The sequence below is a fragment of the Engraulis encrasicolus genome, chromosome 12 (assembly GCF_034702125.1).
Source record: "Engraulis encrasicolus isolate BLACKSEA-1 chromosome 12, IST_EnEncr_1.0, whole genome shotgun sequence".
Classification (NCBI taxonomy): Eukaryota; Metazoa; Chordata; class Actinopteri; order Clupeiformes; family Engraulidae; genus Engraulis; species Engraulis encrasicolus.
Window position 1 is genome coordinate 6105260 of NC_085868.1, and position 72089 is coordinate 6177348.

The 72089-nt window shown below is 42.9% G+C and overlaps 2 protein-coding genes and 2 long non-coding RNA genes across 4 annotated transcripts in view; 2 read left to right on the top strand and 2 right to left on the bottom strand.

Annotated features, from left to right (window-relative positions):
* LOC134460000 (BEN domain-containing protein 6-like) overlaps positions 1 to 112 on the bottom strand; it is a 1232-nt gene extending 1120 nt beyond the window's left edge. Inside the window, exon 1 of the mRNA XM_063212495.1 lies at positions 84 to 112. The gene's annotated coding sequence lies outside the window, so the exon portion shown is untranslated. The remainder of the gene's footprint in view (positions 1 to 83) is intronic.
* A 1806-nt stretch (positions 113 to 1918) lies between these two features.
* Positions 1919 to 25203, top strand: LOC134460240 (uncharacterized). Its single transcript, XM_063212689.1, has 10 exons — positions 1919 to 1995; positions 2795 to 2930; positions 3096 to 3161; positions 3391 to 3456; positions 3686 to 3751; positions 4168 to 4438; positions 23397 to 23448; positions 23697 to 23887; positions 24410 to 24521; positions 25071 to 25203. Exons 1-10 carry the CDS (start codon positions 1919 to 1921, stop codon positions 25201 to 25203), a joined length of 1170 nt encoding a protein of 389 aa, XP_063068759.1.
* Positions 25204 to 66040: 40837 nt separating this feature from the next.
* Positions 66041 to 67578, top strand: LOC134460001 (uncharacterized). Its single transcript, XR_010036939.1, has 3 exons — positions 66041 to 66142; positions 66530 to 66651; positions 66903 to 67578. It is a non-coding gene; the product is annotated as an uncharacterized LOC134460001 (long non-coding RNA).
* Positions 67579 to 68022: 444 nt separating this feature from the next.
* LOC134460003 (uncharacterized) lies at positions 68023 to 69934 on the bottom strand. Its single transcript, XR_010036940.1, has 3 exons — positions 69300 to 69934; positions 68678 to 68901; positions 68023 to 68139 (listed from the first exon to the last, which is right to left on the bottom strand). It is a non-coding gene; the product is annotated as an uncharacterized LOC134460003 (long non-coding RNA).
* Positions 69935 to 72089: the final 2155 nt, after the last annotated feature.

Here is a 72089-nt window from a genome sequence, read left to right on the forward strand (position 1 = left end):
CAAACAGTTATTTACTTCATTATCAAGCTGGTTTATTTCCATGGGAACATATTGAATGACATAGTGCCAAACCCTTCACTTACATCATCACTTGAAGGGTCCTGGGTCTGGCTGGCTGGTGGGGGGGCAGTTTAATTTTGTCCATCACACATAGTAGCTTATGCATTTCCAGCACTGACAAACAAATAAAATATTGAAATACATAATGCCATTAAATAAACTGTTGCTAACAGCAAGCCAAAAATCAAAGCTGCCAGAGCTGCACTGGGTGGACAAAAAATATAGGGCACCAAGTGTCCGTACAGTAGACACATATAAAGTGAGGGGAGGGGGGGAAGTGGGTATGCTGTGGACGTTGTGTTGCGCTGCGTTCATTCCATGTGTCTCAATTCAGGGTCTGCATACTACAAAGGACTGAGTCACGAGACTTGAGTCCTCCAATCAGAAACACTCCTCATGGACTGCATAGTATGCAGACCTTGAATTGAGACACAGGGATTGTCCGTGTATCACCAATGTTACAAAATCTGGCCAATAACTTAGTAGCAAATTTACCGTGGATTGCGTCCAGCTGGCGAATCAGCCTCTGGTTGTCCCTCTCCATTGCCAGCAGTCTGTCTTTCAGCTGTTTGCAATTTGAACAACTGATGCCCTAAAAAAAAATGTTACATTAATTTAACTATGCAAAAACATTCTTATCATGTTCTCAAGAGTAACAGCAAAACTACTGTGTCTATCACTGTGTTATTTTCTTAGAAATAACTTCATGCTGCACCCACATAAATGCTTAAAATTGCACAGCCACATATTACCTTTATGAAAAAAAGCAAGAACATAATAAAATATGATTAATAACTTACCGTTTGCTCCCTCCTGTGTTCTTCAGTCTGAAAAACATTTGAAAAGGCATGAATTTAAGACCTGTAGGCCTATGGCCAAAGGGCAGCTGTGGCTACCATAACTGAAATGCTAATGAACAAGGCATCTAACCCCACACTATTCCAAGGGGAAAGAAAAACTTACATGTAATCTTTGTCTCCTTCTATCCAAAAGTTGATCCACATTCTTATTAGGCCTAGTGCTGTGAGGATCCTTTTTTTCACGCTTTGGAGAAACAGTGGAAATTAATAGATTAGGTAATTTAATAGCCAAAATTAAGAATTCCTAATGTGGCTACTTCATGTTCAATATTTAGGCTAGGCCTACTCAATGAAACGTCTTTCTCTCTATGCCATCATTTCTGGTAACTGGGAAAGTAAGCCTACCTTTTTCCTCGGTGGTTGTTCCTCCTCCACCTCCTCCTCCGAGGAAAAATGTATTGGCCTTTCACGCCTCCTCCCTCTGCCACACTCCTCATCCTCCAAAGTGTCCTTCAAGAGCTCCTCTCTCCTTTTTAAGACACTTTGTTCATTATCTAGTAAAGAATACAAGTAAATATTAAAGTAAATAGTAATGACACACACTCCTAATATGACAAACCAAACTTTTGATCAAACATTAGGCCTACACTCTTACTGCTAGCCGACAAGAGTATATGGCGACACCTTGTGTCAAAAAAAAGCACATATTGGGGAAAAAAAACTTTTTATGTGTGTATATATATATATATACATATAGCCAATTATCATAACCGTTATTATATCAAAATTGCCATACCTGATATGTCCAGTATTTTTGCTGGATAGAGCTAAAAAGCCCGTACTCGGCTGACACTGCCATTATGCAACATATGTGGCTACTTGCGAAATAGCTGCTACCACCCCCCCAACGGTTAAATTCAAACATTACACGTTCGGACCTTCTTTGCACGCGCCAGCATATTTAGAAGTCATTTCACGAGACTAGTACTAGTTGTACCACAACCCCTAGCCCTTTTTGTCACACACACGTAGAAATCGCTATCGGATGGAAATTAAACATGTCACGACGAGGGCCATACAAAAGGTATTTGAGCGACACCGATGCCGACGTCCCAAAAGAAACCCATAGGAGGAGGTTAAATGTAAGTATTCCTTCTGTCTGCTTCACTTCTGAGACTTGGATAACTTAGCAACCATACCACAATGACTTTAGTTAGCTAGTGAGCTAGTACTTCACGCCAGATGTCATGGGCCACATAAACACTATTTGGTGTTGTGTTGCCGAGAGTCAAACGTAAACTATCAAACGTAAACTATGCGTAGAAAATCTCCAACGTCTGTGTTGATTATGTTGGTTTTACATAAGGGTTGCGGAGATAAGCCTTTGCAAGGTTGGCTACATTCGTCGCCATATGCAACAGCTAGCTTGTTGGCTAGCATATGCCGTCCCATAATTTTCACCTTAAAATTGGTCGCGAAAGGTACAGCTATTGTATAGGGGAGACCGGGGTTGGTTGTCACTTTTTTTTAAATTTCATTTGAATCTCTCAAAAATTATCTTATGAAGAGATTTCCTTTCAATACATAATGAAAGCTTAAAGTGTCAGGTAGGACTAGAGTGGGATCCCAACAGAGGGTAAAGGGAACCACATTACTTCATAAAAACAATTTCAGATATCTGCTAGGTGACAAGAAGGGAATGGGTATGCACATATCAACAGTTAGATATATTTTACAGACACTTGAACTGGAGATAACCATATTGTATGTTACCATCAGATTCAGGTCAGCTGCTCTTCAACAGATGGCCCGGGGACAGACCAAAATAAGGAGGAGGTACGACAACTTTGTCTTTTTAACTGTTAGTCCCAATAACATGGTGATATGTTTAGTGTTTACAGAACAGATATATTGTATATGCATTAACTGTTGAGAAAAAAGGAAGATGTCAATGAAATGATTTGTAATTATCTGTTGTCTGTAACTGTTTTTATGCTACACCAGAGAGACTTGGACAGCCCCTCTGATGATGGGGCAGAAGACACAAGGAGAGACCATAATGATATGGAGGTATGTAGAAAAGAAACTGCCTGTGTCAATTCGTTACCGTGACAGACCGACTGATATTGTTAGTGTTTACAGAACAGAGATATTGCAGATATATTCATTCTAGACAAAAAAAGATTTTAATGATATGACCTGTAATTATCTGTTACTATTTTTGTGCTACGCCAGAGAGACATGGACAGCCCTTCTGATGATGGGGCAGAAGACACAAGGAGAGACCATAATGATGATGAGGTATGAAGAAAAGGAACTGCCTGTGTCAATTCGTTACAATGACAGACAGAGATATTGTTAGTGTTTACAGAACAGAGATGTACACAAGGAAGCATCCTTGCAAGCCACTTTTTCGAGGATTCCACGTAATCACACTGCAGTGATGCTGCAGATATATTAATTCTAGACAAAAAAAGATGTTAATGGTATGACCTGTAATGATCTGTTACTATTTTTTGTGCTACGCCAGAGAGACATGGACAGCCCTTCTGATGATGGGGCAGAAGACACAAGGAGAGACCATAATGATATGGAGGTATGTAGAAAAGGAACTGCCTGTGTCAATTCGTTACAATGACAGACAGAGATATTGTTAGTGTTAACAGAACAGAGATGTACACAAGGAAGCATCCTTGCAAGCCACTTTTTCGAGGATTCCACGTAATCACACTGCAGTGATACTGCAGATATATTAATTCTAGACAAAAAAAGATGTTAATGGTATGACCTGTAATTATCTGTTACTATTTTTTGTGCTACGCCAGAGAGACATGGACAGCCCTTCTGATGATGGGGCAGAAGACACAAGGAGAGACCATAATGATATGGAGGTATGTAGAAAAGGAACTGCCTGTATGATTTACTCCTGAAAATGGCCCCTTTTGGGGTTTTCTCATACATGGACTAGTATAAACTAGTTTATTGTACGGCTCTCGGGGATGTTGGGAGAGATTCCATTCACTTTCAATGGGCCTTGCCCAACGTTCGGACGTGATTAATGCCTATAACCGCCCGCTGCCAAGGTTAACTCTATAATTGCCCGCTGCCAATGGTAACGGTGTCTCTGCTAATGCCCCTGCGGTCAACCGAGGGGGTTACTCTGTGCCTGGCTCTGATGTTCTTCCCCAGCAGATAATCTATTTCTATTGTTTAATCTATATTTTAACTAAACATCACAACTTCTTCTCAGGAGAATATGATGTTTCCTCACACACTTTAACTGAATAAATGGCTTTTGTATTTTAAGGACATTTTTCGTCTGGATGGCAGTGCTGACCCAATTTATCCTGGGAGTGCTGTCACCAAAGGCCAAACCATTCTCATGCTGTTGGTCTTCATCCTGCGTCACAGATTAAGCAGAGAAAGTCTTGTTGATCTCCTTACATTGCTGGACATTTTGTTTCCTGGTACATTGCCCGCCACCAAATTTCTTTTTGACAAATGTTTTGTGTCAATCGAAATTCGTTTTGAAATCCATTTCTATTGTGAGTCCTGTCATGAGTATGTCTGTAAGGACAGTAACTCGGTTGATGTGTGTCAAGAATGCCAAAGTCCTTTCAACAAAGCCCATAATCTCCGTAATGGATCATTCTTTATTTATTTGCTATTAGCTGGCCAATTGAGAGACATACTAGAAAACCAGTTAAAAGATGCGCAAACATTTATTGACAAAACTTTGTGGAGTTGGAATGACTATATACGTGATATATTTGATGGGAACATGATGAAAACATACATTCAAAATGGCACGATGGGGAAATGGGATGTGTCACTGCTTTGGAACTCTGATGGTGTGCCTGTCTTTGAGTCTTCACAATATTCTTTGGCCAATTCAATTCACAATCAACGAATTGCCACCTAACATCAGGAAGGACCATGTAATGTTATCTTCGCTTTGGTTTGGCAAATCGAAGCCAGTGATGAACACCTTCCTAAAACCGTTCATAACTGAAATGCAAAGTTTGCAGGATAATGGATTTGAGTGGTTTAATGGCGAGATAATTAGGAAGAGCAGAGTGTTTGCTGTTGTGAGTGCTTGCGATTCTGTAGTCAGGCCATTATTGAAGCACAGTACGCAATTTAATGGAAAGTATGGCTGTGACTGGTGTCTCCATCATGGTGAACGAGTAGCTAAAGGTCGTGGTTACGTAAATGTGTACCCGTTCGTAGACCCACCTGCAGAAAGCAGAGATCTAAACTTGTGGGAAGACGATGCAATTCAGGCCTCACAGGATGGCTGTCCTGTTAATGGCCTGAAAGGCGTGTCGCCTCTTCTTTTCCTGCCACTTTTTAACATTATCAATAGTTTTGTTCCAGATTACATGCACGCCGTTCTTTTGGGTATTGTGCGTCAATTTCTTTGCTTGTGGATTGACAGTTCAAATCACACTCAACCCTGGTATATTGGCACAAAATTAAATGTGCTAAACAAACGATTGCTAGCCATGAAACCTCCGAAAGAGCTTACACACACACCGTCACCACTTGACAAAAGGAAATTCTGGAAAGCTTCTGAGTTCAAAAGTTGGCTTCTGTATTATTCCATGGTTACTCTAAATGGTATATTGCCTACACAGTATTTTAATCACTGGGCACTTCTGGTTTTTGCAATGTATACACTATTAACAACGAACATCCATCGTCAGGCCTTGGAAAAGGCTGATCTTGCTTTACATAAATTTGTTATACAGGTGGAATTATTGTATGGTAAGGAACATGTCAGCTTTAATGTTCATCAGCTTACTCACTTATGTGACAGTGTGAAGTTATGGGGCCCGCTGTGGTGCATATCTGCTTTTACGTTTGAAGGCAATAATCATAATCTGATGCAGTATTTCCATGGAACCCAGTATGTCCCCACACAAATCTGCAGAACTTTTCTTTTGTGGCATGTTGTAAGAAACCTTCCTAATTCTGAAATGTTCTTGTGTTTGACTATTGTTGTAAACTTCTTGGAAAAAGAGTAGTGCAGAGGCATTTGATCGTAGGTGACTTTAATATATTTGGTGCACCTACACTTTCAGCCCTCTCGCCTAGACAACACCTAGCCATCAGAAGACATTTTGATGTCATATTTGAAGATGAGCCTGTGCAGTTTTTTAACAGGTTTTTATATAAAGGCACACTTTACACCACTGCTGCATACACACGTTCGAAGAAACGTATTAACTCAGTAGCAATGCTACATAATGGCAGCTTTATACAAATTCAGAATTTCGCTGTTATGAAAATTCGGTGTCGGTGTGCTGTCACTACATGTACTTGTGATGAGATGCCCGTTATTTTTGGACATCCTCTTGAGATAAAACAGAAAGTTTTGTACAGAGACAGGCAGGTAAACCTCTGTATTGATTTTATCATAGAAGTTTATGAGAGAAAAGAAACAATTGCAGTTTCTGCGTCATCACTGCAAAAGAAGTGTGTTGTCTTAGCACTTAACGGAAGACAGTATGTTGTTCCTGTAGTAAACAATATTGAAACAGATTAGAATGTAATGCTTATCGCTGAAGTTCCTGTGGATATGCACTATGTACTTGTAAAACTTAATTTGCTTAATTCAGTTAGACATTGTCTGTTGGCGTGTGTGTTGGGGCCACACATGTACGTCTGCGTGATAACCCCTTTGTCTGTTGGCGTGTGTGTTGGGGCCACACATGTTAGTCTGCGTGTTGACTCCTTTGTCTGTTGGCGTGTGTGTTGGGGCCACACACGTTAGTCTGAGGTAAAAAGAACATTTAAATGTTCTTAATAAAGGCCATTTCTGTTACTGCGCAAAAAAAACATCACAACCTTCAGCCCAGCCAAACCTGACACAACCTTCAGCCCAGCCAAATATATTTTTTTTTGATTTTCATGTTTCCTGTTCATCATTAACAGTTGTTTTGATCCACTTCTGCTGGTAGACAGCAACTTTGTTGAAAGGACTTTGGCATTCTTGACACACATCAACAAAATGTAAATGTAAAACTGTTAATACTTGTGAAACTGTGAACCGCCCTAACATACACCACAGTAACCAACTAACATGACATAACATGAAATAACATGTGAACCTGTTGAACTCATGTCTATGATCAGCTACTGACTGCTATATGATATGATGTTCAGTTCAGTTCAGTTCAGTTCAACTTTATTGGTACCCGAAGGTAAACTGGGTTTGCAGTATAAAAGAGAAGATGGCTGTCCTTACATCAGAACCACAAGACACATGACACATAAACATGGAGTCTAAAAAAACACATGTAGGCTTCACAAGGAAATAAATAAAAATGTTTTACATTTGACTGAAAATACACATACAACATATACACACGGGGGGGAGGGGGGGGGGCACCATGGCAGAAGTGACACCACACTCCTGGTGCAGCTAAAAGTGCAAAGAGCATTTTTACAAATACATTTTTTATTTTATTTTACATCTTGTTTAGCAAAGTAATTGCAGCTGGGACAAAACTGCTTTTGAACCTATTGGTTCTGCAACCAGGAACTACCAGCCTCCGTCCAGAGGGGAGGTACTGGAACTCACTATTTAAAGGGTGCCGGCCATCATCAATGATAGCCATTGCTATCCGCTGTAGTTGTCTTGCATATAGGGAAGAAGGGTACAGTTGTGACTCACCTATCAGTTTACTTGACCACTGAACAATTTGATGTAGGCGGTTCTTGTGTGTAAGGGGGACATTGCCAAACCATGAAGCTAAAGAAAAAGACAAAATTGATTCAATAAAGGAACGATAAAACAAAATCATCATGGATTTATCAACATTAAACTGGCAAAGCTTCCTCAAGCAGTGTAAACGCTGTTGACCTTTTTTGCATACAGCTTCACAATTGTCCTGGAAATTTAATTTGGAGTCAATGATGGTCCCTAAATATTTGTAGGATTTAACTTGTTCCACGAGTTGACCTTTCATATTAGTGGCCACACACCTTGATTTTTTCCCAAAATCAAGGTGCATATCCTTAGTTTTGGATATATTCAGTTTAAGATTCGTCACACCACTGGACAAAGTCTTCAATTATCGGTCCATGACCTCTTTCCTCTTTCTGTAACAAACTTACGATAACAGAGTCATCGGCATATTTGATGATGGTTCTATTGGCATATTTACTCTGACACATGTTTGTATACAGGATAAACAGGAGGGGTGAGAGTGCGCACCCTTGTGGCGAGCCTGTGGAGGAGGAAAGCTGACTGGACATAACTCCATTCACCCTAACTTTCTGTGTTCGATTAATTAAAAAGTCTAAAATCCAACCAACAAGATTAAAACTTAAAGAAAACTGTGTAAGAAGACGGTTTACTAAAATGTGTGGTTGAATGGTATTAAAAGCTGATGAAAAGTCAATAAATAATACTTGTGCGTGTGACCCACTCACTTCAAGATGCTTCAGGAGCTGATGAGATAGGGTGATGGTGGCATCTTCTACTCCTCTGTTTGGCCTGTAGGCAAACTGCATGGGGTCTAAATCATTTTCAACATTCCTTAAAATGTGCAACCTTATCAATTTTTCAAAGTTTTTCATTAAAATTGAAGTCTAAAATCATTCAAAGTATTTGGTCTACCACATTTGGGGACAGGGACCACAACAGCATGTTTCCAGACCTTGGGTACATGTTGTGTCTGCAGAGATTTATTAAAAATACACGTGAATATTGGGCTCAGCTGTCTTGCACATGTCTTAATTACACGCCCACAGATATTATCTGGTCCATGACTTTTATTTATTTTTGTCCTAAAAAAGACATTTTCAACATCTGTACATGTGATGTTGGTGAAATCATACTCATCAAAACGATTGTAAAAACAGTTCAAGTCGTTTGCAAGCTCTTTATCAGATTTAAAACCTTCAAGGGATATGTGATTACTTTTACTCTGGCTCTGGATACCAGCTATAGTTTTCATACTGGACCAGGCAGAGCCAAGGTTATTCTCTGCCATTCTTTGTTCGAGTTTGGACTTATATCTATTTTTGGCTTTAAATATTTCCGTTTTCAGCTCTCTAGTGGCTACATGTAAGTCAGTAGTAGTACCCTGTTTGTGAGCCTGCCTTTTATTCCTAAGGCAGCCTTTAATAGTCCCATTCACCCATGGTTTGTTGTTTGGGTAAATTTTGATTTGTTTACATGGTATAATCATATCCCTGCAAAAAGCCACATATGAGCACACCACATCAGTGAGTTCATCCAAATCATTACAGGAATCTGTAAAAGTGTCCCAGTCTGTACAGTCATAGCATGCCTGCAGGCACATAACTGAATCATCAGTCCATTCCTTTACTTCCTTGGTTTGCACTGGTTCTCTTCTCAAGACAGATCTATACTTGGGAATGAGTTGAACACAGTTATGGTCTGCAGAGCCCAGCGGGGGCAGTGAGATCGATTTGTAAGCGTCCTTCACAGTACCATAACAAAGATCCAGTGTCTTTGCCCGCCTGGTTGGGCAGGTTACATACTGGTAAAAGTCTCGCAAGGAATTCCTAAGCGTCACATGGTTAAAGTCACCAAGGATAAAGTTTGGAGCGTCGGGTGAGAGTGCGCGTAATTTATGCACTACATCCGAAATAACATTACAGGCAGTGGTGGTATTTGCCTTCGGGTGAATGTACACAACTGTTATAAAGATTTGTGGGAATTCACGTGGCAGATAGAATGGACGTATTGACACGGACAGGAGCTCAATGTCAGGTAGACAGATGTGCAGGTAGACAGATGTGCACTTTAAGTATGTAAATCAAGCACTTCATGCACTCAAATATGTCTAATGTATGAATTAATGTGTGTGTGTGGGTGTTTTTTTTTATGTTTTTTTTTTTTTTTGGTTGGTTTTTTTTGGTGGTGGTGTCATGCACTGTATGTTATGCGGCAGCTCTGTATGTCCAAGACAATACATAACACATCCGTTCTCTGAAGAGTTCTTGCCTAAACACAAGCCACTGCTTTACATACATACACCCTTTTTTTGGACATGTTTTTTGGATATTATACTATATTATTATATTATAATATAATATACTACATACTTTTGGACATACGTATGGACATACTTTTGTTGACGGTCTAAACTTTGTATGACAACTCTTATTTAGAAAAATAGTTCACTGCAGGCAATACACAAGTTGTCAGTGCACAATGTAGTAATACAATCCATTTCACAACACACTGTGTTGATGATTCATTAACATTTTTTATGAATGTGTGTAGTAGGAATTGTAAGGAATTTTTGCAGAACAGTCAGATTTTGCCACGTCTTGGATGTTTCACTAATTTGGTGTGATTTCTGAAATGTTTCTGTAATGCTTTATTGGTGTGATGTTTGTGTGCGTGTATAGTAGAGCAACAAACGGCCAAAGTTTTTTTTTTTTTAAATGTGCTTTAGTGGGAGGAAAAAATGAATGTGTATGAATTGATGTCTGAATTTCCTTGTCCGGATTGCCTTCTGTCTTTCATATTATCTGCAATAAACTTAATTACTTAATATACTTATTTGAAAACATTTACTGTTTGTATTATTATTAGTAGTAGTAGTAGTAGTAGTAGTAGTATAGTCTTGTCTTACATTTGCAATGTGCACATTTCAGTTCACAATTGCATGCAGGAGTATGTGTTAGTGTACAGCTTATTGGAAGGCAGAATGGTACTATATACACAAGGGCGATAACTTTTTCATAACCTCATATCCCTCTCATATGACATTTTATGAAAGATTCAATAAAATACCATTTTAAAATTTAGTGGATGAAAAAAAAAACACATGCACAAAATGTTTTTAAATTCGGCAGGCTTGATAACCGGCTTAAATAACTAAAAACAGTTATTTCACCTTTTAGATGATCAAACAGTACTTTTTGAAGGGTTAATAGACTGGAGACCATGTTTCCATAACACACCATGGTTTCACTGTGGTACCTCATAATTATTACAAGCATGATGTAGTTACTATGAAGTATTATGGTTAAACCATAGTGCTACCATGGTTGGTTCATAGTTTTTAGAAAAACTATGAAATATCATGGTTTTACCATAGTGCTACCATGGTTGGTTCATAGTTTTTAGAAAAACTATGAAATACCATGGTTTTACCATGGACAAACCATAGTAATACTATGGTTGGTTCATGGTACTTCCAAAAACCATGGTAGAACCATGGTTACTACATAAAAACCATAGTATAACCATGGTTACCACAAAAAACCATAGTAGATTTTTGTAAGGGTCACTATCGCTTTCCCATGCCACATAATGTATCTAATGATGAGCCATTCTGGGCAATGCCGCGCCGTTATGGAGTTAGCTAATTTTAAGCTTTTTGGCGAAAAACGCAGCCAATGCATCACGGCGGGGCCAATTATTTTCTGATGTTTCCCCGCTATAAACAACTTCAAAAACGCTACACAATTCATCACAAAGGTCTCGTCAATCAAACCGAGGCACAGAGACGATCATCGGACCACACAGTCTTTCACTGGCCAGTGTTTTCAGAGGTGTCTCACTGTTGCAACTCTCTGACCCGGATGCAGGCTACTCAATCAGGTGGCTAGGTAGGCTAAACATGGTCCGCGGTTCTTACACCGGCTGCGACCGTAAAATGAAAAGCTGGAACCCTGACCGTTTTCACCGACTGCCACTGTCTAAACCAGCCATATTACGGGAATGGCTAATAGCATTAGAAGTGGACGAAACTTAAGGGCCGTACACACACGTCGCTACTAGTTACTCGCTCAGCGGATGAAGTCAATAGAATGTCGATGTGTTCCAGCGAGACTCGCAGGCGAGTACTGTACAAGCGATGCGATGTGGGCGGATTCCGAGTTGAAAATATTTTATCTTCGAGCGAGGCGAGTAAGCGAGTAACCAATTGGAATGCAGAGTTAGGTACTTATAGCCTGTTCATTGGCAGTTAAAGCCGCGGGAACTTTCAGTGAACGTTCCATGAAAGAGTGGCGAGCAAGCGAAAAGCTAGCTTTGTGTGTGTACGCCGCTTGACATAAAAACCCTGAGGGATCGCTACTACCGTGTATGGAGGGAGCATTTCGAGGATGATGACTACAAGAAGAGTAAGGGAGATGGAACACCTAAACGAAACCGTCTAAAGATGCATGCTGTACCAAAAAGGCGCATGGCTATGGAGGTATGTTTGAAGAGAGAGAAACATGTGTAAATTTGTCTGGCTCATGAATCTTGAGTGTCTGTGAATCTGTGAAACTGGTTGCAACACCGCGCGTCTTTGCCAGCAAGCACTCTGTTTTAGGAAGGCTACAGGTGCAGTAAATGTAGCCCACTACAGGAGATAAATAAACTGTCAAAACAAACTAGCGCGGGATGGCAAGTGAAATTGTGCGACCTGAGGCATTCGATGTGGTTGATGTCAAGCATGCTAGAGTAGTTTCAGTGAAGTAATTGACCAGGGCGCGCGAGGTCAGATGGACCATTACGCAACGGAGGAGGGCTGGAGGAATTTTATAAAGTCGTACTAGAAGTGCTCTTACAGATGTACCGTGTTGCAATTACTTTGTAAGAGTAGTCTGCCTACCTGATCGAACGTCTGAGTGATAAAACCACCTGGGGCTACACGTCCGGGAGTGATCTCAGTTGGGAGTGTCCATCTGCCACCGGTACTCTTCAAGTCTGCTGCCTGCACACACGGTAGTCGCGATCCCTCTGGGTTTTTATGTCAGTTCTGATGCTATTAGCCATTCCCGTAATATGGCTGGTTTAGACAGTGGCAGTCGGTGAAAACGGTCGGGGTTCCAGCTTTTCATTTTACGGTCGCAGCCGGTGTAAGAACCGCGGACCATGTTTAGCCTACCTAGCCACCTGATTGAGTAGCCTGCATCCGGCAACAGTGAGACACCTCTGAAAACACTGGCCAGTGAAAGACTGTGTGGTCCGATGATCGTCTCTGTGCCTCGGTTTGATTGACGAGACCTTTGTGATGAAGTGTGTATCGTTTTTGAAGTTGTTTATAGCGGGGAAACATCAGAAAATAATTGGCCCCGCCGTGATGCATTGGCTGCGTTTTTCGCCAAAAAGCTTAAAATTAGATAACTCCATAACGGCGCGGCATTGCCCTGAATGGCTCATCATTAGATACATTATGTGGCATGAGAAAGCGATGGTGAAACCTTCATTTTACGCCGGAACTATCCTTTAATGTCACACTTTCAAAGCAAAGACGATGATTATTGAGAACGGAGAACGAGACACGGAATAGGTTTGAGGTAGGCCTAGGTGAAATTAATGTGGAGAGCACGGTCTATGAATATGGTCATTGATCCACGTTGATTTATAAGCACAAGTGGTGCTGTCCCCATAGCCTATTTGTTTCAAAAATGTATGACGCGCGATTTAATGTCACGCTTTCAAAGACGTTGATTATTCGGAGAACGGAGAACGAGACACGGAATAGGTTAGAGGTTGATGAAATTCATGTGGAGAGAGAGAAAGAGAGAGAGTGGGCAGCACCAACCCTTCGGATGTAGTGATGCACGCGCAACCGAAATTGAAAGAAAAGACAGGGAGGGAGGAGAGGCAAAATGGGAGGCGCGGGTATGATTATTTAAAATTTATTAATACACCGAATTGATCCGGCTTGTGGCCGAATCGATGCTGAATCGTCAATGCCCTGGATCGCGATCCTTTGCCGCATCGATTACTTTTGACGGCCCTAATGTGTGAGTAATTATGCAATATTCAGCCACATATTGGAACCAGCAGTGTTATGACACATGAGATAGGTAGGCTGCTTGAGTGAGACCGCCAAGATGTTCTCCCCCAGGATAGTGGGTCATGAGAATCCGGCTTACTGCATCCCATGGTGCTGAGGAACAGAGCACAAATGCAAATGTACATGCAATCCACATTCGAGTTTTGGACGGCTGACTGTCTAATGGAGGGATTGCTACAAATTTGCCTTCTACCCAAGCTCTGCCCTCGCAGTGACGCAACACCTTCTGCTCAGCTACACACACTCAGGAAAATTGCTTTTTCAGGTAGAATCGGGTTCCCCCTGGAGCAGGACCTTCACCCACTTTGTCAGGAAGCAAATTATGTATCAATGGTAAAAATCGCGGCCGTTCCGCGACGCTTTACTGCCCTAGTGTGTAAGACCCCTTATTTGGGAACTTAAGTTATAGGTCTAACTTGTATACTGTTATATAATCAAATATAATATAATCAAAGGGTTATCATGGATTTCAGACGTGTCACATCCAGAGTCTGCATGAAACAATATTTTAATGTTAAACTAAGACTTATCATTATGTTAACAGTTTTACAGATTTTAATGAATATGTTTATACAATAGTTAGATCCGGTCAATCTATTTTGCGATATCTGATTGGACGATCTACTGGCATTCTACGCGTCGGTAAGGAGGATGATGTCTAGGTGGACATCATCCCCGGAGACTCATCACAGGTAGAAATCACTCTGCGCATGGAGAGGGCAGACGTAATGCAGAGAGCGAGGATGCGCTCTAGTAGAATCTGGGTTCAAAGACATACACCACCACTGGAGACATTCAGCGTGTTCCATTCTCCACACTCTGCACTGTGTACTGTGATACAGTGCACTTTCCACCCTCAACTTTAACGGCTAAATTTGAGGGTGAAGTGCAGGTCCAATTCCATTCTGTCTGATACACTTCACGGAAATGACGGTTGTCGCGTGTCATCAGAGTTTACCAACCGCCAATATACAATTCATCACGGAAGACACTGTTCCTTATGTTGACAATTTTTAAAAGTTAGCCCTTTCTCTTATACACATGGCTATTGTCTTTGGAATCAAAGCTATGCTGTCATCACAGAGATTCGGCAGTTTGACCAATCTGACACTCAACCAGAGAGGAAACTACGTAACTAACATGGCGGCCGTTGAGTGCGAAAAGTGTGCATAACTCCACACTTCAAAAAACGGCCGGTTTGAGGGCGTTATCCAGGTAGTTTACACAGGGTTCATACACTTTTTCACCAATTTTTTTCCATGACTTTTCCATGACTTTTCCAAAAACCTTTTTCTGAATTTCCAGGACCGAAAAACCAATGACCAATCGCGCGTGGGGGGTGGGGGCGTATTAGGCTATATTACAGGCTATATTATGTAGCCTATATTATAAACACGTAATTACTGTATATATTTATACTTTAGACTATGGCATATTATATTATATATTACATAGCCTATATTACAAATATGTAAACAATAAACATATTCATACTATAGGTTATCTTTTACTACAAGCTATAAGCAACCATTATACTTCATGTTGTATTACATTAATTCTGCTATTATTCACCAATGTTATATAATTCGCTTGTCTGATGTACAGTCAGAAATGAAAATGAATAGGCCTAGGCCAGCATATAGCAAATTAGGTCGTGAAATCATCATGAAGACACATTTGTATCAACATGCTCTCTATGGAGATGGATAAATGCTCATCCTGCCCAAGAAATCATAGGCCTGCCTACTACACCTGCCTAAGCACAACAGTCCAAAGCTCCTGTAAGATAGATAATGCTGTCATTTGTTGTGGTCGTTGCTGGAGCAAAAAAAAAAGAGAGAGACTGCACTGTTCGTGGCATAGTTCTAGTCTGACGCCCACTCAAGGAGATGCTAGGGTGAGTTTCATTTTGTGTTACAACGATCTGACCGATTTGAAAACAAAGCCACAGATGACTTTTTCAAACTCTAGTCACGCTGCCGTTTATACCATATTTCAAAACAGGCGCGTCATGCAGACATTGGTAATCGTTTAGCTCGCGGTCAGCTGCACATAGCGGATTTCATGTAATCTTTCAGCACACTGGACAAGTTCACTCGCAGGCAGCAGGTGCGTTGCTTATCAATATAAAAATCTCGGGGCTTACCGAAAGCATGGTTCGCTTGGTGCCCTATCTGGCAAATTAAACCAAGACCAAACAGGTCTTAGGATTGTAGCCTATTCCTTTTGGCATTAGCTACGTTTCAGTGGAACCGCTAAATATTTTAAAACGCGTATAACTGCTAACCTGTTAGTAGCTGAGGAGGTAACCGCCTGCTGTATCTTGCCCTTCAGGTGGCTAACAAGTGCCGCTGCTTCGCCCATATCGGACGGACACATCACAACCTTCGTCCTCTCCAGCCATTGTTGATCATCTTTTCATAAAGTTAAGCCGCGCATTGTTGAAGTAACACTTCGCAGCATGCTGTAATATCGTACAGAACCACATTTCTTTTCTAGGATTAGAGCTATGATCACCTCTCACCACCACGCACACACTACATCTAGCTCGCGCGTTACGAGGCGGGTTGCCAGGTGTGACTGATTTCTAGCGCCAAAAACGCTTGAAACCCGCCTGGAGCCATTACAACATGCGTTATTTGAAACCCACTCAATTTGGCAACACATGGTTAGGCAGACGCAGCTTGCACTAGCCAACATTTCCACGAGAACTCGGACATTTAGATTTTATTACGCCGTGGCATCAACTTCATAAAGATAATTGATGAAACACTGGATGGATTTCCATGACTTTTCCAAAACTTTTGACCAAAAATACGTTTTCCATAACTTTTCCAGGCCTGGAAATTTGAATTTTCAAATTCCATAACTTTTCCAGGTTTTTCATGACCGTACGAACCCTGTTTACAGTACACTTCACCGCCGTGATCAGAAATGGAACCGCCCTGCGTACCCAAACACAGTGCGGGAAGGGCGGAAAGTACGAAGATTGGAACAACCTCATTGTATCTCTTTGAACTCCAACATTCTATTCGGGCGCATCCTCGCTCTCCATGTTATTCTATAAGGTGTGGTATGGTCTGGAATAGAATGTTGCTGACATCAAACAGACACATAGCTACTGTCCAAACAACACAGACGCCGAGAGATAAATAACGTGAGCAAAAATGGCAGATGATTTTTTAAATATAAACTTCAATTTAATATATGAAGACTCAGTCAGAGGGAGAAGAGGAGGCCCCAATACAGCAAGGCCTGTCCAGATGTGCTCCGCTGCGTAAGGACGAGCTGGAAAGAATTGAAAAAAATGTCGCCACGAAATGAACACAGTGCGACAGACGTCTTGGGCTGTACTTGATTGAAGGAGCGTGGCATGGACATAAATTTAAAGACTGTGTCAAAGGAGGAATTCAGCAATATACTCCACAAGTTTTTCGGAACAATTCGGACATCAAAGGGTGCTGTGTACGGTGAATAGTTATGCTGTCACCTAAACGAGCCCCCCCTCAACAGATGCTGGAAGGTGCAGGACACCCTATTAATAGCAGCCAACAATATGTTCAAGAGGGTCCTTAAACAACTGCGGAGGGCAGGGAAGGACAAAGCGACGCACCATCAAGCGATTTCCCCGGGTGACCTGCAAACACTTCTTTTTGCTCACATCTTCAGCGCTGCAGCCCAAAACCCCTAAGAGGCTTGCTCGCGAAAATGTGGTTTGATATACAGTTACACTTTGGTCGCCGTGGCTGCGAGGGGAACCGAGATCTGACACCTGACTCGTTCGTATTAGGAACGGATGAAAATGGGAAGCAGTTCTACAATGTCGTTCAACGAAGAGACCAAGAACCACAAAGACCCACTGGAGTGCAACAAGTCATCAAACCAAGGGGCCATGTACGAACAGCCGGGGAACCCCCTCTGCCCAGTGGCATCGCTGAGAACATACCTAGAGAAAATACCCAAAGCTGCCAAAGCGCTTTATGTCCAACCGAAGCATTTATTTGTCAACAAATGTACTTGGTACACAAATGTCCCTCTCGGGAGAAACCAGCTTGGGGGCATGCTACCTAGGCTGTGCGAGTAGGCTGGGACAACCACCAGATACACAAACCACAGCCTAAGAGCAACGGCAGTCCAAATGCTCTCAGATGCCGGGCTGGTTACATGGCGCTATTCCGACATGTCGCTATTCCGACGTTGATGTCTATTGTTACTATTGATGTCTATTGTTATCGTTTTCCACCGTCCACCGCTATTCCTACATTATGAGATTGATGCAATATGCTTTTGTTGCATTGCCGTCATTAAATATGTACTGTATATATATTAAAGGGGCATTCCACCGGTGGAGACATGAATATGTATTGAAAGTGGGTCATATATATAGTAGAATAGTAGCATACATTTCTAATTTGGTGCCTTCTTGGCCGAGAAAAGACAGAAAATGACTTTTTAGTGCTTGTGGATTTGTGACAACAATCCCCATAATACACTGCAAAGCTCAAGTTCCACAGGCCACACCCAGTTATTTGGGACTCTTGTAGCTCGTTCAAAAAGTCGAGAATCCCAAGAAAGCCGAGAGAAGGGTCCGGCTGCGTCCTGGAAGACGGGGGGCGTGTATTTAAGGCAGCCCTGATTGGTCCGATTCACGACGACGTCTGACGTCATTAACTGTCATGTGAAGAATGAAATACCGGTAATACCTACCGATAGACGTTAACTTTAGCAGTTGGTGGCTAATGTTAGCTCAGCCTACTTAGTCAAACCGGGCTTTATGTTCCTCTCATTGCAACTTATAATGTTAGGGCTTACAGTAGAGTTTTGGTACCGTTTTCTCTGCTCTTATCGGTATCCAGATACATTCAATACATTTAGCTGTTCTTTTGGGAATTTCGCTGCATATTTTGAAATTATGCTCTGAGGGCAGCTTTACCGCATATCGGTAATTCTGCTCTTAGAGCACCTTACGATATGACGCATTGTGCCATACTACACAGCCATTAATACAAACACAAATAGGTACTCACAATGGGGTATTAATATTATTTCAATAATCAGTATTTCAGTTAGCGTCTGTAAGTACAGCTATGGCCTAGTGTTTGTAATTTACTGTAACAGTGGAGTTAAAAAGCTTGTGTAACATTTGAGTCATGGTCAGTGTAATTCAAATTCTAGAACTTGATGTTAAGTTATTGATTGGGATTCACTCTGAAAAGGTCACGCTGTTTCTCATGAGGAGAAAAACAAACTTGCATGTATTGATAACCTAGGCTAACTGTGATATGTCAAATGCATAGGCATTCACCCTTAATCCATATTGTTTACAGACATTGTGCATACGATAGGAAATTCTTAGTAAGGGAAACATGACTCAAGCCATAAATGTAATTGTTTTTATTATTTATAAAAAGAAAGGATACAACAATATGACAAAATAAATATAACAATAACAATATAACTAAATAAATATAAGAACTTCAATCATTACGTTAGTTCAAACAACTCATTTCAAACCCTTGCAGAGAGATACAGTCTACCACAAAAACATTTTTTTTTTTTTTTAAAGTATTAACAGGTCAGGAGCTATATACAACAAAAGGCGGAAAAGGCAACTAATGAAGTTTAAATTTTTTTTGTTAGAAAATAGAAACAAAAGTAGAAGGGGAGGTGCTCTAGCAAAGGCCTATAAACTAATACAAAGGACGACAAAAACAAAGTGCAAGGCAAAAGAAAAATGGGAGAATGAATTACTAATTACTATTGCAGATAGTTCCTGGAGTGAATTATGGAAAGAGACTTTCAAAACAACCCAGTCCAAATGCTGGAAGGTCAATCAAAGATGTTTTATGGTACCTAAACAATGTGCCCATATCTCAGGAGCTGACATAAAATGTTGGAGAGGATGTGGAGAAGAAGGGTCGCATACACAGGGGGAGGCAGAAGAGGAGGAGGAGGAGGCAGCAGGAGTGGGAGCGAGCGAGGAGGAGGAGGCAGCAGGAGTGGGAGCAAATGAGGGGGAGGCAGAAGAGGAGCAGGAGTGAGAGCGAACGAGGAGGAGGCAGCAGGAGGGGGAGGCAGAAGAGGAGGAGGAGGAGGCAGCAGGAGTGGGAGCAAATGAGGGGGAGGCAGAAGAGGAGGAGGAGGAGTGGGAGCAAATGAGGGGGAGGCAGAAGAGGAGGAGGAGGAGTGGGAGCAAATGAGGGGGAGGCAGAAGAGGAGGAGCAGGAGTGGGAGCAAATGAGGGGGAGGCAGAAGAGGAGGAGCAGGAGTGGGAGCAAATGAGGGGGAGGCAGGAGTGGGAGCAAATGAGGGGGAGGCAGAAGAGGAAGAGGAGGAGGCAGCAGGATTGGGAGCAAATGAGGGGGAGGCAGAAGAGGAAGAGGAGGAGGCAGCAGGATTGGGAGCAAATGAGGGGGAGGCAGAAGAGGAAGAGGATGGTGCAGATGCAGAGGACGGAGCCACTGTGCCTCAGCCTCTTGTTCCACCCGGTGAGATAGCTTGAAGCACATTCACAAATGTTTTTGTATCTTTATGCATTGACTCCTCAGAATGGAGATACATGACATTGCGTATGACATTTGTTATCATAATATATATATATATATTTAAATGTAGACATTTAAAAGTGACTGAAACACTGGAAAAACTACCGGTGTGCGAGATCAACGTGGGAGTTTGATTAACTGGGGATGATATGTTTACATCCAGTGCAACTACATTTACCTTACGCAGTTGTGGTCCTATTCGAGCCTAATGTTGTTTCATGTTAGGGGTGACATGCACCCTGAGGCTCGAATCGGACCTCAACCTCATTAGGTAAATGTAGTTGTGCTGGTTTCAAACAGGTGTAGGTGACGTCATCCCCAGTTCATCGAGCCCCACATTGATCTCGCATACCTGTAAGCGTCTTTTGTGAAATTCAAATCTCTTAAAGGGTAACGTTTAGGTTAAATTTATAACTAAATATATACTGGATGTTGTCAGGAGAGGTGTTTTGAAACATATGTGAAATTCACAGTCTATAACAAAGCCAAACTGCAATATTTTTCATGAAAATGTATCATTTTACAGCTACTTCTGAAGTATTGGGCTCCTCACTGGCAGAGCCTCTATGACGTAGATAGAGGGAGTCCAACTAAAGTTCTGGCTCAGCTCTCGCTTGTGGATGTAGGCTTACCAACCATTTTGGTTGTAGTAGAGAGGCTGGGAAAAGTGGACAGTTATATTGTATGTGGGCTATTGAAAATGGTCTATTACTGTGTTTGTGCATTGTGTATTAAAAAAGACAGATCAGCGGGTCTATCGGTTTATCTAGAATATGAAACTGTTCTGGGTCTCCGCGCTGTCTGTGGCCATGCGTAACGATTATAAACAGGGGGGCGATATCTAGGCCTATCTCTCCTTTGCTTTCACATGAGAGATGCATTTCATAGGCAAATCTAAAACAGTCTCAAAGTAGACCATTACATAGGCTACTTAGAAATAGCGACTACTTTAATATTTTTCCCAAAAACGGCATTTGCCGTGGAGTAGGCTAACGACATGCCTGCCACCTAAATGGACTTGTGCCCTCTGTCCATGGTGCTGAAACCGCGGCACTACTCTTATGTGAAGCGCATTACAGTTTCACGAGGGGATTGGCTTACAGGCTACAAAAAGACCAAACTATACAATAGGCTATTGAAGGCCCTACCCTTTGCCGACAATGATGAGAAATAATATGGTCACTCACTGTGAGTGGCATGGCGTCAAACGTTTCCTACTCGGTGCAAAACAATAACTCATAGCACCCGAGAAAAATGTTGTAAAAATGGCATATAGCCTATTTTCACTTTCATTTCACTGCTCAGTAGGCCTATTACATGAAACTTCAATAAAGCTCATCCACATGCACGTCACAAAACAATAAACCAGGCGGCGGGACTTTCGATTATATTCCCTCCAAAAATGTCCGCATGTCACAAAAAACAGTTATTTGCATTGTCCGTAATTATACCAAACTAAAAAAGTATTCCCGTAGGCTAGAAGAAATCAAGTCTTCAGCTGCTATAATCCTCGTTACAACTGAAACAAAAATGCCAGCACAAATATTACCTATATAGCCTACCTATTTTTGCATTGCGAGCTGTCCACGTGTGTGGTGCTAGGGGCGAAATGTGCACTGGCAGCACTCGTCATTGAGTTTGGGAGATGTCTATAGTGGGGAGTAGGCCTATTTGAATGTGTAAAACACGTTGGACATGCTGGGCATTTTCAGTAGGCTATGCTTGGGGAAGTAGATCGATTATTATTTGCATGCGTCATTGTTTCACCGTCGATCTTGCATCAGCATCCCAACGTTAGGCTACATTTGCCAAACTAACGTTGACGTGGTCCTGACATTTTGATGAATAGCATAATATCTCTACAAAATCGGGAGTAAATTGAATTGAATTGAAGTCTCCCAACATGTCTTGCCAATCCATGAGGATACGGAAAATCTAGCACACCACACGCGGAGAAAGCGTTCCTTTGATAGAGAGGATACCCGCGTCTTTGTAAAGTGCTGCGCGCACGTTTGATTGCCGGTTTTACAAATTACAGACAGAAAAGAGGTACGAAGCAGTCCTCAACTTCAGAAAAAAAGATGGAAATGTGGATATGCTATGTAGGCCTGGAGAAAGAGGTTCACTCTCTCCAGCAGTTAAAAACAGTGGTGTAGTAGTCTACGTAGAACGCATGTATACGGAGTATACCCACTTCTACATTTTAGGGACCTCAGTATACCCACTTAAAATTGATTGATCCATTGTTTTTAGAATAGCATAAATATATACTGTATACCCACTTCAAAACATGCTCGATTATACAGTATACCCACTTCAAAAAATTGGACTACACCGCTGGTTAAAAACCACCGTCAGGTTATGCTTCGGAAGCATATCAGGTTTTTTTTCGACAAAAACGAAGCGCCATTAAGTCACAGTCAAGTTTCTAGGCTATAGGCCAGCACAGCAGCGTTAATAAACTCCAAAAAAGTTATGTGACATACACTAATAATGACAATCTTACTGTGCAAACGAAGTGTGGGGGATTGGGGCAATAAAAACAGTCGGTGGTGGTGGTAGTGCGCGATAGCTCTGTGATGGGGAGGGGGATTCTTTTGGCTACATCTAGCCTACCCAACTCAGGACTCTGGATCCAACCGAGAATCTCCACAATGAGGGAAACACATCGAAAATATAAAATTAAATATGATATATGCACAAATAGAGTTTATATCAATCAGACATTCTATTAGGTTAACAATGTTATTTGTGCCACATAGCCTAATAACGGTCTGGCACACCCTCATGGCGCTGCATGGAGGAAACCTACAAAAAAAAAAAAATCATTATTTTACATAATAAAATGGTTCAGACGGTATCTGGTGGATACTGCCACTATTTAAGGCCATTTAACTTGTTGAAATTTAGCCTATAGGTCTGGAAATGTGTTACAACATTATAATCTGGCCTATTCTCTGCGGTGCTTAGTATGGCTGTAAAACGCGGCGACTCCCTCTATCTACGTCGGATTCTAAATGTTTGTTTAAAAGAAGCCGCCGTTATTTTTGACAAAATTTTCTGAAAATGATGTTTATGCAATAATTCGGTATTTTGACATATATCACATCTAAATTTATGTATTGAGGTTCTTAAAATGAGATTTAGTGGTGTTTAACCTGCAAGTTACACTTTAATATGTCTTTTTGGTTTTTCTATTGAAGGATTCTATGTGGACAGCCTATTGAAGGTGGCGTCATCAAAGAAGGCTATAAGGTTGGTAACTATTACCAAAGTTAGGATGGGCACTTTTGTATAGGACGTTGATGAGTGTTCAGGCACTGTAACATATGTGAAAAGTAGTGCAGTATAAAAACATTAGTAAAAGGTAGTGCAGTATGGTAACATTAGTGAAAGATAGTTTGCCTGGTTTATAATGTATTTATATGCGTCTGAACTCTTCATGTTGTAAGTAGTAAAAACATATATTGTAGCTTTATGACTCATGTGTTGTGATTGCACAGGAACTTTGTTTCAATAGAGGAGGTAAAACGCAGGGCAGAGGGGCCAGAGAGGTTCTCGGCATACCTCATGGTCACATACATGAGGAGGGCAAAAGCCAAGAAAAGAGAGCTAGAGAGGGAGCTGAAGGAGGCAGGAGTCAGGCTGTCTCCATACAGCTGTAACACCTCTCTCTGCAGCAAGCTGGTGGAAGGTAACATATCCCTGGTTCTGTAGTGGCTTAACTCAATTTTTCATAGCGATTGATCACTTTGTGGTAAAAGCACACTTAAGTTATCTTTCAAAGTGCATTTAATTGCCCTCTATTCATACTGAGGAATGACAATACCGATGAATTTAAAAGACAGGCCTTACGGGACCGGGTGTCACACACTATAACTTTGAGCAGATATCATCACGATTTCATTACGAAGTGATCAATCATTGAGCTTAGCCACCCCACTGTAGTTATGGCTACGAAAAAGTTGAGGCATTGGTTTAGCTTGTTTAGTTTTGTCCCATGGAAGCCACCAGACACAAACAAAGAAGCAGTTTATCTTATGAAAAGTCCAGGTGAGGATGTCCAGGGGTATATATAGTCATCATGTAGCCTCCTTTTACAGATGGGGTTGCCGGCGACCCTATTCACTATTTGCTGAAAATACTCAACTACATCATAACAACATTGCTGACATTACAGTAAGGTTATAACACAGGTGCCCCCTTTGTGTCACAGAGGACTGCAAAGGGCTGGGGAGGGACCTGGCCTTCCTTACAAAGAACATTCCCTTCCAATTGATTGGCCAGGAGCTGCAGAAGGAAGGCTGTGCCCCCGAGGATGACCTTCGGTAATTCATGCATGCAGATATCCCTTTCCTTCCAGTTTTTAGTCTGTCTACTTGTGACTCCATAATGTTGTGCTTTCATGGTGTGGTATTCACACATCTGGTGTCTTATGTTTAGTCAACATGTCATCATGCATAGGCATATCTATGACACGCTGATTTGAACACACTATCGGTGTGTCCAATACGCATTTCCAAGTTAATGCGTGCTCCACAACGCCCTGTGACAGGTTGGGTTCAGGAATGGTTTTGGTTTAGGCACAATTTAGGTAGAAAAACTGTGCAAACCTCGTCGCGTGTCAAAAGTGCATGAATACCGTTGCGTAGAGGAGCACGCTTTAACTTCAAAATGCATCGCACCAACACGCTGAATGCACTAGCGTGCGATACATTTAAGCAATGTGACACGAGTGGGAGTGAGGTTGTTCTGGGACACCCTCATGGGTGTGATTCGCCGCAAGCACGAAGCCGCAGGCTGAGTACGCTAAAGCACGATGACAGCCTGGTTAGTGTACATTATGTAAGTTGTCTCAAACTGTTCTTTTTTTTCAGGCCCTCGCTGGATATTATTGAGGAGGTTTTGCATAGAAACATCAAGAAATATTCATTGCTGACCCACACCCTGGGGCCAGACGTCATTCATGTCGTGTGTGACATAATCCGCCAGGCCCTGTCCAATATGTAAATAATTGTAAATAGTGTAAATAAACATTTCATTTGGTTTGAAGCCGTTAAACACACACACAGTTACTATCAATGGGGTAATATCCTTCGGCTAATATCCAGAAAGTTTGCTTCGAAATCACACAAGCAGAGAGACTGGTTAATGTAGCCTACTCCTATAATCTCTGATACAAGTGTCCTCCTCCTGTCATCATGTATTATCCATCTTGGTACTGTCGCTGTAGTTTTACAAGTGAGCACCGTCAAAATCGCCGTTTCAAAGGTAAATGGACTTTGAGAAAGGTAGCCTGTATGGGAATAGTGAATTGCGTCCAGTTGCTAAATCCCTAAAGGCCGAGGTCTGTCGTAATGATTCACTCGCCGTATTTGACGGCAATATGTTGTTGCTTGTTTTGATATTGGACCGAAACGAGATTACTTCCGAATGAGAAAATGTGTCGATGACCGCGCTATAAATTTTCCCTTTGCACCGGATCATTTTAACTCGAGAAAATAAAGCGATAGTTCTAACGGTTGTGCTCGGAGTAGGTCTACATCCGTAACCTACCATGACACTGTATATGAATACTGTTCCCCCCTGAGTCATGGCCCATTCTGTGAACAGGTGTAACAGGTCGTGCGTCATACCAAATATGCATCACTCCACGACTTCTATCCGTAATCGCGTATGGCGATCTATTAATAAAATCAATTATCCTATCATCATATGTGTGCCGAACAGTGAACAATAGCCAACTCATGACGGCAGATGAGGGTAGATAGGCCTACTATTATGCAGAGAAGTGAAAAAAAGAAGCGATGCCCCTCAAAAGTTAGGCTACTGTGGAAGTTCCAAGAGCATTGGCCATTAGCCCCCGTCCCTCAGTAGAGCCACTACATGACGCATTTTGTACTGAATGAATGCTGAAAGTGTGATTTTGATGTTAGCCCCCAAGGTAATAATATTAACCTGATATTATCCTATCTTAGATAACACTTGTCTTTATCTTTTTCTCTACTGCTGATGCTTCTTCACAGTAGGTGACAACATCACCATTTATTAGTATTGGGGGAGATGATGTAAGAATCATTACAATTCAACTTTTTGTTCATAAAAATCACTGAAATGCCTCTGTATTTTATAATCAAATTATACATTTTCCTACATGTACCTTCTTCAGCAAAAAAAAAAAAAAAAAATCTGCAAATGCTTCAATTTCATACTCAGTTCCAGCTCCTTAACACCCCCCAAGTGACCAAATGCTCTGTTTGGCTGGTACATAGGATAACTTAATAGCCATTTAGGCCTACAGCAATATTGGCTGGTGATCAGTAAAGTTAATTTAGAGGCTTGAATTCCAGCACACTATATCATAGCATTTTATTGGTGTTATGGTGTGAAACAAACAAACAAAAATCTTTCATGAAAGTTAAATAAATTATGGTAGTTCAAAGTACTGTGAAGAGCAAGATAAACTATTTGCCAGATACACGGGATGTTAGGCTAAAATGCATTAAAATGCAGGAAATTGCATCTAAGAAAAGGATTTTTCTCTGGGGGAGGACCCCCCTGCCTGAATGAAGTGTCTCATATCTTCCTTGTTGACATTTGGCAACCCTAGGTATAGGGCAGACTATGCAAAACAAAGTAGCCTCTCAGATGGGCCCGCCGACGACCCCGTTGCTTTGCCATGCCAAGTTGTTGCGCCGTGAATTGCCGCGCCGCGATAAGTTGCTACTCAAAAAATGTTTTAAAGGTTGGCAGGTATGCATTACCTATGTGCTGCGAAGCTACTCTCAGAACAGAGTGTTACATGGTCGCTCTGTAATGTGCTCTAAGAGCAGAATTACCGGTACATGTGTGCATCAAATATGCCCTGATGAACCGGCCCTAAGAGCAGGGTTACATTGTGCGCTGCTAAGCATTACCATGTTGACAATAAAGACGCCCTCAGAGCAGTGAGTTAATGCGTCATATCGTAAGCTGCTCTAATATAAGAGCAGAATTACCGATATGCGGTAAAGCGGCCCTTAGAGCATAATTTTATAATATGCCGCAAAATTCCCAAAAGAGCAGCTAAATGTATTGAATGTATCTGGATACCGATAAGAGCAGAGAAAACGGTACCAAAACTCTATTTGTAAGCCCTAACATTATAAGTTGCAATGAGAGGAACATAAAGCCCGGTTTGACTAAGTAGGCTAAGCTAACATTAGCCACCAACTGCTAAAGTTAACGTCTACCGCCGGTAGGTATTATATTTCATTATTATATGGTTGTGACGTCATCGGTCGAATGCTCCATTCATTTCAACGGGGCTCCCCAACGTTCGCACGTCTGTTATTTTTCGATAACGGACGGGTTGGTCTATAACAGACCGCTGTCAATGGCAACAAGACTTTTCACTGCTAAAGCGACTTTTCAACAAGACTCTAATCAGCTGCTGTGATAGACAACACCTGTTGTCCTGGCTACCTAGCTGTAGCGGTGTTCGACAACGGCACTGTTTTGTTTTGCGCAGCAACAATCTTAACATTAAATAGGCCTAAAGAAATGTCCCCGCCATGTGTGAATCATTTAAGTATATCCATATAATAAGCGGGTTAACGTTCGGCGAGAAGGTCGCTACCGTGGAATAGCAGCACTTCAGAGAGAACAAGACCCCTCCGCTCCGCGTCGGGGTCGATTCTCTCTGTCGTGCTGCTATTCCACGGTAGCTACCTTCTCGCCGAACGTTAACCCTTACTTCTTAACGTGACAGTCAATGACGTCAGACGTCGTCGTGAATCGGACCAATCAGGGCTGCCTTAAATACACGCCCCCTGTCCTCCAGGTCGCAGTCGGACTCTATTGAAAGCCGACCTAAAACCTCTGGAAAGTGGGAGTGAACATTTGGTGACGCAATGTCAGATCGATAATTATCGAGGTTGATCTCAGGCGGAAGTATAGAACAACGAGTTCCCGAGCTTATGTTTTGTGTGACGACACACGCATCATCAACATGGCGCCCATGCATGCAACTGACATGTAAACAGTATCATAAATGCTCAAAATATTGTCTTGTAATCACTATCAACAACACCAGTTGATGTCATTCAATTGCAGATGCACATATGACAGCAATGCTGGTCTCTGACTGTTTAATTTAGCTTACTTCAAAATGATATGTCGTTGATGTGGAGGCTCAAGTGTTGGTGCACTATGCCTTCACGATCTCGGGACCTCTCGAGACAGCTGACGACACTGCTCATGTGACAACCGAGTTCTGGACTTCTGGACTATGTTTTGTTTCTCTTTTCTTTTTTTTCACCTCCACTTGAGCCTCAACACCCTCGACAGATCATTTTAGTTTAAGTAAGCTAAATTAAACAGTTAACAATTAACAAACTTACTGGCAGTGTTGCCAGATGAGGCTGATGATTTCCAGCCCAAAAAATGCTCAAAACCCGCCTGGAAGCACTAAATTCCGCCCAATTCTATTGATGTGTCTATGGGAAAGATTGGGCGAGTTTTCCTGCAAAATGCCATTTTTACCCGCAGACAGCCATCCCAAGCAGCCCAATTGGGCCCAATCTGGCAACACTACTTACTGGAGCCTCATAGAGTTCTTCAGTAACGCGGAAGCATGTAGTAGATTGTAGTCTTTCATGTTAGCATTTAAGGACTTTCTGGTTCGTATCGGCTTCCGGCCTCCATTGGGAAAGCATAGGGGCCAGTTTCAAATAAGCTCTGAGTGCAAGCACGCGCTTAACGAACCCACGCAAACTGTCGAGGGTGTTAAAAATAGGCTGTAGGTATGACATGGTTGATCATTTTGTGTCAAACTTCGACATAAATACGATGTTGCGTCCATATGCTAAACCCGGAAGCTTTTGGCGACTACATAAGCGGCGCCTGTATCTAACGTCATGTACGTGCGGAGGGTTGTACCCATGGCAACCAAAGGAAAGCATGTAGTTCGGAAGTTTTAATGATCAGAAAGGGGTTAGCAATATTGAATTATAATCGTCATGATTTAACATGTGAATACACCAACATGATGATACGATCCGTTCCACTAATGAGAAAGGGATGCGGGGACACAATAATGTTCGTTGTTGCCGTGCAACTTATATTTTTTGCCAAACCTGAATCTCTATGGCGTTTTGCAATGTAAAAAATCGCCATGGAACCGGAAGTCCAAACGCCGCATACAAGATGACGTCAACGCTGAAGAGCTCTATCAAGCCCATACGACTTTGTTGCTGTCGACCAACGTTGACGGAAGCACGTGAGGGAGAACTTGTTGTCACGATGTGGGTGTTTTTAAATACAGCGCATTTGCAGTCGGCCACAAATATGAACGAGACGATGAGCTCGCACCGGTTTGCTCTACTAACACACCACGTGTGAGGAGTGGGGGGACAGGCAGTGAGGAGGAGCTGAAGTGGGGACCTGCGCAAACTTGTGTAGAGGTGTGAGACAAGACCCATATACACACGTGAGTGAGTTGTTAACCAACCAGTTCATGGGCTCGTGACCTCGGAGGCAGTCCGCCGACGAACGTTGAAGGGGATAAGCAACTGCAGAGGTTGCAAGATCTGACTGCAGCCGCATTCATCCCGCGATAGTTTTACACCATGTGACATGTCACCTCGTCAACGCAACGTCGACGAAATTTCGAAGTTTGACAGGAAATCTAACCGTCATGCAGCATTTTCCATCCAGGGTGCATTGCTGTCTAAATGCGCATGCATGCGTTGACACATGTCGAATGCACCTATTGCCAGTGATTTTTAAAGCACTGGGACACTGATCTGTGATAGGTCTGTTAGAGCATTAGGTCCAACCCCCTATGGGCAGGGTTAAAAGGGTGGGGAAAAAGGCTTGTAATCTCAACAGAAATCCACCCATAGAGGTAGAAAATAACACTAGAGAGGACACAGCAATTTGCGACAGCACTGGGAAATGGCAGCTGGAGCTTCCCAACTTCCGTAGGTAGTGTAGGTAACTTCAGGCAATGCAAGTCAATGGAGAACACGCCCACCCCTGTCAAGATATTAACTAAAACTGTGTAAATATGAAGTAACACTTTAATCAAAGACCAGATTTGAAATGTCAGGCTAAATATCTACTTAAATCATATGAGTCGATAAAATACATTTAAAAATCAAATAATATCTTTTATGAACATAGTTAGCAACACACCTCAACTATTGTCCTTGTATAGTGTGTTGATGGACATTTTCACATGATTAAGCCATTTTTGACAGAGGTGAGCCTCGTTCTCCGTTAATTTCCATTTCACTGATCTACCTACAGATAATGGCCGCTACAGATTGCCGTAAAAAGGGGGCGGGGTCCTCTCTAGTTTTATTTTCTACCTCTATGAATCCACCTCTCTTTCACTTCCTCCTACAATGATGCAAAATGACAATTTTTACATCATTGTAGGAGAAAGTGTTAAGAGGTGAATACGGATTTCTCCTGTCTCAGGGGGAATTGGGAGGGAAAGTGGAAAACAGTGATCCTAGCGGTTACATTCCAAACACCAGGGCGATCCTATAGAAACTCCCATAGACGAGTTAAAAAAAAAAATCCCACAAAGATATGACTAGGAACTATAACACCAGACACATTTTTCAGCGTACACAATAGGATGAACTACTACCTGTGAAAATCTCAAGTAATTTTTTGCCCTTTTAAGAAAAATAGAAATTGTGCCAATCTGGTCGGAAACGGACTACAGGTCCCAGCATGCTGTGCTTCGTGCCTCGTTGACAACACAGAGAAACAAATAAACGCAAGTTCTTCACATATCTTCACATTCTTGTAATCCTGTGAGTTCCACATTGTCTTCTTATTACACATATATACACGCGATCAATTTGGTTTGGTTTTAACTTCTCTAGTAGATATGATGGCTTCTGTGATGACGAGTACCCACCTCTCTGGCTCATGTTTGGCTATGCTAATTACATGGAGTAAACACGTCACACATGCCACTCAGTGTAATTCTGTATTATCTTTTTAAAGAATATTAAAACCAGTTCAGATCAGTGAAAAACCGAACATTTTACCACCTGATTCGATAAAACGGGCCAACGTATGGCCAACGTAGTCATATAATATGACTGCCACTACTTCTACTTAGTCGTCAGGGCCGAGATGTAATTTATCAAAGAAAAAACCCATTCATTTGTTGCAGGGGCTTGGAACGTTGCCAGCAGGGGGCGATGAGATTACTTTCCCTCCCAATTGAGAGAGTGTTGCATGACCATTCAAAAGTATGACTGGGTGTCTAGCAATGGAAAGCCTAATGCAAATGGGTGGAGTGTCCCTGTAAACATGGAGGAGTTAAATGACACCGTTATACGGATGGAGACCAGTCTTCCCGACATGGCAATGTTTGAGCGGGTGGTGGGCCTGGTCCGACGGTTCCAGGACTCCATTAATTATGCCGCAGGCTGGAAGGTCACAGGGCTAACGGTAGGGACACATACACGCGAATTTGCGAACTTTGCCATTCATTCCTATGAGAGAGGCGAAGGCAAGCGATGACAAGCGTCAGCAAGCGAACAGGAGCGAAGCGAAGCGAAATTATTAAAGAAAGTTTAATGTTATGCAAATGAGGAGCGAATTCGCCTGCCACGGCCCAATCAAATCAACAACATAACTGTTCCATTCCATTTGATTCGCCGCGACAACCTGATGACGGTTGGATTTCGCCTCTATTCGCTTCGCGTGCTTCGCCTCCTATGTGCCCCTACCGTAAGTGTAGAGGAACAAGACCTACTCACGCTCATGAAAATGAGGCAGATCTACACCTTCCGGTGTGGTTCTCATGCATAGACACTTAGTGGTTTCTTTTGCCTTAAGACATGTAAAAGTTTTTATCTTTTACCTGACATGTTTCGACGGTGTTACTTCCGTCTTCATCAGAGGGTCACTGTGATGTTGATGAGTGACGTGCTTTAAAAACAGCTGATGTTGTTGTGGAGGTGTGACCTCCCTGTCAATAATGACAGGTTGGTCACACCTCCTGCTGTTAGAGTTGTCCTCTTAGGATGGTGGTCCAGGTGTGTGAGAGCATGTAAGCCCCCTCATCCCTGTTCATGGTACTTGGGCTACGCTTTCTGATCTCCATAGACTCCTTAATCCAGCGGTGGTATCTGTTGTTCTCTTGCTGTATGACTTTTGCCTTGTCCCAGTCCATGATGTGATTTTCCCTCCTACAGTGGTCAGTTATGGCTGATTTGAGGTTCTCCTGTGTGGCTCTCTCCTTTATTGCTCTTGTATGTCTTTGTTCTGTTTCCTTTTCACACTCTTTTTTATGCTCATTTTTTCTTATGTTGAATGTCCTCCCTGTCTCCCCAATATATGACTTGTTGCATGACCGGCACGGAATCTCATATATGATATTGCATTTGTTATGTTGGTCTATTTTGTCCTTGGGATGTACTAACAGCTGTCGTAGTTTGGTATGTGTGGTTTTACTGGCGTATGAATGTTGTGTTTCTTCATGGCTCGCTGTATGCGTTCTGTGATCCCTTTGATGTAGGGCAGGGTCACCATTCCTTTGCTTTCCGGTTTTTGTGTGGTCTGCTTTTTTCTTTTCTTCCCTTGTGTTTCCTCCTTCGTTTTTACCTGTAGGGCGCCTTTTTGAATGGCCCATGGTGGGTATTGGCAAGCTGCAAGTGCCTGTCGGATGTGTTGTTCTTCAGATGCGCGTTCGTCGGGATCGGTAATGATGGATGCGCGTTCGTAGAGGGTTCTGACAACGGATAGTTTGTGCGCAATGGGGTGTTCGGACGTCCAGAGTAAATATTGGTCCGTGTGTGTTGGTTTTCTGTAGATGGTTATTCTGATGTCTCCCTCGTCTGTGTGGTGAATTTTAATGTCCAGGAATGCTATTGATTTGTCCTTCTCCTCCTCATGTGTGAATTGTATGTTGCCAGTTTGGTCTATGGAGTTGAGGTGATCAGTTAGTTGTTGCGTTCGTCCAATTTTTATTTTCTCTAAAATGTCGTCCACATACCTCCGCCATAACGTGGGTCTGCATTCCTCTGGGGCAGATGTGATGGCCTCCTTCTCCAGGTGTTCCATGAAAAACCCACACATTATGGCAGAGAGTGGGTCCCCCATGGCGAATCCCTCCTTCTGCCTGTATACTGTTCCACGGAACTGAAAATATGTGGATGTGGCGATGAACAATTCATCCTCGCAACAGAACTGGCATGTGAAAGAATACCCGACCAAGGACAGAAAGCGCAATTACGCAACGAAGTAGCAGGCATTCTAAGATCGGCAAAAACACCACCCAGCAATATAACAAAAGCAGAGGAGAAAGCAATAAAAAACTTGGCCAAAAACAACAACATCATGATCCTGCCGGCGGACAAGGGCAGGACGACGGTCATCTTGGACACAGAACAATATGAAACACAAATGCGCAATATGTTGGCAGACACGGCCACGTACGAGGTACTCAGAAAAGATCCAACAGAAGACAAAAAGAAAAAACTCAAAGCCATACTAAAACCACTACTGGACGCAAAGAAAATAGAAAAAACGGCATACAACAACCTTATACCCACAGCAAATATAACCCCACGGATTTATGGCACCCCCAAAATACACAAACCTGGAGCACCATTAAGACCCATTGTGGACAGCATCGGATCCGTCACTTACAACCTCTCAAAGGCCCTTGCAGAAATAATAAAACCACTTCTCGGCCAAACGGAACACCACTGCAAGAACGCCAAACAGCTAGCCGAACAACTGAGAAAGGTAAAAGTGGAGAAGGATGAGATGCTCATTTCACACGATGTGGTGTCACTGTTCACAAAAACACCAGTGAAGGCCACACTACACATCATACAGCAACGCCTCGAGACTGACAGAACACTCAAAACACGCACATTACTGACAGCACAAGACATAAGCCAATTACTGAATTTCATCGCCACATCCACATATTTTCAGTTCCGTGGAACAATATACAGGCAGAAGGAGGGATTCGCCATGGGGGACCCACTCTCTGCCATAATGTGTGGGTTTTTCATGGAACACCTGGAGAAGGAGGCCATCACATCTGCCCCAGAGGAATGCAGACCCACGTTATGGCGGAGGTATGTGGACGACATTTTAGAGAAAATAAAAATTGGACGAACGCAACAACTAACTGATCACCTCAACTCCATAGACCAAACTGGCAACATACAATTCACACATGAGGAGGAGAAGGACAAATCAATAGCATTCCTGGACATTAAAATTCACCACACAGACGAGGGAGACATCAGAATAACCATCTACAGAAAACCAACACACACGGACCAATATTTACTCTGGACGTCCGAACACCCCATTGCGCACAAACTATCCGTTGTCAGAACCCTCTACGAACGCGCATCCATCATTACCGATCCCGACGAACGCGCAGCTGAAGAACAACACATCCGACAGGCACTTGCAGCTTGCCAATACCCACCATGGGCCATTCAAAAAGGCGCCCTACAGGTAAAAACGAAGGAGGAAACACAAGGGAAGAAAAGAAAAAAGCAGTCCACACAAAAACCGGAAAACAAAGGAATGGTGATCCTGCCCTACATCAAAGGGATCACCGAACGCATACAGCGAGCCATGAAGAAACACAACATTCATACGCCAGTAAAACCACACATACCCAACTACGACAGCTGTTAGTACATCCCAATGACAAAATAGACCAACATAACAAATGCAATGTCATATATGAGATTCCGTGCCGGTCATGCAACAAGTCATATATTGGGGAGACAGGGAGGACATTCAACATAAGAAAAAATGAGCATAAAAAAGAGTGTGAAAAGGAAACAGAACAAAGACATACAAGAGCGATAAAAGGAGAGAGCCACACAGGAGAACCTCAAATCAGCCATAACTGACCACTGTAGGAGGGAAAATCACATCATGGACTGGGACAAGGCAAAAGTCATACAGCAAGAGAACAACAGATACCACCGTTGGATTAAGGAGTCTATGGAGATCAGAAAGCGTAGCCCAAGTACCATGAACAGGGATGAGGGGGCTTACATGCTCTCACACACCTGGACCACCATCCTAAGAGGACAACTCTAACAGCAGGAGGTGTGACCAACCTGTCATTATTGACAGGGAGGTCACACCTCCACAACAACATCAGCTGTTTTTAAAGCACGTCACTCATCAACATCACAGTGACCCTCTGATGAAGACGGAAGTAACACCGTCGAAACATGTCAGGTAAAAGATAAAAACTTTTACATGTCTTAAGGCAAAAGAAACCACTAAGTGTTTAAGTTAAACAGTTAGACATAATGAACTTAATTCATATGGTTCTCATGCAGCCATGCAACGGTTAACAATAGCCCCATACGACTTCTATTGCTGTAGATCAACACTGACGAAGCACGTGAGCGAGAACTTGTTGTCACGATGTGGGTGTTATTAAATACAGCACATTTAAAGTCGCCGTGTTGCCGATTTAGCGACTTTTGGCCACCTCTGGCGACAAAAAAATCATCTAGCGAATTTTCAGGCTCAATCTGGCCGAATCTAGCGACTATTTTGCTTGTCTTGTGAGCGGCAAATCAGTCTCCCTCTCCATGACACCACACAATGCATTTTCAGTGGCGGGTAGAGACAGTCGTGACAGATGATGCACTACGGCGTGGCAGCTTTTATGGTACGCACAGGAATTCTCATGCACATGTATATCTGCTTGTACAGTATGAGGCTACTGCAAGCGATATGTGACAAAGATATGGCAGGAACAGAATGTCAACGTAAACCGAGATTACACAATCTTCGATATGGTCACCATGTTTTGGGACTGTCATTTATGCTATGCCTACACTTTGGAATTTGATCAGAGTCTTGTTGTTACACAGGTATATTTGATTTACCTAAACTGTACCCTGTACTTAACTTTACTCGGTCTACCCTACAAGCAGATACAGGGGGCATGAGAATCCGGTGCGTATCACAAAAGCTATCACAACGGCTCCTTGGGATATGCATATGACAAATTTAAATGACCACTCCGCACCGACCGCAGTGAATCTCGGGCACATGGTGACAAAAAACTCATCTAGCGCCTTAAAGCGACTTTTTGGTGCATCTGGCGACTTTTTAAAATTTGCATTTTCAGTGATAAATTAACCGTTTTTCCACAAAATTCTGACTCTGTGCCGCCGTCAGAAGCGTTTCCCACGGTTAAGCAGGGCTGCAGATTAGGTCTGATCTCCAAAAAGTAGCTAGCACTGCCCATTTGTACTGTGGACGAAGGCATGTGGGCACGTTTTCGGTAGATCAGCGCACAGTGCGTCATCTAGCGACTTTCCAGCAAGCCCATAGCGACTTTGGCTGATTTTCTTTTGGCAACACTGGCCACAAATATGAATGAGACGATGAGCACGCACTAGTTTGCTCTACTAAAGCTGGGCTTACACTGTGCGACTTTTGCCCTGATTTTGCTCCGATTTGGCACTCACACGACTTTTTGAGAGTTGGGCCGATTTCTTGCTCAATCGCAGGTCATTTGTGAGTCTCGCAGTGCACATGGGGTAACGACAAGCGATTTCGCCTCACGATCGTGCAATCGCAGGGTCGCAAGAAAATCAAAACAGTTTGAAATTCTGGTCGTGTGTAAATCGCACAGTTAAAGCAGTGCTACGACCCGATTTGACACTATACATGCACAAATAAATAGGGCCATGCGATTCACTGTTGAGCGCGACCTCATCTCCACCTCAGGTGCGCACGTTCCCTCCTCTGCAGACCGGGGAAACATGCCTGACGCGTCGTACGGTGGAAGCATTTCGCTCGCATCCGACTGTCGGCTTGTGTAGTGTGAGGATGTGAGTCGTGAGTTGTGAACTTTTGAACAGTGAAATTCCATCATGCAGTGTGAGCAGAAGCTTAAGACCCACGAGTGAAAATATCGCACAGTGTATGCCCGGCTTAACACACCACGTGTGAGGAGTGGGGGGACAGACAGTGAGGAGGAGCTTTAGTGGGGACCTGCGCAAACTTGTGTAGAGGTTTGAGACAAGACCCATATACACACGTGAATGAGTTCTTGACCAACCAGCAGTGTTGCCAAGTCCGCTTATTATACGCGACTTTGGGCTTCTTTTTTTGAGCAGTCGCTTTTAATTTTGTAAAGTCGCGGGTTGCGGTTTTTTTGGGCTTGTTCTTTTCAGAGTTGGGCTTGCAGTTTTCTCCTGCTCTGGTGGTGATTTGAATGTGTTTCTCAATGGCAACTTGTTTTTTCTCACTCATCCTTACAAGTGACCCTACTACAATATTGTTAACTCCCACTTTCTGTGGTCACTTGTGGGGATTTTAGCTGCCACGCAGATCCCCACAAAGAGCAAGGTCTTCCCTGACCAGGCACGCGACTGACAACCCACCCTTTCTGTCGCTTCTTTTGGGCTTGTTTTCACGACGCCCCTCAGTCGCTTCTTTTGGGCTTGTTTTTAGGACGTCAGTCGCTTATTTGTCGTAGAAAATCTGGCAACACTGCCAACCAGTTCATGGGCGAGTGACCTCGGAGGCAGTCCGCAGACGAGCGTTGAAGGGGATGAGCAACTGCAGAGGTTGCAAGATCTGACTGCAGTCGCATTCATCCCGCGATAGTTTGACACCATGTGACATGTCACCTCGTCGACGCAACATCGACGAAATTTCGAAGTATGACAGGAAATCGCATGCATGCGTTGACGACAAGTCGATCGCACCTAATATCTTCCATACCATGGTGCATGTGCTGCATTCCCTGCTTTTTAAGGCAATGATAGGGAAAATTCCGACTAGAAGAAAAAAGCAGGAGAGCATGCCCGGCGCCTTCCATCTGCGCGGAACTGCCGCATTGTGGTGGATTGCACCGATGTGGAGGTGGCTGCGCCTAAGCGAATGGATGTGGCCAAGAAGGTCTACAGTGTGTACCGGGGCATCCATTTATTTAAAGTGCTAATTGGGGTAGCCCCTAATGGGGTCATTACATTTGTTAGTCAAACCTTCCCAGGATCCACGTCTGACAAGGAGGTCATGCTTAAGTCAAACCTCCTGCCACAACTACGGGCTGGAGACATGGTTCTGGCCGACAAGGGCTTCCTAATCGACGACATCGTACCGGAGGGCGTAAGCGTGAATGTCCCACCTTTCCTGAATCAAGGAAAATTCACCGAGAGTGAAGTCAAGGCCACCCGTGAGGTGGCGAGGAGCCGAATTCATGTAGAGAGAGCAAACAGACTTTAAAATTCTGGATGAGCTGCCACACCAGCTGAGAACATCGGCCAACGTCCTGATTCAGCTGTGCTGCGCACTCGTAAATCTACAGCAGCCTCTCATTAAAGAGGTTGCCAGCACACTCACTGGAGTCTAAGGACAATCAGAAAGTCCAGTTTTTCAAAAATGTACAAAATAAATTAATTACATGTTGTCACAAAGAAGTTTGTCTTATTCACTATACAAGAGGACCAAATGATAAAGCTCACACCATACTAAATAAGTAAGCGCAAATGTACACACTGAAAGTGAGAGAACAACCAACCTTAATATTACAGACTTACAGTGGTTATAGCTTAGTGAACCATATTGGAACTATTTATACAATTGAAGAGCAAAGAAATAGCTTCAAGAAGTGGTAATTTTTAAGTAACTTACCCAAGACTCTCACGCTAGCAGACAGGATCCTGGCCGACAGGGAATTTGGGGGCGAGAACGCTGACCCTGAGTTTCCCAGAACCAAGAACATAAAATGGAACTGATCAATTGAACAAACAAAAAAACAATATTTACATATTTACAAAGTGCTCAAATCTAGTCCTTTCTGTCAACCAGTGCCGGTAAGAGGTAATGTCTGTAGAATTCCTCCAAAATCACAATATTTGGTCCCCAAGCTTCATCCTTGGGGATGGGGATGATGAGGCTCTCCTTGGTTGTCCACATCACGAAAGAGCACACATCCCGGCCAGTGAGGTGCAGCTGGCCTTGCACTTGGTGCCAATAAGCATGGCTTTTCTTCAGGGCATAGCCATGTCCCTCCACGCCGACACAAAACTTTGGCTCACTTACAGCCTCAGCGATGGTGGCGTTTCGCTGGCTGTAAGGGCACTTCACCTCCAGCAATCCAGATGCTCCAACCAGCCCATCAGGAGAGGCCCCAAGAGTGCCAGCCATGATAACAAAAAGCCCACACTCCTGTACATCACACTGATAAGCGCTTTTGAATGCCTTCACCCCCTCCTGCTCATTGGCCACCCCCCAGTTCACAGCCAGGACGCCATCCAAGTTCTGCCCGCCAAGCAGCCTCTTCATTAGGGACTGACATGGAGGACCAGCCCGACGTGACAGCACCGCCCCAAAATTACTGGCTGTCAAGGGGGTCTGCTCGTTTTTCCGACGCCCCATTGGTCCTATGCGTCAATGTTCCGAACATTTGCACACATTGCAGACATTAGCATGCAGCTGAAGTCTACTTGGCACCGGGAAAAGCAGGACATACGACCTGGGATGATGACCAACCCCAGACAGCCATTGGGCTGAACATTGAGCTGTCAGAGCAAAGGGTTTAATTTAATTTTTTTGAGTTTGTGGGCTGTAGGATCAATGGCAAATTTTCGGGATATTGACGTGTCGGACCAAAGAGGCGTCGGAAAAATGCCTGTGCTGGTGCCACAGGGGGTTGGAGCGCTGTCCAACCGTGGCCAACTAAATGGCCATCCTCTGGCCTACAGATAGGGCAAAAGAGGCAAGAGTGGCCTCCATCCCCATACCTCTCTGCTCCTCCACCAGCTGGGGGACCGTCTTCACCCCCTCTGGCTCTGGTGACAAGAGCCACGTCATGCCACACGCAACTCCCTGCAGGTCTGGCCGAAACCAGTGAATGTCTGCCTCCATGACATCCCTGGTCAGGGGGTCATATGTCTCCTCCACCTGAGGAAACAATTCGGCCACAGTGGACGTGTCTTTGCCAGAGGGGCCCTTCTTCTTCCACAGGCACTCCACATCTGTTGGGCTGATCTCCCTCATGGCAAAGATGGCCAAGGCTGCAGCATGGCTGCATTTAACACCTCCCACGGCGCACTCAAAGAGGTCCTCAAAATGCTGCCATCATCACGCAGGGAGATCTGATGAAACAAGGGACGGTGGGAATGATTATACTCCCTTAGGGAGCCCCTAGACTTGACTCCCTTAGACATAAAAAACAAACATCTCGGCCAGTGAGGTGCAGCTGGCATGAAGTTTCATACATTCCTTCATACTTATCTGTTCATTTTGGTGAAGTGGATGGCTATACCCACCACCAATAAGTAATTGGCAGTTCTGATATGTTGGGTCTTGTGATTGAGTGACTGCACCCTGACAAGGACTGTGTAGGTCGAAACACAATGGCAAGTCCTTCTTACACTGCACAAGAAACCTTTTTGTGGGTCTTCTGAGTAACAACAAGCACTAGACTTCACAAACCGACATAACCTTATATCAGTGTGTGATTAGCTTTGAATGAAGCCTACTGCTTGTTGTTGCTCAGTGAACCAGTGTTTTTTTCTTTTTCCTTCCCATGCCCTCCCATTGTTAAGCGAAAGACCCCCGAGTAACCTTGTATTTTCATTCGTCAATTAGCCTGGGGGCACGTAGCCTACTGAGCGACCTGAACTTAAGCGAAAGACCCCCGAGTAACCTTGTATTTTCATTCGTCAATTAGCCTGGGGGCACGTAGCCTACTGAGCGACCTGAACTTGAAATGTGTTGGTATGTATTTGAAAGCACTTTGAGTCCATTGTATAGTTTTCAAATTGCGCTATATTAAAAAAAATAAACAAACAAAACACGCACACAAAATGCGGTAGGCATTATATTCCATGTACGCTGTCTCTACACTGAAGGGTATCCAAATAGCACGGTCTAGTAGCTATGGGTGTCGTCTGTCGGCCAACCGCGAGAATTAAAACTAATGCTACGTTTTAAAAAGCCAATGGCCTGACTAATGATCTTTGTCGCCCAATATTGATTTATTACGGGCTATATTACACGTTGTAAGAGGAAAGCCTGTTGGAAGAAATGGGAGTATTTGTGTTTTCAGAGGTTGCGTTCCAACACCAGGGGTGATAGTGAAAAAAAATCCTGAGCCTGAACTTTTTTCCTGGTCGGGGAGGGGGGGCCGGGGGACGACGGGACATACTGCATATGAGACGTAATGTAGGCCTTATTATTATTCAAACACATTATTCAAACATTTAAGATAATATTTTCATTTTTGCATTATTTCTATTGTGTTATTCACGAAAACACAGATCATTTCCCTGTTGGTAGGCTACAGCACTTGGCTGAAAGAAACTGACCACCACGTTCAGTGTTGCCAATTTAGCGACTTTGTCGCTAGATTTAGCGACTTTTGGCCACCTCTGGCGACAAAAAAAATCATCTAGCGACTTAGCGACTTTTCAGGCTCAATCTGGCCGAATCTAGCGACTATTTCGCTTGTCTTGTGAGAGGCAAAACAGTCTCCCTCCCCACGACACCACACAATGCATTTTCAGTGGCGGGTAGAGACAGACGTGACACATGATTCAGTACCACAGATTTTGTATAAGGGCTGTGGTAGTACGGTGTGGCAGCTTTTGTGATACGCACAGGTATTCTCATGCGCATGTACATCTGCTTGTATGAGGCTACGGCAAGCGATATGGGACAAAGATATGGCAGGAACCGAATGTCAACAAACCGAGATAGGCTACACAATCTTCGATATGGTCACCAAGTGTTTTGGGACTGTCATTTATGTTATGCCTACACTTTGGAATTAGATCAGAGTCTTGTTGTTACACAGGTATATTTGATTTACCTCAACTGTACCCTGTACTTAACTTTACTCGGTCTACCCTACAAGCAGATACATCCGGTGCGTATCACAAAAGCCACCACAACGGCTCCTTATGCATAATTTAAATGAGCACTAGCAGGCTGGCCGCACCGACCGCAGTGAATCACGGGCACTGGTGCCAAAAAACCCCTCATCTAGCGCCTTTAGTGACTTTTTGGTGCATCTGGCGACTTTTTAAAACGTGCATTTTCAGTGACAAATTCATAATTTTTCTGACTCTGCGCTGCCGTCAGAAGCGTTTCCCACGGTTAAGCAGGGCTGCAGATTAGCTCTGATCTCCAAAAAGTAGCTAGTACCGCCTATTTGTACTGTGGACCAAGGCATGTGGGCACGTTTTCTGTAGATCAGCGCGCCGTGCGTGACATTTTGACGTCATACGTAACGTCATGACGTCATCTAGCGACTTCTAGCGACTTTTCAGCAAGCCCATAGCGACTTTGGCTGATTTTCTTTTGGCAACACTGACCACGTTCAATTCTAGCTGTAAAAACGAATACCAACGTATGCAGTTAGAAATGCATTCTAGGCTTGTGATGTTGCACTAAAGTTATTGAGGTGGGTATTGAACCAATGCAACATTTCAACACCAGAATGCATTTCTGAAAACATGGTGCATATTTTACCACATTGAATTAACTGAAAGCTACATATGTAGCAGCCATACCAAGACAGGTCAGTACTAGGCAATACTACTCCAAAGTACAGTAACTACACTCTGTCCAAAATAGAGGAGGTGATTACCAATTAATTGAGCAATACTTTTAAATGACATGACATTTGCTGCAAGCTGATAAGTTTTCATTTTCATTGGGACATTGCTCATATAACTTGTATAGGCTACTGGACATACGTTTAGATAGCCTACTCGTGGCCCCATGGTCTACCTATAACCACAGATTGTTTAAGGGCTGTGCTATAACCCCTGCCTTTCCGTTGTAGGGAAACGCCCTTTAATTACCGGTACATGATATTTAGGGCACAAGCGCATGATTGGCTACATGCAGGCCCACGTTCACATCGCATATTTCGACTCCACGGATGACAGAACCAGTGGTTATTACGGACAGGACAGTATATATAGCCTGTGTGACTACTGCGCGACTTTCGCATTGGGTTGTAGTCAATTAAAATACATGAAAATCACTCGCGTGTACACACGCCCATTACAATGTACGAGTTGAAAAGATAACAGAAAGCAACAAAAACAAAGACAGGACCGAATTAAGCTACATGAAAATAGCACAGGGCGTGAAGATAAGATGAACATTCACTGCATGTCTAGGTGACACCGTGGTGGCCACATGAACGCAAGCCAAGTATTTGAAGTTCATGAGAGTCTGATATTGATAATTGCACCCTGCCCGAGAGTAGGGATTAAGTAAGGGTTAACGTTCGGCGAGAAGGTCGCTACCGTGGAATAGCAGCACGACAGAGAGAATCTTTAGACCCCGACGCGGAGCGGAGGGGTCTTGTTCTCTCTGAAGTGCTGCTATTCCACAAAGCGACCGACTCGCCGAAAGTTAACCCGCTTATTATATGGATATACTTAAATGATTCACACATGCGGGGACATTTCTTTAGACCTATTTAATGTTAAGATTGTTGCTGCGCAAAACAAAACAGTGCCGTTGTGGAACACCGCTAGGCAACAGGTAGGCTAGCCAGGACAACAGGTGTTGTCACAGCAGCTGATTAGAGTGACAAAAGACCGGACCCCCTGCGGAGTGATATGAAACATTCGCTTTAGCCACTGACTTGTATACAAGCCAGTGGCTTTAGCAGTGAACGTCTTGTTGCCATTGACAGCGGTAGCCAGGACAACGGGTGCTGTCTATCACAGCAGCTGATTAGAGTCTTGTTGAAAAGTCGCTTTGGCAGTGAAAAGTCTTGTTGCCATTGACAGCGGTCTGTTATAGACCAACCCGTCCGTTATCGAAAAATAACAGACGTCCGAACGTTGGGGAGCCCCGTTGAAATGAATGGAGCATTCGACCGATGACGTCACAACCATATAATAAGTAGCCCAGAGCGTGCAGACAATACAACCTGTGCATCGTGCGTGGAATAACTGGATTCGATTACGCAGAAGGGCTACGACAGGGAGCGCGCGAGAGAGAAAGGCTGTGTGAACCTGTGCGAGGCTGTTTGGGGGTTTTCACAGAGCGCGTTGGTTTAGTCAGCATAACTAATATAAACATCTCCCTGAAATCAGTTTGACACGTGGTTTGTCAGGAATGACGCAAAACACCATCCCTCAATCAACAGTAGACCAAAATCCACGAACTCAGCTCACACTAGCCTACAAGGGGTGTAGGCTAACTAGGCTTGCCAAACATTAGCGATCCAAGCATTCCATTGTCATTTGGACATGTCGCAATGGTAGCCGCTATTCCAATGCAGACCACATTTACGCACTACACCTAGAAAAAAAGTATCATGACGGGCATAGCATAGCCTACCGTTTTGAGCATACAGACTTTTTTTGAAAGAACGTCCATCTCCATCAAAGTTTGTCAACATTGCGCAGTCATTTAGCGCACATAAATGAGGAAAATAGACGAACCTATTTCAAACATATACTCTACTCTCACTGAGCCCGTTTATGCGCATCAATAAGCCGTTTATGGTCAGGTTTTTGGAGTAACCTGCGCAAGGCAAAATCATTCGGGCCCAAGCCAACATGCCACAGTGGGCAAATTAATAACTAAATGGCCTTACCTTCAAACGTTTTCTTGATCACAGAATTTCACTAGTATTCCACTGACATCCACACGGTTCAACACACCCATCACAACTAGCAAGCCATGTGGATTTGTGCTAACAATAGTTGCTAATTTTTATCGGAATCCAAATGGTCTAGACTTGGCCTATAGTACTTTCTTCCGTTTCTTCAGTATAACGAGATGCCATTTTTGGATTTGCCTCCGTCGACAGTGAAAATATCTGAGAAGGGTAACCAGTAGGGGCCTAGAACTCTCTTTACTGTGCATACTGACAGCCAATCTACTTCTCCTTTCACTAGAACTAGAAGACTGCCGCCAGTGATGTGGTGAGTGACTCAAGAGCAAGACGTAACAAATTGATACATTTTTCAGTAAGATGTCGGGATGATACAATTATGGGCTGCTGCTCATTTGGGTTCCTTTCGCGTCTCTTACAACAGGCTGTTGCGCGCTCATTTATTTTCACCATACATTAATGAAGGCCTACGCGATAGTTTATTATTTTATTAATTTTGGGGAAATTATTATTTTATTTTTTTCTACAGCCACGCTACGCCGGATTTCCGGCGCGGCGCCGGACTGCTATCACCCCTGCAACACACTTGCCACACGCAGTGCTACTACGCTACACGTCTGTGTAATAGTGCCGTCTTGTTCAACGACAAGCTAGCAACAAGCAAACACCAAGATTAATAACTGCTGTTACATCACGGATACCTTCAGGTCTTAAAACCAGGGACTGCTTGCTGACGGCATAAAAAGGGTACAAAATCGCAGTCCCTAAACTGGATAACTATCCATACTTGAACATACCTGTCCTAATCTAGGGCTACATCGCGGCGTGTCACCACGAATGGGTTTAGCGTTTATTTAACTGTGAGTGTTGATATGCGGATGATGCCGTTAGTACGACATGACTAAATTGAAAATTGGGTTATACCCATAAACGTGGGAATGATGATACATGATTTGTTCTCAGTTCAATGAGACATGCAAATATTTAGCATATTTAGCAGCTAGCGCTCGGCTAACAACCAAATAAGACAATACTCACATTCACTGTGTAGCGGCGATCTCGCTGGCTGGCGTGGACGACGCCAGACATGTCTCCACCAGCATAGCTGAACCTCTCCACATGCCCAGACTGGTAATGGTTCTCTCCTCTGTTAACACCTTAGCGCAGCACTATGGCTCTCTGTAATGTCACAGCAATGTTGTTATGATGTAGTTAAGCATGTTCAGCAAGTGAATAGGGTCGCCGTCGCAGCAACCTCTTGTGTGTGTCCATGGTGAGTCACAGAAAAGTTTTCTGAGACCACTCGGACGGGCCCATTTGAGCGATGGTTAGCTGATGAGGAGTTCCTCTTCTTTTCAAGGTATGGGGCATAGTTCTCAAGGCAGGTGGCTAAACTGAAGATGTCCTCCCTCAGTTGTCTCCAGTTGTCTGTGGAGGACATGAAGGCTTTTTCACTCAGAGAAAGCAGGGCCTTGGACTGGCTGTTAAGTATTGTACCACACATGGACTGTTCTTTCAGCTTTTTCCTCTTCACATCATTGTAGCCCTACATGTCCCAGCATGCTGGAACGGGAGTCACGTGACTGTCATGGCGCGATGTATCGTGAAAAACAGTATGCTGATTGGTGATATACCACAAGCAATTTGTGAGAACCTAAAAAAAGGGGGGGGGATTATTCTTTTATTTTAATATACAAGTCACTTAGAATAAGTCCTTTCACTCAGCGGCCATCTTGGCTATGCCTCAGGGTTGCACTTTCAGATTAGTAAGACCATGGGCGTCCTAAATCGAATGATTAAACAGAAATGGAACAACGGAGCGACCCACAACCCATATAGTTGGAATCGCAATGGAAACTAGTTTATAATGGCTATCTCAAATTGACCGTATATATGCAAGCAACGCTGTAAGTCATCATTTTCTTACTGATGTGTTGAACTGCACATGCAGAGAAAATCACGAGATACGTTCTGCGCCACAGTCTGTGTGATCAAGTGGCCGCGGACTCTGTTGCAACCCCACGAGGCGCTACCCGATATGAACCGCACATGTCATCAGCAACTGTAGCCTCGCGACGCCATCCTCTGTACTCCACCCAAAGATTTTGGCTCCGCACATCGTCTGGCAAAAGCCTCGAGCTTGGTTCTCTCAGTTTTTCGCCAATCAGCAAACAGTTGAGAGTTAGTGACGTAGAACTCACCCACGAGCTCCATTACTGACACACTTTCGTTTTGTTATTTGTATGCTTTTGCGACGCTATAACCAGGGTTGCCAGATGAGGCTGATGATTTCCAGCCCAAAAAATGCTCAAAACCCGCCTAGAAGCACAAAATCCCGCCCAATTCTATTGATTTCTATGGCAAAAATTGGGCGGGTTTTTCTGCTAAATGCCATTTTAACCCGCACACGGCCATCCTAAGCAGCCCAATTAGGCGGGAAACAGCCCAATCTGGCAACACTGGCTATAACGTAACAGGCATGCTAATAAAGCACAATATGGGTCTTAATTTGAGTTTGGAACTTCAATTAATTTAAATGATACATTAAGATCAGACCATCTCCCATCGTCCACGGAGACGGATTCCTCATGGCTTTTGCCAGACTGATTGACGGAGTCAACAGTCGGCTATTCGCCCAGGCTACAGCAACTGACCAGTGGAAACAAATTCTGAGGGCATACCGATTAGGTGTGAGCAATAGAGATGGGATTTATGGCTCTTTGACGGGATCCGAATCTTAGTGGCTCGTTCCTTTCAAAGAACCGTTTCTTTAATGCTCAATCATAAATACGCCTCAATTCTAATACGTGGCACACGGCAAACTGTTCGGCTATTAGTAACGGTCTAAGAAATTGCATTGCCAGGCATACGGCTTAAGCGCAACTACGAGCTAATTTCCAAACTTAGGGCCAAAACATACGGAACGGTCGCAGGACGGACGCGGTCTTTCTGCTTAGTTTTGGCCGGCGTGCTTTTCTCTGCCTTGCACACTGACAGCGTCGGCGTGCACGGCCAGTCCTATTCAAAACCCTAGCCACAGCCAAAGCTAGCATGCTACTTTGCCATTCATTTGAATGAGACACCGCCGGTCGCCGGCGTGAAAAATACGCTCGAGTTCTATTTTCCAAATGCAGCGCGGGGCGGAGCCGGCTCCCGCGCCGCTAACGCCCGACAACCGCCGGTTGGTGTGTAAGGACAGATAGGTTTCAATGTATTTTCACCGACGCCGGTAAAAAACGTGGCCGTTCCGCGACGCTTTACCGCCTTGGTGTGTCAGACCCCTTAGAGCGCTGGGGTCAGTATCTTGAAAGCGTCTTTGCTAACGACAGTAGCAACGTCCTTCGTAAGAGCAACTCAACTCTCTCTCGACAGCGAGGCTCACCACTAAATCCAAGGCAACGGTCTTAAGACGGTTAGCAACGACAAGAATTGAGTAACGAACCCCTGATGCGTCTAATATGCCAGCAACAACGGACCTTCTGGACTCAAAGCAACGGCGAGCTTCTTGTAAAGATCTTGTCAAGATAAAGTTGCATCGGCCTAGGGTATGGAATTTTTTTGTTATTATTACGTTACATGTTGGCCACATACAAAATTAATTATTAAGGTTAATTCACGATATAAGGCAAATGCGAGCAAACTTAGAACTGTAATGCAATAGGCCTATGCCTCGTTTGCAATAACGGGACCTCAACGCAGGGTAGGCCTACGTTGCTAATAAAACGTTTGCAAAATTGCTTGAATGTGTTGTTAAAAAAAATAACGTATAGGTCCACTAGTTCATTTGATGTGTAGCCTACTACATCAACTGAAAACACGGCTGAATCTCAAATGGTGCACTTGTGCACTTCAGTGTTCATGTTTCAGTGCGTCTGCCCGTATTAGTTACGCACTGAAACATAGTGCATGAAGTGCACAAGTGTGCCATTTGCTTTTCTGCACCGTGGGGCAGCTGTTACTCTGAATGACGTAAGGCGTCTAGTGAGTCCCGTGGATAATTGTACACATTTCGCACTCAACGGCCGCCATATTGTCTACGTTTAGCCTACGTAGCGGAGTGACGTGACAAACTGCCCGCGATCTTTCGATATTCAGAAAAGAAAAACATGGTGGACGAGGCAAACGAATCGGGTCCTTTGACCCCTACTACCAATGTACTGTAAGTTCTTGAGTTTTTACCAGTTGGACATAATCACTGTTTATATTGGACGTTATGTGCTGCCAATATATATCTCACATAGAATCAGTGCTGTTGTTGCTTTTTGTGCTCTGCTAATGTAGGCGTAGCTTAGCAGAATTATAGTAGCATTCTCGACAACATTGATCGCTTTCGTGCGTTTATATCATTTTTCATAACTTTCAAGAAGTATGTTGAATGCAAGTAAGTTGAATACACTGTCGATAGTATCGCTAAAGATGTGTATATGAATGGCAGCATGCTCCGGGCGGTGAATGTGCTTACTATTTGTGCTAAGCACAGGACTCTTGCTCATCAAATAGATTAGTGCAGGTGCTATTGTCCCAAAAATAAGGCTTAGGAACATTTCATATAGATTTTTCCAAATTGTGTTTTTTATCAAGTACAGACCCCCTAGTCTTCAGATCCACCTGTTTCCAATTTTTTTCTGAAGTGGAGATGCCCAAAATCCAAGATGGCGGATATATGGTCATATTGTAACACAATTGAATGTAATTGAAAGAAAAATGTCATATACATTTTTGGAATTGGTGTTTTTTATATTTCTTACACCCCCTAAACAAAAAACAACCTGTTTCCACCCCCGCCCCTTAAGTTTTAGTACCAAAATCCAAGATGGCTGACATGACATATAGCATACATTATGTATTTGGTGTTTTAAGGTCTCTAAAGTCATTGTTTTTTTTCTTGTATTTGTAATATTCATAATGGATGAAGGACTTGTCAGTCAGCCATTACATGAACTTCATTCAAAAATTGTTCAACATGACATCAGAAAAGGCATTGAACGGCTCTTTTTATGTCCAGGTAATGTGTCTTATCCTATTTATTTGTAGGACCTCCTCTGAATACAAACAAACTTTTTATTTTCCCTTTAACTTTCATAAGCAAAATCCAAGATTGCTCACATTATAGCAAAATAAGGAGATTTTAGTGTTTTAACCCATTAAGACATGGCGTTATAAATTTGCTGTCACCAGAATGCCAATGACCAAGTCGTAGTGCATTACCAAAGGCCCTGTGTCATGTCATAGTATTGTAGTGCTATGGTAGTTAACTTTCAATGACTATTAGAGCATGCCACAGGAGGTAAGGCGTAAGGAGTAAGGGGCTACGGTCTATAAAGCCATTCTGCAGTATTGTACGCCTATTGGTAATATTTTGATGGGCACATAACTGTCATTACATGAAATGTTATCAACATTTATCTCATATTTTGCCAAAATTCAACACGGTGTCCAAAAACCCTTGAACTAGCAAATAACCTAGATCTCATCTATATCTGAACTGAGCCCTGATCTCAATAGCATAGCAGCAAGTGGAGCCGGTGTGATTTATGACAGAAGTGGAGCCCTCCACTCCATCCTCACGATGCCTCAGTCTCAGAGGTAGAACATCTGAAGTTTGGGGTGACACGCCTTAAATGTTGTGTGCAAAGATTGGCTTGCAATTTGCCAGTTGCCAGAGGCCAGTTGCCTCCAACTAAACTCTATACACTGATCAGGAAGTACAAAAAATCCTATTAATTCATTTCACAGAACTATCCAGAAGAGTGGGCAATAGGAACACTTAAAGGATAGTTCCGGCGTAAAATGAAAGTTTCACCATCGATTTCCCATGCCACATAATGTATCTAATGATGAGCCATTCCGGGCAATGCCGCGCCGTTATGGAGTTAGCCTATTTTAAGCTTTTTGGCGAAAAACGCAGCCAATGCATCACGGCGGGGCCAATTTGTAAATATTATTGTCTGATGGTTCCCCGCTATAAACAACCTCAAAAACGCTACACACTTCATCACAAAGCTCTCGTCAATCAAACTGAGGCACAGAGAAGATCATCCGACCACACTGGCCAGTGTTTTCAGAAGTGTCTCACTGTTGCAACTCTCTAGTCTGACCCGGATGCAGGCTACTCAATCAGGTGGCTAGGTAGGCAAGGCTAAACATGGTCCGCGGTTCTTACACGAAAAGCTGGAACCCCGACCGTTTTCACCGACTGCCACTATCTAAACCAGCCATATTACGGGAATGGCTAATAGCATCAGAAGTGGATGAAACTGACATAAAAACCCTGAGGGATCGCGACTACCATGTGTGCAGGCAGCAGATTTGAAGAGTTGTATGGAGAGTACAGGTAGGCAGACTACTCTTACAAAGTAATTGCAACACGGTATAATATAACATGGATTCAACTTTGTAATAACACACCACTGGTGGTGTACTTACATCTGTAAGAGCACTTCTAGTACGACTTCATAAAATTCCTCCAGCCCTCCTCCGTTGCGTAATGGTCCACCATGGTCACAATGGTGACCTCGCGCGCCCTCGTCAATTAGAGTCTACTTCACTGAAACTACTCTAGCATGCATGACATCAACCACCTCGAATGCCTCAGGTCGCACAATTTCACTTGCCATCCCGCGCTAGTTTGTTTTGACAGTTTATGTATCTCCTGTAGTGGGCTACATTTACTGCACCTGTATGCCTTCCCAAAACAGAGTGCCTGCTGGCAAAGACGCGCGGTGTTGCAACCAGTTTCACAGATTCATAGACAGTCAAGATTCATGAGCCAGACACATTTACACATGTTTCTCTCTTCAAACATACCTCCATAGCCGTGCGCCTTTTGACACAGCATTCCTCTTTAGACGGTTTCGTTTAGGCTAGGTGTTCCATCTCCCTCACTCTTCTTGTAGTCATCATCCTCGAAATGCTTCCTCCACACACGGTAGTCGCGATCCCTCGGGGTTTTTGTGTCAGTTTCGTCCACTTCTAATGCTATTAGCCATTCCCGTAATATGGCTGGTTTAGACAGTGGCAGTCGGGGTTCCAGCTTTTCATTTTACGGCCGCAGCTGGTGTAAGAACCGCGGACAATGTATAGCCTACCTAGCCACCTGATTGAGTAGCCTGCATCCGGGTCAGACTAGAGAGTTGCAGTGAGACCCTTCTGAAAACACTGGCCAGTGAAACACTGTGTGGTCCGATGATCTTCTCTGTGCCTCGGTTTGATTGACGAGACCTTTGTGATGAAGTGTGTAGCGTTTTTGAGGTTGTTTATAGCGGGGAAACATCAGAAAATAATATTTACAAATTGGCCCCGCCGTGATGCATTGGCTGCGTTTTTCGCCAAAAAGCTTAAAATAAGCTAACTCCACAACGGCGCGGCATTGCCCGGAATGGCTCATCATTAGATACATTATGTGGCATGGGAAATCGATGGTGAATCTTTCATTTTACGCCGGAACTATCCTTTAATTCCACACATGAATATAGAGAGAATACTCTGTCGCATCATTGAGGTGGACATGGGCGCCGCTAGGGGGGGAAAGATGTTACAGATTCTAAGGGCCCAAGCACTGACAGAGCCCCTTATGGGGGCCCAAAAATCAAATCTTTTGTGGGGCCCAAAATTTCTGGAGGCAGACACAATTTACATTCACACTTGGGCCACCAATACTTCATGATGCCAAAGGTCTTACAAAGGTATGATAGTGTGGCCATTACTAGGGTCATGGTTGTACACTGACTGTCATGCCAAAGAGCCTAGTTCTGTGAGCAGTCTGAGAGCATGGCAAGATTGTTGGAATTGGAGGAATGCAGCATCCCAGGCAGAACATTTGGTTTCATAGCCTTCAGATAAGCTGAAGCCGACCCTGAAGCAACTTTGTAGGCCTTGACATAGGCAGCCAAACCAGTGCATATGCAATGCTACTGTACAGGTAGCACTGCATAACAGGTACTGTACATTAATTGATTCATAGTCATTTTTGTTTGAACAATAATTTGGACCTGCACAAAATCTTATGTGCTTAAATTCACAAATGAATGGCTTTATAGACCTGAAAGCATTATGTTAATATTGATTTTGCTATATGAAATGTTGGCCATCTTGGATTTTGTAATGGATTTAGTTTATGTGATGGCTGACTTCAGTCATGTAACAAATATTACCAATAAAAGTCAACAATGGCTGAATAGACTTAAAAAATACTCAATATGCCAATTTTGCCAAATATAATGTCAGCCATCTTGATTTTTCCACTAAAAAACAAGCAAAACATTGGAAACAAGTGGTTTTCTATGAAATGTTGTCCTGGAAATAAAAAAAAGATTAACTGAAGAAATTCAATCCTTAAAACAGCATTAATGGCAAATGTTCTGTACACAATGGCAGCCATATTGGATTTGCCACTAAATATTAAGGAAAAAATTGGAAACAGATGGATTTGTATTCGGGGGGGTCCTAGAAATAAAAAAAATGCTGAATGGAAAAATCTATATGAAATGTTCCTAAACTTACAACTGAACCTGCACTAGATCTACATTAACCCGTTTTCTCGTTCCGTAAATGATGGCAGTAGCTGCTAGCACCGCCAGAGTTGTAAATTATAAAATGGGTACCGGTGGGTCTACAATTGGCCACAAGAGCAGTGTTGCCAATTTAGCGACTTTTGGCCACCTCTGACGACAACAAAAATCATCTAGCGACTTTTCAGGCTCAATCTGGCCGAATCTAGCGTCCATTTCATTTGTCTTGTGAGAGGCAAATCAGTCTCCCTCTAGCCTGGTAAACCAGTGCCACCCGCTGGACGCTGATAACTATTATTAAATTAAGACATCCAATACATTTAGGCTGGTTTATCAGGCTAGTCTCCCTCCCCACGACACCACACAATGCATTTTCAGTGACTGGTAGAGACAGACGTGACATGATGCACTCCGGTGTGGCAGCTTTTGTGATACGCACAGGAATTCTCATGCACATGTACATCTGCTTGTATGAGGCTACGGCAAGCGATATGGGACAAAGATATGGCAGGAACCGAATGTCAACATAAACCGAGATTACACAATCTTCGATATGGTCACCAAATGTTTTGGGACTGTCATTTATGTTATGCCTACACTTTGGAATTAGATCAGAGTCTTGTTGTTACACAGGTATATTTGATTCACCTCAACTGTAGACCTACCCTGCACTTAACTTTACTCGGTCTACCCTACTAGCAGATACCGGCATGAGAAACCGGTGCATATCACAAAAGCTACCACGACGGCTCCTTGGGATATGCATACCGGTATGACCAATTTAAATGAGCACTAGCAGGCTGGCCGCACCAACCGCAGTGAATCCCGGGCACTGGCGACAAAAAACGTATCTAGCGTCTTTAGCAACTTCTTTGGTACATCTGGCGACTTTTTAATACGCACATTTTCAGTGACAAATTCATTCAATTGTGACTGCGCCACCGTCAGAAGCGTTTCCCAAGGTTAAAGTGTACCTCCGGGATTTTGGACACCAGACCTCATTTCCGAGTCAGCCAGGGTGTAAACAATGTGTCCAGAACGTTTTTTTCACATTCCATGCAGTCCTTGTGAATTCTCATATCCATGTTGCTAAGCTAGCGCAAGTGAACGGATATGGTAGTAGCCTGCCCCCAAAAATAGTCTTATCCGGTTGCAACAACATTCAAAACAACCCCATTATTATGCCAGACTGCAAGTGTAAATACTTGTCTTGATAGAATGAAGTTTGAAATTAAACCAACATTGCAATCATGTTTGATCACCATCAGCAATTTGTGTTCCGGTTTGAAAGCTTGACAGCCGCGGAGTGATATTCCTAGTACAAATCCTAGCTTCGTTTGACACATCCATAACTTTTCCATAGAGCGAACTCCAACATCTTTGAAGTTTGTAAAACTGAACGGTTTTCCCCTCTCCCTGACCTCGCTCGCAAACATCAAGAGTAATGCTTTCTGTCCGACTTTGTAAACCTTTCGTAACATTGAAACATATGCCATAACAATGTTTGGTTGTTACTACTCTGGTAGCAAAGTTTGTCTGGCCCACTGTCGGCCCTATTGATTTTTGCCGGAGTAAAACAGGCGGCCCGATTCTGGCTTTGTCCGCGGCACAGTTATTTTAAGTGTCGGCCCAATGTAGGCCCAATGACTGCAGTCTGACAGTTATTTATAGTGTTGGCCCAGTGTTGGCCCAATGACTGTAATCTGACAGTTATTTTTAGTGTTGGTCCAGTGTAGGCCCAATGACTGCAGTCTGACAGTTATTTTAAGTCCAGTGTAGGCCCAATGACTGCAGTCTGACAGTTATTTTTAGTGTTGGTCCAGTGTTGGCCCAATGACTGCAATCTGACTGTTATTTTCAGTGTCGGCCCAATGACTGCAATCTGACAGTTATTTTTAGTGTTGGACCAGTGTTGGCCCAATGACTGCAATCCAGGGTGGAAAATAACTAATTACATTTACTCAAGTATTGTACTTGAGTAGCTTTTATGAGTACTTTGTACTGTTTAAGTAATTATTAAAAATAATGCTTTTATTTGTACTTCAGTACATTTTGACCCTAGTACTTTACTCAATTACACGGGAACCTGGCCTGAGTACTGACCGCAATCTGACAATTATTTTCAATGTTGGCCCAGATGCCTGAATATGATAGATGAGTGTTGACCCAGTGCCATAGGCTACATTTCATATCTTTGTGCTGGCTAGTCCTCTGGCCTGTACTGGCCCAAGGCTCATTTTTCAGTTTGCCTAATGCTAGTCCTCTGGCCTGTACTGGCCCAAGGCTCATTTTTCAGTTTGCCTAATGCTAGTCCAGAATCATTAACTACAGCAATGGCAGAGATTTGAACTTAATTAAAATGTATTTATAAAAAGATTTATAAAAAGAATAACAAAACACACACACACACACACACACACACACACACACACACACACACACACACACACACACACACAATTACATTTTAAAATTAACATTCAATTTCATTTTTTTTACATACACACACAGACACATGACCAGCACCACAAACCACACATATGCTCACACACACATGCACACACGACCAGCACCACAAACCACACACACATGCACATGCACATGCACATGCGCGCGCACACACACACACACACACTACTGCCTCTCGGCCCTATCAAATCTCCTCCTCCTCCCCCCCTCTCGATCTGACGCCAGCTGCAACCACCGCTTCACTACCGTCTCGATCTCTTTGTCTGTCGCAGATGCTGTGAGGGGGTTCTTACGTACTGCAGCTTTAGTAAAAAAGGAGGGATGGAAAGAAACATGGACAATGAATAAATACATACTCTAATGTCATAATTTCTCCATCTGTCCTCCAATAGTTGAAAATATGATAATCAAAAATATATAATATAATAATCAAAAATGACATTTTTGTATCCCATCAAGAAAAACACTTACAAGTTATCACACGGCGGAGCCTGAACTTGCTGAGGGGCAACTTGCCGTTCGCCCCCCGCCAGTTCAGGCTCTGGGCAAGGTCGTTAGTCATGGCCCTCTGGAGGATGCGCCACACACAATCCTTTACACTGAGTCCCCCCGCCAGACCTAAATATGAAATCTAAAGAAGTAGAGAAGTAATTAGTTACAATAATCCCACTATTTAGAGACTAGATGATCGCTTGCATTCTCTTGCTTTATTCAACAATTGTAGTCTCTAATGGCTATAGGCAGAAACACGTCCTTTGTGACCTGGCCATGGTGCATTACACTTTTCGGGAAAGAGAACAAGCAACTTTTTCTATTCTATTCTATTCCATCTGAAGGCTTTTATTGACAATATCAATAACGATCCCAGAATTTGAGGGATATAGATTTAAACTTCAATTTATCTATTTTAGAGCTAATAATATTGATGTATTTTGTGTATCATAACATCTTTTATTCCTAAAAAAGTTAACTGAGGAAATGGCCAGTGGCTGTGGCAGCTAGTGTCTTTTCCTCCTGTTGTGTATGCCTTAGGGACCGCTGCCTTGGTAACCACTGCCTTAAGGTTATATATGTTAACCTTGGTCACATGCACAAACAGTATAGTAACGTTTATGGAGATAGTTTGTATAATTATGAGCAGTATAACGAACCAGTTATGTGGTAATGTTTGTCCGAGCTGGGTTTGTGTGTTTTGGGGGTGGAGTGGGGCATCTTCCCCATGATGACTGCATGATAAGTTGTTTTCTTATGATATGTTAGATATCTGCTATTGGATTTANACTAGTGGTGGGCCGTTATCGGCGTTAACGTGCTGCGACAATGTGAGACTCTTATCGCGCGATAAAGAAAATATCGCACGTTAATCTATACTCAAAATATGGGTTTGGAGTTTGGGTATGCACGTCACCATAGCGCTTGATTGACAGACGCTTTCAGACTGCGCTCCAGTCGCTTCTCCTCTCCACCTGTTGCTATCAGCAGACCTAAATATGAACAGGGTTTGCATGCTGAAAACATTAATCTCTCTGCCGTGGTAGGTGTTGTTTGAGTGTTTTTTCATAAATGGTAGACTAAAGAGACGTTATTGTTTGAGGTGAAGCATAGGGAGACATTGTGTGAGTAGCCTACCAGCCCGACATAGCCTACATTTCCTCACACATTGCATGGAACACATAAACATGGCATGGACCACATAAACAACTTCCAGAAATCTTGCCTGTGCCATAATTGCAAAACATTCCGTGTGATATGCATTTTGAAGATTGTCAAACTGAAACTGTCAATATCTACTCTCGCTGAATGTTTGTGTAGGCCTAATTGTGTTGCGATCACGCATTTGCGACTATTGAGATACAACAGACGGTAATAATAAACCTCGCGGTTGCCGCGCTTGATTTTTTTTTTTTTTTGCAAACTGAATTCATTTCAAGTTGTTACTCCTCGAGAATTCTAACTCTGAGAACAACTGTCGGGTTTAGGCCAAATCCCCAAAGGCCAGTGCTGTAGGTTCTAGAAATCCAGCCTGGAGCTGTGGGCTGCTGTGCGCAGAGCTCCTCCCTCTCTTAAAGGAGCGGCTGCTCTTTTTAACAGTCAGTGGCAGATTCTCTCTCTCTCTCTCTCTCTCTCTCTCTCTCTCTCTCTGCCCATTAGAAATGCTGAATTGTTGAGGTCATTTTGTTTAAATAGCCTAATTGTTTGATAGATTTATCTGTAGGGCCTATTCGCCTATACAACTTATAGCGCTGTTCATTCTGAAATTTCAGTATCTTATAACTGTAAATGCTTCCTAACATATTTGACACACTTTACAAATATTGCAGTGATTTTTTTCATCACCAAGTATCAACATAACCAACAAGAGATGAGCTCTGATCTAATGTGCCATCTTTCTTAAGAAACCCCAAGGTTTTTTTTCGGCATTATTTCGCTAGCGTGCCTATTCTGAATGAGCCATTTTGATATAGATTAATCTAGATTAATCTAGATTAATTTCATAATTACAGTGAGATTAATCTAGATTAAAAAAATTAATCTATGCCCACCCCTAATTTATACATTTGTAAATACCTTTCATGTCTATGGAGAGGTTAGTTCACCATCACTGACTTGGCATTGCTAGCATTACGTTGATTGGTCAGTTAAAGATTTTAGGGTGTTAGCTACGGAAAGGTCCATTAAAAGTACTCACCACTCTCTCCTCCTCTTGAGGGTCCATGAGCCTTACCTCCAGGAGCATGAGGTCGTCCTTGGAGGTTAGGGGGAGCCCCTCCACTGCTGCCGGTGGTGGTGCTGCAGATGCAGCATGCTGCACGCCTGCAGTATGGAGATTTGCTGCAGCACCATCTCCATCTTCGTCACCATCTCCTTCATATAGGCTACAAGAAGACAGAGATAAAGTGATAGAGAGACGCAAAAGTGGCCAGAGTAATTTCTTTACTTAAGGGAAGGTACAGATACTCCTTGTCAAATATTGCTCCACAAGTGGAGGAAGGCATGAGAAAAAATACTTGATTTTAAGTTTGTAATACTTGTGGATTATAAAGTGTATTAAGCAATTCATATCCTTCAAATCAAGTATGGATAAATTATTTAAAATGTTGAAAGTACACATATTTTTGTGTTTTGTTGATGTTGCTTTTCGGGTTATTGTTGTTCCTGGAAAGACATCACAAAGTTGACCCTGGATGAACATCTGGTTTATCTTACGTATGTAGGCCTATTCTATGTCTGATTCCAAAAATTAACGGGCATGCCAAGTGCCGTCACGGTGGTTATGGTATACGGCTCTGGTTATGGCTACAGTGGCTACTACTATGTGGAACTGTGCCTAAACCAAAACTAATTCCTAAACATAATCTGTCAGTGAAAATGTCTGTACACCAACCCAAAAACATGCCAAACTATGCCTTTACCTAAACATATTTGAATAATGTATTTTGTAACAGCATGCCACATCTGCTTGTAACTGATCTTATTCCATACTGCAGAAGACGTACTGGCGCAAAATCTGACATAGATGACCACTCAAACCAGATGTTGATCCAGGGCCAACTTTGCTATGTTGTTCCAGGAACAACAGTAACCCGAGGAAACTGCGGTCACCTGTACATTGCGGTCATGGGGCCGGTAGGGAGGGTTGTGGAGACGAATTGTAAATATTGTCACCTATTTGTATCATTTTGATAAGTGAACGAATAGATGGGAAATTAACTGGTTGTGGGCCATCATCATAACCATGATACATGGAAAATGATGTTTATTAAAACAAACAACAACAAAAACAGACTTCACTCCTCCCCAAATGAGTTCACCTCTCCCAAATGAAATAGGTACCGGTAGCAGTGTTAATTTCGTCAACCACGACGATGACGAAAATATTTCGTCAACGCCCCTTTTTCCCTTGACGATGACGAGACGATGACGCACTAAAAATTGCCTCAAGCAAATCAAAATATGACGAAAATAAAAAAATATTTTCGTCAAGGAGACTAAGACGAGACGAAATTTACAAGCCATGGACGAATGGACATTAAAAATATATAATTATTTATAATTAATTTGTAATTTGTAATTGTAATATATGCCTAAGTGTCTTGAACTTCATAGGTGATTGCGCGCTCACGCTGTGTTGCCTCGCCTGTATCTGCTGGAAGCCAATGCATGGTGTGGCTCAGTCAGTAGTTCTGTAGCCTAGTACTTCAGTGAGTCCATTTAAGTTGAGTTTAAGTCCTAAAACATTCCCAGAGAAAGAGAAAAAATAGCCAACGTTGAGGGAAGTGTTCATTTTGAAACATGTTCAACAACCCTCTTATCCATGACGAAGACATGTGTTTCTGCAGTAGGTAATGACAGTCGCGCCAATCCTCCTCTGATACTGTCATTCTAAACCTCCTCGAGCTTCCACTATTCTCCTTTTCACTTAGGCTGTCTTAGCCCGGCGTTCGTTGTCTGTTCTTTTTTGTAATGTTTGCTATATTTGTTGTTTAACCATATGAGTAGGCAGCAAGCAAATCATGAAGGTCAGATTTGTGAATTTATTTAAATCAGTCACCGCGGGAGCGCGCGCCAGCAGGGGGAAAGTTGGCCTGTCTAAAGTAACAGAGGCACGGCTACTGTAGCCTAGTTTTGAAAAGAATCAATGGATGGGCGATCGCTAAGGAGTTTTAAACTGTTGAGATTTGAAACTTGTTCTCGTCGAGAGCAACGCTAAAAGACCCAAGGAAATCGACAGCATTTCCGTGCGTCTTCAGCGTCTTCCTAAGTTCCAAAAACTCCTTCTAGGTCATGCTTATCGAGTCTCGACACCCCCGACAAACAAAACAGCATCTTAGTGTTTAAATATTTGTATGTGCGTGCTTTCTATCGTCCAGTCTGAATAGCCTACCCCTGCCTAACTATTTTTCCTGGGACTTTTGCGGGGCATACGAAGTGTGCTCGCGCAATCTATTTAAGCCTATTCCACACATGCCGCACGAGTCATTATCGTTCTCTGCTCGCATTGCCAATTGAAAACAAAAACCGCTAACTTGCATAGTCTAACATCATCAGTATTTTATCTGACTCGTGGTCATCGGGAAGCCACTATCAGGGAGACTTCTTGAACTTCATGCAGACTTGGGATGTCTGGTCTTCCCACTGCCGGCAATCTGCAGGCTTTAAGTCCCGCGGTCAGGTGAAAAAGAGCATGCAGCTTCCTCCGTGATCAACCTCAAAATGAAATATAATATGCAGCAGCTTCTAATGCACGAGAGAGAGAGAGAGAGAGAGAGAGAGAGAGTGCAGCCTGTGTGTGTGTGTGTGTGTGTGTGTGTGTGTGTGTGTGTGATGCTCTTTTGCTCTATGATGTTGAAATTACTGATTTGGGTTTTGGTGGAAAATGACCAAGTAACAAGGTGAATATTTGCTGCAATAGGCAATATTAGTAATACTTTGTGAAATAACAATAGCCATTGTAGGTTATTTATTTTACACAATATTGACTAAAATGACTAAAAATTTAAATGTTGACTAAAATTTGAAATGTTGACTAAAATGACTAAAATGACTAAAATTTGACTATGACTAAAATTGATTTTCGTCATTTTGACTAAGACTGAGACTAAATTGGGACGGCAAAGACTAAAATATGACTAAGACTAAAATTGATTTTCGTCATTGTGACTAAGACTAAGACTAAATCAAAAAAAGCTGACGAAATTAACACTGACCGGTACTTTATTATGCACACCCAGACTCTCTATACGTAATTGGTACGGTATGCTAACACAAGAGTATAGTAACACCAAGTTTTATTTATGTGAGAAGTTGAATGACTCCACCTCTCATTATGATTGTGCTAAAGTCATAGGCATGCCATTATGGTATGGGTGATACCAAAGGGTCTGTGTTATATCGTAGTAGTCTAATGCCAGATTCTAGAGTCTCTAATCTGGAGTATTATGGTAGTTAAATATTTTCCAACAACCATTACATTGTTCAACTGGTATAATAGTGCATATGATAAGGCTACGCACAGTACTTGTAATGTTCTCCTCCTGTCGAGGAACTAGAACATGCATACAGTACATGGCCTACTGTAGCTATAGAACTCAACAACTGGAACCAGGAACTAAAAGGCTTTCTAAAGCTAGAACTCTGCTCTGCTCTGCTCAGCTCTGCTCAGTGTCTCACTGCTCACTCTCTGGAAAAGGAACGGGGAACTAGTACATGCCTGCAGGGCCAGTAACAAGAACTCAACACTGGATCCAGGAACTCCTCCTGTCGACCACTGGAGATAGGGATAAGGGATATGTATTGTAGCCATCTAGCTATTACATGTGTATTAAATGAAATTGAGTACTTACGGAAGCAGCTGCTGCACACGGTGGGCTGGTGGCCTATGAAAGAGGATTTAACACAATGTCAAGTTTGGTGAATTAAATGTAATAGAAAATTAGAAGATAGTCAGAGAAAACAGTCTCCCATACCATTTTGCCGCCTAACCCCTGTCACATCACTGATACTGATGAAGGAAGGAGATGGTGACGATGACAGAGATGATGGTACGACGTTGGTTGGGGTAGTGATGGCGTTAGGGGATACAGAGGGGAGGTTGGTTGAGTAGGTGGAGAGAGGGGTGGAGAAGTTGGTATGGGTAGGGATGGTGGTGGGGTAGGTGGAGAAGTTGGTCTGGGTAGGGATGGTGGTGGGGAAGGTGGAGAAAGGGGTGGAGAAGTTGGTATGGGTAGGGATGGTGGTGGGGTAGGTGGAGAGAGTGGTGGAGACGGTGTGGGTAGGAATGGTGGTGGAGTAGGTGGAGCGAGGGGTGGAGAAGTTGGTATGGGTAGGGATGGTGGTGGAGGATATAGAGGGGAGGGTGGTGGAATAGGTGGAGACGGTGTGGGTAGGGATGGAGGTTATGGTGGATAGGGGGGTGGGGTACAAAAGGGTGGAGAGAGAAGAGAGAGGGGAAGATAAGGTGGAGGCTGAAAGGGTGGAGAGAGGGGTGGACAAGGGGTTGATGGAAGTGGGGGGAAGGGAATGGAAAATTTTAGGTGGAGAGGGGAGTTGGTCCTCTTCTGCCTCAGAAGAAGACTCTCTTCCCCCGAGGGGATTGAGCCGGACATTCCTCCTATTTGAAATAAGATCAACATTAGAAGAAGTTTATTCCAGAAAGAGAAGTTGGGCCAACACTGAACACTGATGAGCACCAAGGAAAAAGGTGAAGACCCAGAAGCACTCCACTTATCTGTTTGTGTTTGAAACATTAGGAGAACTTTGTTATTTAGAGACATATTCTGTTCTTATTTACTTTCTTTTTCGGGGCTTGTCCATATCAGCTTCGGACTGCAGGTCCGACGTTAGCTCCCCCTCCTTCGCCTTTTTGCGGCCATCACGATATGCATCTGTTAGACACAAATAACAAATAACATTCATATCATTGACTATCATCAATCAACTACTCTTCTCATTACTTTTATTATTGGACAATTATTGTTATTATTGCTATTGCTAGTGGTATTACAAAGTAAATTACATTTAGAAGATTTAGTCTCTAGTCTAAATTGACTCTTACAAAGTGCTGGGAAAATAAAGAGAATAGAGGATTAACCGTTCAGTATTGTTAGTTTCATTATCAAGGCAAACTATGTTGGAAAAGAAAGCCATAATAAGGAGTCGTGATATTTATATATTATTGTACAATACATTTCTTATAAAGGTACAGTAAAACTGTATAACTGAACTGAAAAACAGATTGTAGGCCAGCGTTTTTAAAATCTGTAATAACAAAATACCATAGAAACTGAGGTCAGTGAGTGAAAGACAAGAGACTTTGCAAGAGTTAATTTCAGACCTACCGGTCGTGTGGAGCACCCTGGCCTTCCACCTCCTCCAGGTGGGCTCCGGGGGCTGGCCACCCTCAATAGCGTTTCGCAGGGCACTGCCCTTTAGGTTGTGTGGCCAGGCGCACTGGTCCCCCTCCACCCACAAGGAGGGGACCAGCTCCACCTCTTTAAGATTTACAAAGTCAACAACTGAGAACATCTACGGAAAAAGAATATTATATGTCACATACTATATAGAAACTTACCTGGTAGGTCAAATTATTTCAGCCAACAAGCTTATGATTATGCCATAAAGGCAATATGTGTTACTTGCTCTTAAAAGGGTAAGGGGTATACTTAACCCACTGGCCTTGTTAAGTGCAATTATTTTAATCTTGCACAGTGGCTGGGCCTGGAAATGCATACATGCACTGCAGAGCCAAACCCTGTGCAAAATGTGTCAAGTCAAGTCAAGTCAGCATGGGTCATACAAAGAAACAGACATACAGACAAACAGACATACAAAGGAACAGACAAAGAAACAGACAGCTCTGCGTGGTTTCTCCCGGATCCCTTCAATCACTCCAGACAGAGATTCCAGCGCTTGCACTGCCCGTGTCCCTAACCTAGCCTGCAACAGCAACACACAAGGAGCAAATACGACACTAAAGCAACAGCACAACAGACAGCTCTGCGTGGCTTCTCCCAGATCCTTTCAAGCACTCCAGACAGAGATTCCAGCGCTTGCACTGCCCACATCCCTAACCTAGCCTGCAACAGCAACACACAAGGAGCAAATATGACACTAAAGAAGAGGAGAAGTGACAGTAAATGCTTTCCACTCCCTTGTACTCAAAGTTTGGGACACATAAACAATTCCCAAAGAGTGGAACATAGGACTGCTTGCAAAGCTTAGGGAGGCATCAGCCACAGCAAGAACTGGAGAGGAATTATGTTATGTTACTAATTATCGAAGCCAAAGTGATGACAAGAGTAATCCTAGAAAGACTGAAGCTGAAACTAGACCTAAAAAGCAGACTTTTGAGCTGACAAATCATGGTATGACCAAATAGCCATGCTGAGAATAATAGAACAGTCTCTTGAGTGGAATTCCGGACTCTACAAGACAGAAAGTAAAGACCCCGAGACTCATGGCGAAGACGAACTTCAGCAAATTGACATCATCTGGAATGAGGCCAATAGGAAAAGCCTGTTGTCTGGAGGCAGTTAGTAGAAGCCCTATGCTCCACTCGGAACGAAGAGGAATAAGGCAAGGTAAGGCAAGGCCTTCAAGCACTCTAGACAAAGATTCCAGCGCGTGTCTGCGTTAACTGTGTTTTGCATCATTGCTTTGTGTGAAGTAGTGGTACTGCAACAAACTTATCGCTATGTGGTAGCCTCACATATTTCTCAATATGTCTACTATGTGTCTCAATGACCTTCAGTTGAGGGGAAATATTTCCTACCACATAGATGCCCAAGTACTGTGAGTTGACAGGAGACTCATAAAAAGGTAGCATTAATTGATATTCTCTTAAGACTAGATAAATCATTCCTTCACACTGGAGGATGTTTTCAATCACTGCAATCTGGTTACCAATCTTAACACAACGGTCTCCCTGTCTGGTCACGTTAATTATGGTGCCATCAGTAACCAGTTCCTCAAACTGAACTACCACACAGTCTAGCATAGAGGATGGGATTGGTCCATGATTATGCTCTTTTAACAACTGTCCCTTTTCCGGTAAGGCTTCATCTCCCACTACATGGTCCATCTCAGAAAGATGCCGAATAACCTGAGCCAGAGGAAGGTGGGGAGATCGTATCATCTTTTTCATCATACCCAAATAATCTTCGAATGGAAATCCAGATATTAAAGGAATAGGTCGGTATTTTGCATTTGGGACCTTAATTATGGTGTATCATACACTGAGCTACCCACCTGTGTCACTTTTGTTTGATTTGAAGCCTTCCGTGAGATTTTGGGTTTGGGCGATATCCACAAACCACCATACAACGGGAGTCAGCGGGGCACAGACTTTAAATCCGTCGTACACGCATAAACAGTATTTTCTTATTTTGTTTAGGGTCATACAATTACGTTTCCGCCTCATTTCAATATTTAAATCTCCCGGGTTCAGTGAACGAATTAAAAATCTGTATTGACTGAGGTGTGCCACGTCATCTTTCTGCGACGCTCATTCTCACAGCCAGCCAGCGCTGCTCCGGCAGTCGGCAACATGATAAAGTAACAAGAAGCAAACGTTGAAGCTCTCGGTTTTTAACAGTTCTTCGGCTAGAACTTTGCTATGGATTGAATGTGCGCATATACTGGATGCTGAAACTAAACGACAAGCTTTATGAAACCGTGGCATTTTGCGTTGAGATGGAAAAGGAACGCGCCACACTCTCCTGGATACGAGGCTGTGTGCGGCTTTTGCGCCAAAGGTCTTTCTACCAGCAAAACAAAATAGCAGGACAGAAGTGACAGCGTCAGAAAGAAAACAATGCTGTTCCGATTGCTGATGGAGACAACAGAGGTAAGGACATATTATGTATCTAGAGTTTTTGAATGGCTAATCTTGGTGTCGCCTCAAACTAGCTATCTCCTCGGTGCCTTCGTATTCATGTTACCAGCTACAGATAGTCAAATGAATCAAAGCTACGTTTGGTCTCAAACAAAATTGTACATGGAAAATACTAATAGTATTCCTTCAGTAGGCAAGACAATCACAATCATATGATAAGCCCTGCACCAAATCATGGGGTATACTTATAAGTACAGTTGACTTTTACTTTAGTAAAAACATTCAGCTGTCTAGCCTACTGAGAAATGGTAGGCTACATTGATTCTCATGTCATATCACTTAGAGGTTTTACAGTGTGATACTGATCTGATGTAGTGACGCACTTCTTTATTTATTTAGGAAGGTGCCAAGTAACTCTGGAGGATATTCTCGCCATGACGAATCGAGCTGGTATCAACATTCTTCGAAGTTGAATCGGAGATTATAGCCAAAACTCACAGGAACACACAGCTTTCAATTGAGTAAGTCGCCGAGGAATTTGTAAATTCTGTTTGATTTACTATGCCCAGACAGCTTTGTCGATATTGGGGTCAGTCAGTGACGTTAGTAGTAACTTCACAGCTAGTGCCACGATTGTATAGATTATTATTTGTTCTGTTGTGTTTCATGTCAGTGGATTATCCAATTATTTATGAACATAAGCTGTGGTTGTACTCATTGACTGAAGTGTCCCTACCTCTTACTTGCTGTATTGTGATCATCTGTCTTGTAGGAAATGCTGTACACAGCGCCCAGCGCCCTGGGAGCTGAACGTCTGCGGCCAGGTTACAGTACAGAAGGGTCATCCAAGGTGCATCATGACCCTCATCCATCTCCCACCATACCATATGCTGGATGGAGTCAGAGTCTCTACATTGACTTATCATCTTGTGTTATATTGAGTAATTACAATGAAGTTATAAATCTAGTTGGTAATACTACACATAATTTGACATTACACATCTTAGGTGCATTGTGGGGGACCCCTTATTGGACCAAATGTAGCTGGTTCGAATCCCTCCTGACCTCTCCCTACATCTCCATCCATGGCTGAAGTGCCCTTGAGCAAGGCACCTAACCCCACATTGTTCCAGGGACTGTAACCAATACCACTTTTGGTAAATGAAAGCGTCAGCTAAGTGCAATGCATTTTTAAAAAAAAATGCAATGAAATGAAAATGTAATATTCCATGTCTTTTGATAACATTTGTAAATTAATTTCATGCATCATTCCATTGTAACAATCATAGGGACACTTTCTCAACTTTCACCTGCACAATATCTTGGACTCACAGGAAGAGATTATCTACATAATTCAAAAGACACCGCACACTGCTTACCATTCTTTTTCTTACTTTATTTTGACACACAGGGCAAAATGCGTTGTTAGCTCAGAAAAATGAAGGAAGAAAAAGAACTAAGCAGTGTGAAATGTCTTGAATTTTGTTCATTGTTCACCTTCTCCTGCCTCACATCAGCACCTGCATTGCTGAGGGCTTGTGCACAAGGACTCTCTTGAACTTAGGTCATCAATATAATTTGATGGCCATTGAAAATAAATTTTACACATTTATCCATTTGTCATTACTGCCTCAAGTGTCATTACTTTACCTTCTTTACATAAAGGAAAAGAGAGAAGATTGTACTGGGACTTTAATGTCAGCAGGTGTGACCAATAACAATGTGTACATCATAATTGTAATCATTCAGTCATTAACAATGTAGGAAGAAGTGAAGAATCTTGTAATAATGTAAGAAATGTCTTATTGGGTAACCAAGATGTCACTATCAAACATCAGAAAGTATTTTAGATAAATAGTGTTTAGGACCTTCCGAAATGATTACTCCTTGGGACTGGAGTGGAGAGTTTTCGTGGTGGAGTGTTTGTTACACTCAGTTTATTCTATAGAGGGGTTGTCTCCTTTCCAGCACTCAGTCCATTAGGTCCTTTCAGAAGGTCTGGCGTCTATCTGGAAAATAGAAATGACAATTGTAATGTATTATGTATGGCCATTGAACAGGAATGGTAAAGGCCAATCACATGAGTGCACAGTAGGTGATGGCAGTAATGTAACAGAATGTGAAACTCATAAAGAAGATTGTCTGCTCTCCAGATACACCGTGATAAGTCAAAAGGTGTTAGTTGAAGGCCACTGGACTTTTTTTTATAATATTAGACAGGAAAGCAATGGGCATTTTGCCAGAGTAATACTGGATGGAAAAACCCTTTGAAAAATATCGACACGAAAGTAATTATAATTAATATTATATTAGTATTAGTAACTAATATTATAATTAGTATGAATGGTGTACTGTATGGGAAATACTACAAACGTGGCTCATAACTGTTTTTTCCCCTGAGCCACACATATCCCATGTGTTGCAACAACATTTCAGTTTTTACACATAAAATGTGTTCATGTGATAACTCGCCTATGGAATACACACTGGTGTGTTGTTTAGACTTCTAAAACAAATGCAGTGGAGTGGTAGGCCTGATGTGTTTACCTTTGTGGTAGACCATGCCGGTGCCAAACCGAAGTATTATCCAGACGACCGTCTTCAGGTGGTAGTGTTCGTCTGCGAAGGGCTAGTGAGAAACCGGGTCAGGAAATGACTGCACAGTAGGCCTAGATACTGATGGCTGGTCAACGGTGGGCTGCTATTCACAGGGGTCGAGTGAGGACGTCATGGAAAGTCCAGCTCTTGAGTCTTGACCTTCTCCTGTCTTTCTAAATAATAAAAAAGAAGTGTGTCAATACACCAGTATCACTGTAAAACCTACAACTAGTATGACCTGAAGATCAAGCAATGTAGGCCTACCAGTTATTGGCTAGACAGTCGAATTACGTGCCGTCAGTTTTACTAGCAGTAAAAGTGAAAACCACAGTCGACCTACTCCATGATTTGGTGCAGGGCTTTGACAGGCTTATCATATGTTGTGATTGTCTTGCCTACTGAAGGACTACTATTTTCCGTGTACAATTTTGTTTGAGACCAAACGTAGCTTTGATTCATTTGACTATCTGTAGCTGGTAGCATGAACAGCCATATGAAGGCACTGAGAGCTAGTTTGAGGCGACACCAAGATTAGCCATTCAAAAACTCAAGATACATAATATGTCCTTACCTCTGTTGTCTCCATCAGCAATCGGAACAGCAATGTTTTGTTTCTGACGCTGTCACTTCTGTCCTGCTATTTTGTTTTGCTGGTAGAAAGACCTTTGGCGCAAAAGCCGCACACACGTAGCCTCGTATCCAGGAGAGTGTGGCGCGTTCCTTTTCCATCTCAACGCAAAATGCCACGGTTTCATAAAGCTTGTCGTTTAGTTTCAGCATCCAGTATATGCGCACATTCAATCCATAGCAAAGTTCTAGCCGAAGAACTGTTAAAAACCGAGAGCTTCAACGTTTGCTTCTTGTTACTTTATCATGTTGCCGACTGCCGGAGCAGAGCTGGCTGGCTGTCAGAATGAGCGTCGCAGAAAGATGACGTGGCACACCTCAGTCAATACAGATTTTTAATTCGTTCACTGAACCCGGGAGATTTAAATATTGAAATGAGGCGGAAACGTAATTGTATGACCCTAAACAAAATAAGAAAATACTGTTTATGCGTGTACGACGGATTTAAAGTCTGTGCCCCGCTGACTCCCGTTGTATGGTGGTTTGTGGATATCGCCCAAACCCAAAATCTCACGGAAGGCTTCAAATCAAACAAAAGTGACACAGGTGGGTAGCTCAGTGTATGATACACCATAATTAAGGTCCCAAATGCAAAATACCGACCTATTCCTTTAAGTCTAGATGCCCATGACGTTTAACATCCTCACAGAGATGGGTAAGACCATGAACATTGTAAGAAACAAATTCAGGACCATACAATTCGCTAAAGTGGGTTACAAATGAAACAAGCAAATGGTGTGCAAAATCATGGAATGTTGCAGACATTGATGGACTGGCAAGGATGAAAATGGCAACAGATAGCAACATAAAGTTGTGATAAACAGAAGGCAACAACACATTGCGTAGTGTCAGTGGCCCCGTGTACAATAAAAACTGACGCAACTCTGTGGCTTTCCATCTCAACGTCTCGGATAGCAAAATCCACTGGAATATACTGTCTTGACTTCCTAGAAATTTGCTAAATCTGACGAGAAGACAAGCGGCAAGAAAAAGGCCCAGATGCAATCCATAAATCTAACAGCTTACGTACAACTCCAAGACAGACTAGATGCATATAGTCATGAGGGAAGCACGTCACCATGCCAAAACCTACGCGACTTAAAGGAGACATGGAAATATGATGGTCCTCATCAGACATAATTGCAAAAGACTGGTCAGTGCAACATTGGCTTGCACACTCGGGGAAAGTCATTCGGTTTTTATAATAAAAGCCTGTTTGGGAACACTTATCACAACCAGAATAACCAGAGATTTTATTCCTTTAATAAAAGCTCTGGCTGGGGCATCACAAATGACAGAAGTCACCCTTATGAAGCACATCTTCCCATTAAACACAAAACCTGTACTCCGGTGCTGTAATTCCCCAACAACATCACGTAAATACTCAGTCAGAGAATTAGGCTTTGAGGTGCCACAAAAGAGAGCAATGACGGCAGGTTTTTTTTTACAACACCATGAATCAAGCCAAGGATGGGCCAAAACTGTACTGAAGTGCTTTTGAACAAAGGTAAGCCATCTACATTCAACTGCAATCGAAAGATATGCCTGTCTGGAATATGAGACCATACTTTGGTAAAACTTTTCTCAAAGGCCTTCAAAATTCCAAAATAGAGGTACGTGCAACCAAAAAGATCCTGAATTTCGTAAGTTGTCGTGGTTCTGAGGAGTGTTCTAGCATCTTTTGGCAATCTTGGATGGTGGACTCTCAAGATGGTGAGAAGACCTGTCAAAGTTACTAAAGAAACCTTGAAATGAACTGCCCAATTACACAGCGATTCATCCCATGTCATAGGCCTACTATTTCCTATACCATCATCATCATCATCATCATCATCATCATCACCTGACGCATCACTAACACATAGGCCTACCTGTCTATGATCCTGCTGAATCATTTCCTCGCTCATCTCACTATGATTGAGAAGAGTTCTATGTTCACCAGAGGCGAAAGTGTCCTCGAAAGTGTCCTCTTCCTCATTGCAAACTAATGCTTGTACTCGTTTCAATGCTCTCCTTCTAAGATAAAGTCTATCCATCCTAACGGCAGCAATGAACGAGTTCACAGTAGTTGTACCTTTTAATGCTTGAATGGTTTCTCTGCTTCGTTTTCGTCAACCTAGGGAAACAGATAAGATGAAACACACACACACACACTTGCATTTTTATTTTTATCCACTAGGTGGCACATAACACAAGACATGACAGAGCCAAATGCTGAGTAGATGAGGTTAGCTGTAGAACAACCGGTATCTTGTCTGAGCAAACCACAACTGAATCTGTCTCTGTCATGTATCCTGCTACTTCTCACAAATGTGTATAGACTACAGTTGCATGTGCTGTACCATCTGAGTACACAGTGGAATTAGGACAGAGTCGGCTAGCCCGTCTACCGATGCAGGAGATTTATTTTGATCTGATCAGAAGAAGAAAAATGCACACGGATGACGTTTTATTCTGTTAGCATCTCTATGGGCGAATGGAAAGGCACGTATAGGGCTTACATCGGATTTGATATTTGGCTTTCCGTTGTATGGTAGCCGTCGTTTGATGACGGATCCATGTTTGCCGGCATGAACGTTAAAGCTTGACAAGCGTGGGTTGCATAGCCTACTTCAAGCCAACTGGGAAGGCATGCTTAACGATCATGCCAGGTTACTTTGCAAGACTAGAAGCTGTTTTAAATGTCGTTTATGCTACACAAGAAAATGTGCAATAGTTCGTAGTGCAGTAGTAT

Excerpts from the sequence above, each read along its gene's own strand:
- LOC134460240 (XM_063212689.1), top strand. The coding sequence starts at position 1,919 with ATGTCACGACGAGGGCCATACAAAAGGTATTTGAGCGACACCGATGCC. Across the intron at positions 1,996-2,794 it reads AAAGAAACCCATAGGAGGAG|AAAAAAGGAAGATGTCAATG; the intron begins GTTAAATGTAAG and ends TTAACTGTTGAG. Across the intron at positions 4,439-23,396 it reads TGAGTATGTCTGTAAGGACA|GATTCTATGTGGACAGCCTA; the intron begins GTAACTCGGTTG and ends TTTCTATTGAAG.